Source organism: Urocampus carinirostris, chromosome 12 (genome assembly GCF_059441175.1).
Source record: "Urocampus carinirostris isolate Australia breed hairy pipefish chromosome 12, RoL_Ucar_1.0, whole genome shotgun sequence".
Taxonomy (NCBI): Eukaryota; Metazoa; Chordata; class Actinopteri; order Syngnathiformes; family Syngnathidae; genus Urocampus; species Urocampus carinirostris.
This window is the reverse complement of record NC_142360.1, coordinates 20,605,740-20,676,718: the sequence shown is the minus strand read 5'-3', so window position 1 is coordinate 20,676,718 and position 70,979 is coordinate 20,605,740. Positions and strand designations below refer to the sequence as shown.

Sequence of the window (70,979 nt, the reverse complement as noted above, 5' to 3'; positions counted from 1 at the left end):
AATTTACTGCTTAAAATAATAATACCCGTATTTTCCGGACCTTATGTCTTTCCGGAGTGTAAGTCGCACCGGCCAGAAAATGCATAATTAAAAAGGAAAAAACATGCTTAGGTCTAACTTGGACTATGACTCACATTTTTGGGGGAAATTTGACTGATAAAATCCAACGGCAAAACATACATAACATCTTAAAAGGCATTTTGAAGTAAAAATAAAATAGAGAACACAGTATACCAATGTTACACGTACATGCATATCTTAGACACACACGTAAGTAAAGATGTAACATATTGAGAGTTAATCAAAGAACTCCAGCATAAAGAGAATGCTTCACTCCAAATCACTAAATCCAATGAATTTTCCATCCACCGGATAAGTAGTTTCGCTTTCTCTTTCTGCTTTGAAAAATGTCCACCCACAACAAGGCAAGGTAGAAATGATCAACAGAGGCCAAGAGAGCCCTCTTGTGGTTTAGAGTGAAAATAACATGTGAAGCGATCTATAGCACTGGTACTAAATAATTGAGGTAAAAATGATACCACAATGTGTTCACAATTTAATATGTAGGTCTCACCGGAGTATAAGTCACACCCCTGGCCAAACTATGAAAAGAAACTGCGACTTATAGTCCGGAAAATATGATATGTACAGTACATCTATCGGAATATTTTAATTCGTATCACTCTCCTAAACATATAAATGCCAACTGTTTTCATATCAATAATTCCTATATTCAAGACGAATACCTTGTTCATGACGCTCAAGACGATGGAGTAGACAAAGCCAATCATAGCCACACCCACCAAACACAACAAAAAAAGGTAGGCATCCCGGTACAGCTTGAAGTCTGTGGGCTTGGGGTAAAGGATGGAGCGTACCAACTGGCCTTTCGCAGTACTGAAACCTTTTAAAGAAGATTTGGAAATTAAATTGCTCTAACATTTAAATCAGGCTAGTGTTAGGATAAATAAGGTTGAGAATTAGGCTGACAATGTATTGTTGTGAACAAAACAAAAGCAACATTCATAAGTTCACTCACCTGTTCGGACTACTACAGCTTTGACAAGTTCACCAGTATAAAAACGTGTCTGGATGACATTAGTACCACAGAAAAGTGTGTGCCTCTTATGTTCCTCTGTGCTATAGGCACGTAAAGCCTCATCACCACTCTCTCCTGGTAAATGATTTGGGAGATTGGTCTTTGTCACTGGAACACTTTCACCTGTTGAGACATTTCCTTGTATTAAAAACATCGCAATGGGTTTTGCAACTGGTTCCTTTTCTTACCTGTAAGCATGCTCTCATTGACAATGCATGTGCCGCTGACCAGCACGGCATCACATGGCATAATGGTCCCATTGCTGGGAATGACTATAACATCTCCAGGCACCAAATCAGTAGACATAACCTCTTCAATATCTGCAACACAAGGAAAACCATGAATAAGATCATCTTCAGGGTGTTAATTTGTGTTCCTGATTGCAAAAACGAAAGGATAGAGGACAGAATAAAGGTTCCTTTTTTTTGGTTAATTAAATAAAACCTCATGGGATAACCACAAACTGTGAAAATATATACCTTGTGACATTGTTTTGGTTCCTGCTAAATGGTATTGCACTATTGTTACGATGCACTATTCTTTTTCATTAACGAACATCGCAATACTATTATAACGGAGGCCAGTCGGTCACTCGGACAGATCCCTTAACCACAAGGGTTGTAGGGGATACGTTGTAAATATTTTTCCCGCTCTTATTCCGAAAGTCTTCCATCTTTTTTTCCTCTCTTTATTACATGTTTACCCTGGACTGCAATGTGCAATCTTGTTGCATACAATGTTACACAACGCTGATATGAATGAAAATAAAGACCATTCTATTCTAATTCTAATTCACAAATAGTTTTTGCAAATTTCAAAAGTGTATAAAAATGCACAAAACTTCCAACATTAATATGATCACCCCAAAAAGTTCTAATTCAGTTTGTAAAGGTTGAAAAAGTAAAATGCAAGATTATTTAACGTAATAGTTATTTAACTAGGTTTTGTTAAATTAATATACAGTCCTGAATTATTGCAGTTATGCCAAATATTGCTTTTAACATTTTTGCAAGAATAAATTAATCCAAACATATTACGGTTTCAAAAGTTTCAACTGGTGTATTTATAGTCCAATACCATGTAAGGCTTGAAAACAGAGGCAGAGTTGAATATATCTCTTAATAATAGAGAAAAGAGTAATATTACGTACCATTATTGGCTCGGCAAACAGATACACGTACAACACTGTGAGCTGCCACCATATCATGAAGCATGACATATTGCTAGAGAATGATAAAAGAAAACAAGAATTTACAAAATACTTGACACACCCACCAACATGGTGCACTCATGCATTTACTACATTTCCAGGAGATCCATTAACAAAATGCACGTCTTAGCTGCTTACCCTAAACCAAAAAATGACAAATGATTTGTGGGAACCTGACCTTAACCAAAAAAAATAAAAATAAATAAATCCATCCTTGACTTCCCTAATACTTCCTTCATTATGTGATGCAAATAATTAATATAATTAACAGAAATGTAATATAAAACAAACTTCAACCCCAAAAGCTGCAAATATATTTATAATACACTTTTCAAAACAGGTAATGTATCCATCATGGTAATTTGCTGCAGAAATCCAATGTTTACAAATCCGAACCAAAAAGATTTTCCATCCTCCTCCCTGCACCTGAAGTAGATAATCATCTGGCTTCTATGGAGTTTTCCTTGCTGATTATTTGATAGAGGTTTATGGAAAAAAATAAATAAGGGCAACTGTGATGAGAGTTCAAAATTGAAAAAAATGAGTAAACTTCACTCTGACTACCAAGCCTTTAAAATCCCAACAAAATTCTCTTAATGTACCGTTGGTATTATTATGAGAAAGCATGACCAAAATCTGGTAATGCATTGGGTCAAGTGGCTCCCTACTGCAGGCACATGACTAATGTCTGACTAAGTCTGAAAACAGATGAAAAGTGCAAGAGCCATATTGTTAACTTCCCTTTTTGAGCATTGACTTCCTATAGTTTTGTTGTCAAAATCCATGATTAAAAAAAAAAAAAAAAAGATTTGGGCAGGAAATTGGATCTTGGAAATGATTTGACACATAACACCGTTGAACAATTTTTACGTGCTTACCTTTTTGATGGTGTAGAGAGAGGTAGTTATGGATATAAATGACATAATAATAATGGCAATGGCGTAATAATAATATTCGTCAGCGGCCCATAATATCACACTGAAGAGTTGGAAGATATAGAAAGGATTCAGGACCTATTCAACAAAAGATAAATTGGCAGATGCAGCAGCAAAGGAATGTGAGAAATGGAATTGTAAATTTGGACATTTTACAGCTGAAATATGGCCTACCTCTTTGATAAGCAGCTTGAAAACAGAAGGCACTTTCACTACAATTTCATTCGACCCAAAAAAAAGTCTCCTAAAAATACACAAAAGAAAAATTTGAACAGTTCTAGTACGCATTGAATCATCAACACAATGAAAAACGGTAATAAACTGTGTGGAAAAAGGCAAATATAATCAAATCTATTATTTTATGAATGTCTTAGCTGAGGGGCGAAACAAGTAGTTGTATCTTAGGGTAAATTTTGGAAAACTCATTTGTGAAAAATGACGAATTTTATAGTGAAGAGGACACGCCTGATTCTCCATAGTTGTATGTGTGTCCTTGAAGTTAATATATTCTTAAGTTTGAGCTAGTCATAATTAAAAGACCTGAATGAAGCCAATTAATCTTTTCCAAGACGTGTGGCAAGTAAACGTGATCGGTATTACCTGTACTCTTGCTGGCTTCTAGTCAGGCCTTTGATGTGCTCGGAATGGAGAGTGGCAGCAGTAAAATTTAGATCATCCAGGCCACTGTTGAACAAAGTGACATTGGTAAACAACATTGATTTTGTGAATTCAAATGTTGGTCATGTTTTTACACTCATGTTAAAACAATGTTTATTTCACAGACACTCATCAAATGTTTATAGCCTTTTTCGTACTTGCCAGAAACGTCAATTGATTAAATAGAGTGGAAAAATGAGCAAACTTACGATAAAACTCCAAAGTTTTGAATTCGGTCATTCCAGTAATATTTTGTGCTGTGGAGGGTAAAATAACGTACCTGAAAGGTGTAAAAGAGAGAACAAAAATATTATTTTCAGCAAATGTAAAATTATTTAACACCTTTAAAAGTTGACAGTGTGCATTATTTTATATCTATTGTGTGTTTAGGTTTTAAGTTCAAAGCGGCGCTGCCACGAGCGGCTGCCTTTTCCAGCAGCTGCCCTATTGTTTTATTGTCTGCTCCTATCTTCGGTGTTTTTTTTTCCCGTTTTGACAACTACACTATGGATTACTTCTATCCTATGGGACATGGGTTTTAGCGCACAAAAAATGCGTGTATTCAAAAAATTTCAACTCCTTGCCCTGAAGAATTCTCGTGCCGGCGTAATGAAGGGCCCTATCATGGAAGAAGAGCCGGGGCTAGCGAAGCGGCGTTATAAGTCTTCGGTACCATCCGTAAACATGGTAAATGCGAACTCACAACCAAATAAGATCGAGTGCTGGTGGAAAACATCGAAAAGCACAGGGAGCGCAGTTGCTGTGTTTTGCGGAAACGTGGCTCACGTGTAGCCACCCGGAGCTACCCGGAGCTATCCCGCTTCAACACCGCTAAACAGAGACACGAAAGCCGGGGGGAATCGGAGAGAAGGCGGACTTGCTAACACGAGGTGGTGTATCCCTGGATTTTCACAAAGAAAATTTTTCCATCTGCCGCAGGGATGTCGAACTTTTGGACTGGCGTGACGTCATCAACTCCACTACAAGCACCCCTAGGGCATCATGTTAATCTGTTAATAAACAACGGGGTAGACTGCTGGAAGTGTGAATTTCCCTACGGGGATGAATAAAGTATCTATCTATCTATCTATCTAATCATAAAGCGCGCTAATATGCCAAGGGTTTTCCATACCTTTGTAGGTCGGTATTCCGCATATCTTCCAATGAGCTCCCGAGTGGGGATCTCATTGAAAGATTGGTGTGCGTCTCCATTGGCCATGGATTGTGAGGAAGGGGAGAAGGGAAGAGAAGAAGAGGAAAGGGAGGTGGTCTGGGTCTCCAAGTGGTGGAATGGGTTGCTTCCTGGGGCTAGAATTACTCGAACCTTAGCCAGGAACCAGCGCCGGAATTCATCCTGTTGCAAAAAAGAATTTTAAATTAATGAAAGTGTGAACAAGACAGGTTTAATGGTTTTCGTTAACAATGATGCTTTGATTTTATTCAGGCAACACATTTTGTATATTACCCAATAACAGGCATGAAAATGGGTCCGGGTTTAAAAATAAGAGAAGGGTGTCGAGATAATACCGTATTTATTTGTTTTCCTACGCACACCTTTAGTTTAAAAAAAAAATAATTAAAATACTTTTTAAAAACTTTTTCTCAGCTCAAGCAAAGAATGAAATTGACGAATGTTGATTAAATGCGGACAGGCTCTAAATAATTTTTTGACAACAAAGAACACAATACCAACATATTTTTTTTTTCCCATATGTCCTTCAGTGTCCAATTCATCATCAGATACACCAGTTGTTTTTTGTGTTCATTTACATGTTTCAGAACGACTTTGTTTTCTATATTTTCTAACATCCATCTCTGGTACTGTAAATCAAAAGGGTGATAGTGAAAAACCCAACGCGCATTACACACGAATACATACAGTACTCTTGCTTGAGCGGACAAAACTGATTTTCAGTCTGGTGGTTTTGCGATAACAAATACAAACCGTGGAACGCAGCAACACCACCTCAGCATCACAGGCAACGGTAGGGACGCAGGTGGCCTTGACACACCACTCAGGCATCCAGTAGAGCAGCAAGAGTAGGAAGCCCCCTGTACAGAATACCCCAAGACCAACAAGTGCCAAACGCCATCGGCACAAGCGGTAGCCTTGCAACTCCTAGAAAGTGAAAGTAGAAAGAAAGACACAAAGTAAAAATTCCAACAGAGATTGGAGCTTGACACATGAACTAAGGATGCACACCAGTTCTTCTTCTTCCCCCTTGTTGAGCAGTTTGAAGTCTTCTTTATCCATGATTCAAAGCTGAATACTAAGTACCCCTGTCACTGCAAACAGAAAAAAGATGTGAAAAAGGACTTCAATGCTCATCATTTTTTTGTCACACGAATCTGTTATTAATTGCATGCGGTCAGAAATATTGCCTCTATTTTACTTTCCGCTTTATCAGTAACTTGAAAAAAAAACATACCAAGAAATACACCAGTTCAACAAGGCTGAACATAATGCTTATAAAGGGTTATAAAGGGCCCTACTTGTTGCCTCTCCCACTCACGACTGATCCTATCAACCAAACTATACAAGGGCGGGCGCTGTGGAATCCAGTGGAACATTTTCCTTTGGTCCAAACCCTTCCTAGTATTCTCTTTTTTATAGTAGACACGTTTCTCTAATTGTCACATTGCGTTAACATGCTCATAGGTAAAAATGCCACCTCACGCCGAAGGCAGTAGTTGCTGGAATCATTCAGACACTGTTGGCTGTATTATATGCATAATTATAAATCCCAACATTATGATGAAACATTTTATTTTTTTACAATTACAGTACATTTAAAAAATGATGTTTATTGAGGTAATGGCAAGGAATTTTGTCATTCACTGGAAAAGGCCTGGATTATATGCTACTGTTATTTATGTGTCAGACAGTCTCTGTTATTTCTTGTTTTACAGTTAACTGGTAACTTATTTGACACACCTACTTTCAGCTATCTGTGAAGTCCCACATTGTTTGAGGAAATGTCTGTGTGAAAAGTGAATACTTTTTTCCCTTAATGTTTAGTGTTCTTCTCAGCAAGTACAGCCTAGCGGCACCAAACCCCCTCCAGGCCTATTTTGGGTAGGGGTTAGCTCCACCAAATGTGAAAGATAGAGGTGGTTTCCATGGTTAACAGTAGCAGGCGAAGCCTGGTTGCTGTCGTTTTCGGTGTACAAACCCTTAATTTCCTTAACATATTTATAATTTAATGAGGTGCTGAACCTGATGCAAACAATTTGACAATATAGTAATAATTGGCAGACCAATATGTACCAAAGTTGTATCCTGATGACGACATACCAAAGTTATTGATTTTATTCGAATTCGAATTATATTTATAAGAGTATTTTCCACTAAATAGTGATTATTACAAGTTTTTCCCCCAAACAAATTTAACTTGAATAAGCATTTCTGTTAAAAGGTTGGAAAGGCACACATGTTTTCACCCAAGATAATGACAAGAACACAAAAAGTCCTAACAAATAACTTGATTTTGAAAAGTTAGTACCAACCTTCCTGCTTCTACCTTGAGAGCCTTGGACAAACTGCCCAAGGTAATCTCTTGCTGTTAGCTTGCTTTTCCAACCAACCTGGAACCCTACAGGACAAAAAAAATGTCCCAACATTAGGCATTGGCATCATCTTAAAGGAAAATAAGGTATTGAAATATTTGTATGGGAAAATTATTAAAGGTGGGCTGCGGGATTTCAAAACTTAAGTCTGCAATCCTAACTTTAAACCAGGGGATAACGGCAGAGTAACACATGATTTGCATGCAATAACATGCATTCTTTTTTTCTTCATCTTTTTTGGTGTGTTCCACCCCGAACAGGCCTGATAAAAGATAAAAGCAGTTGGGCGCAATGGTAAATCAAAAATAAGGGCTCTATGAACTCAGTTGGTCATTGTTAACACATACTTTGAGAAAATATTTATCGTTCAACTTTTTAAGGGCACCTCAAACGATGCAGCCCACCTTTAACTTTATGTTGAGATTAAAATGGCGGGGTGTACAAAGCTCGCTTGGGTAATGACAACAGACGAATGTGTCAATTATTTAGAAAGTGCAATTGCAAATCAATGGGAAATAAAAGTGGGTAAAACAACAAATTACAGTTTGAATACTGGAGTTTACTAGGGTCCTTAAAGTACAACCATAAATAATTAATTTAGAATGTTTTGCTTTAGATTATCGCATTTTGAAATTTTAAACAAGGTCCAGGAATCATCATAAAAAAAACTACATCAACAAAAATAAAAAATAAAACCTTTGTTATATACGCATGCACCATTTCATTGCTTGACTCGGGAGAAATCAGGCCTTTAATTTGTTTGTTCTTGACAACATGACAAACTAGCAAATCAGATACTGAAAAGAGAGGTGAACAACGAGGTGGGTCAACGGTTTTTCTCATGGAAATGCTCCAAGCAAAGGTCAATAGCTTCATAGAATGTTAGTTTCTTGACTGGTTATACCCCTCTTAAGGGTGAACACATACAATGCGATGAAATGTTGATTTCAAATCAAAACTTGTGGAGGTTGCAATTTGCAATGTTTTCCGAAACCTTCTGGACAGAACAGTATTGGTTTTTAAATGGGTTTTAATGTTTAGATTTGAACAACTTTGGAAATTTCCCCACAGCAAGTAAACATGATAAAACTTGTGTTTGGAGAAGAATTAAAACTGTTTAGAGAACATTTGGTAAAGGTGGTAACATTCAAAATTTAATTCAGCATTCAGTACTAGTATCATTTACGTTTGTTCCCGTGTGATATACGGGCTTTAACACCTTCGAGCAAATTTGGTTTTAAAGGAGAAACAGAAACACAACCAACTTTCGAACACACGTTAAGAATATTACTAGAACAGCTTTTTTTCCATCTTCGCAAGATTGCTAAAATTTGCCCTATGCTGTCTCAGCCGGATGTGGAGATTATAATTCATGCGTTTGTTACCTCCTGTCTCGATTACTGTAATGCACTGCTCTCCGGTCTCCCGAAGTCCAAAATCAAGAGCCTTCACCTCAGCTGGTACAAAAAGCTGCAGCGAGGCTTTTAAATAAGACAAGAAAGTTTGATCACATTACCCCGATTTTAGCTAACCTGCATTAACTCCATGTGAGCTTTAGATGTGATTTTAAGGTACTGTTGGTAGTATACAAAATCATGCATGGACTTGCTCCCTCATATCTTTCAGATTTAATTTTGCCCTATGTTCCGGTCCGGAGCCTTCGCTCTGAAAAGACTGGTCTACTAGTGATCCCAAGAGCCAAGAAGAGATCCGCAGGTTCGAGAGCGTTCTTCATTCGGGCCCCGGTGCTGTAGAATGCTCTTCCCCCTGACATTCGATCTGCAACCTCAGTGCAAATGTTTAAATCTAAGATTAAAATACACTTCTATTATATAGCATATGAATAACCTATATTTCATGTTGACAATATCAGGGGATGGGATCTTAATAGCCTGTAATGAGTTTGCAATAGTCTTTGATCAGTGCAGCCCTTTGAGACTCTGTGATTAAGGGCTATACAAATAAACATGACTTGACAAATGTCACTCAACTACATTTAATGAGAAAAATAAATTTTCTTTTAATATAAATATTACACCGATTAAAATGAGAAGTGGAATAAAGACGGTCTCAAAATGCAATGCAATATGCAAGTGAATAAGTATGAGTTAAGAACAGCAAAGATTTCTTCGCATAGTTGCTTAGCATTACTTGGCCTAAAATTGACAAATCATGACCTCTACCTTTCTGCAGTTCGTAAGCAGACAAGAAAAGGAAAGGGGGGAACAATGAGCCATGACCTAATGACAAAGTCCATAATTCATGGAAGCATTTGGAGGAAAATGCATTTTGTTATCATGTTGTGCACTCACTGTGCTTTCTTTATCACTTCCCGTTCTATTCATTCACTATAACAGGAAAGCTTTGCCCTCCTTAAGAACCAATCATACAGTCCATCACGACAAGCCCTAACAAAGATCCATGTCAACTTACCGATCCATTTCTGTCTGACAAACCCAAAAAGTCTTCCTCTGCCAACCTTGAGCATTTATCACTAAGTATCAATATTGTGAAAAAATGTGTAATTGATACAAATAACTGTCACTGGAGTGCATACCAGATAAATCATAGTAAGGGTCCAAGTCAAAAGGGCAGCATGGTCTCTAAACACAAATGTTTAGGCTTTGTTGATCTAGTGACCATCTCAACCTGTTCTTTGACCAGAAACATAAATTGCTATTCAAGAGATAGATAGATACTTTGTTCATCCCCGAAGGGAAATTTGCATTAACCAAAATGTGATTACCAAGATTTGGAAAAGTCACAGCCACTCACCTTATGGTTGATTATACGTGAAAAAAAAAAATCATCTTTTAACAGTTCAGTGAAAATGGCCGTCTACTTACAGCAGCTGTACATTATTGTTGTTCTTTTCCAAGTCATATTATTGTTGACAGAATACATATCTTAATGATTCTTAAATCTTCCTGTCTTTTTCCATGCTTAATTGGAATAATCAAGGAAATGACATGTTTTGCACTGTTAGGCAGCATCTTACAGTGGTAAACAAAATACAGTCTAAGATTGAACCTACACTGGCAGGGGCCTATTCATGAAAAAATTACCTGTAGTGTGATTTGTGAACACAAGTACACCGTGTGGACGAAGGAAAAAATGTGTCATTTTCAAGGTAAAAAAACTTGGCAAAATACAGTAATCCTGCTGCAACTCAACTTCAAGTCCAACCGCATGATCGTGGATTACGTCAACAGGATTTCCTTTATAATGATTGAAATTTTGTGGGGTTGTAAGTTTTTGAACGATAAACAGTCCAAGAGAAAACTCTTAAAAATACTTTGAACATAGATTTAAGTGTCGTAAAAAATACCTAAATAATGTGAACAATAAAAAAACCTTTGAAATAATATATGAGCGTTGAACGATAATAGGACCAATCTATTTTAGACCGGGCCGGAGCTCCTCTAAACGGCAACTTTTGGTTTGAACTTTGAACATACCATTCCATTTTTATTTGACTATTCGGTTCATCAGGTTCCACAAGTTTGCAAGTAAAATAAAGCAACCCAATTGTTTTAAATGAACTGTAAATGTTATTGTTTCAAATTAAATACCTAATGTTGCGGAGAGATGCCTATTAAAGTTCTATAATAAAAAATAATCATTTACACATGATATTACCGGACAGGAAATAATCAAACTTGTGATTAATAACCGCAATCTTAAAGTAGGCGGTGACAAAGTAGTTAATGCCTAAGAAAATGTGTGTTGTTGAATAGGTTTGTGTGTTTTTCCATGAATATTGCAGGTCGGGTTGATAAAATTATTACAGAAAGAGGTCAAAGAAATATCTCAAGGTTGTCCAAATAATCATATCCGTACATCAATATGTATACTACCTAAATCACTGAACTCACAGGAGATACCCGTGAGCCAACCTAACAATCATCTGCTGCTGTTGTTGTTAGAAAGTTGCAAAATGACAAATGTAAATGTGTACCAGGGTGCCTTTCTGGCATAGCAAATTATATATATATCAGTGTTTTATAAAAAAAATGTGCATAATATTCAACTTCTATTGCTGCTTATGTAATTGCACTGTTGTTCTGGTGCACTTATAACTTAGGCCAATCTATAATTTACCTTGCAAATTCCTGCCTATTCATTCTAACATTCTTTAACATATTTCTTTTCTTTTTTAAGTCTTTTACAACACGTTTATCTTGGAGAAAGAAGTCTTATCTCATTGTAAACAAGGTTCTCGACGTTGTCATCAATGACAACAAAGACAATTATTTGTGGATGAGCGTCAACGGGAGGAATGAGAATACATGCTGCGATGACTATTTTAACCAAAACAGAGCATTTTACTGATACTGGGGCTTCAGGTTAAAAAAATGGTCATCGGAGTGTATTGTTTAGTGCCTCCTTGTGGTATGACAAAGACATAATAGAAAACACAAAAATTGATTTGAAGGGGTGCGTCGTCTGAGGTGTCTTGAAAAGGGTTGAAAGTTACATATTTTCCTCTATCAAGTATGTGTGAACAATGCCCAGTTGCACATGTATACTTTTATCAAAGCTGATTGTGGCGGAGAACACATTAGGTGGGAGAATGACTTCTTGCTCGTCCAACTGGGTGTTTTTCTTTCTATTTATTAGTGTAGCATGAAAGTAGTGGTTGTTAGAAAAGGCCCACTTCAAGCAAAGTCTAAACGCCAACCAAAACCTCCAAAATGATGAAGAAAAAATAAATTAAAAAATAGTTTATTCAAGCGCATTTCACAACGTGCTTGTATGCGCATCATGAATGAGCAGACGGAGGCAGAAAAAACGTTCAAATTACGTACAGCTCCTTTTAATAAGAAATGCAGACAGGAATTCTTAAATAAATGTGCATTTCCGAAATACTCATAGGTCGAGAAATTTGCATACATTTTACATAATGTAATTATTATTTGATGGGTGGACATAATTGTCATTTTGCTACTACGGTTATACGAAAACCAAATACTTTGCGAAAGACTTTGCAAAAATAAAATAGTGAAGTTTGTCACCTTTGATTCTCCGTAGCATGTAATCTTCCTTGTGCTTTTAGCACATTTTTTGTGCACAACTATACAGCAACGTCTTGCCTAAGTGTCAAATTGTTTATCACCCCTTGTTTTATAAATCTTTTTTTATAATTTAAAGTTGTGCATGCCGCATAACAATTGTGTACAGGAAATGTTTTATCTCGTCTTTTCCATTCCGGCTTTAAACCAGATGGCCTGGGTCACTGGTAGGAGATGACACCGTCCCTGAAGATGTCTAATGAAGTCTGTGAAATCCTGTACTGCTACTAAATTTACAGCAAGTGGGAAAATAACTGAGAAAGATGCTGAAATAATTGTGTTGTTTATTTAATATAAAAAATAATCACGTTTATATAACCATCTGTGTTTTTGTTCTACATCAGGCATGTCGAAATTCCAGCCCAGGTCCAGTTATGGCACGTGATTAAGTTTTTACTGGCCCGCGGCCTCTTTCATAAAATTGATATGTTAGCCCGCCAGAAATGTTATCAGCAGAATAAAATAAATTAAGACAAAAAAAAAAACAAAAACATTTTTTTTTAATAAAATCACCATTTTGCCAGATGATGGTAGCAATTGCTCTTTGGTCACCTTGGCTTTCTGAGAGAATTTTTGCCCCACCCATTTCTGACATGGCAACTGTAAATAAAGGAAAGTTGACTGTGAGGGCTACCGCTTCCAGGACAAGCGGAAATTGGAGTGTTTGTTGACTAAAATCTGAAACAACTTGGTCTGCCTATGGCTGAATAGTTGGCCCTCACCCATTGTCATCTCACCAAATCTGGCCCTCTTTCTGAAAAGTCTGGATGCCCCTGTTCTACATAGTCTGTCCTGCTGTGAGTAAAAAGGTACCACGTTGTGTTTGTAAGGCATGTTATTAAGAGGAAATACAATTGTTATAATAGGGCAATTGGCAGAGGTTGACAGCTATGCATTTAGCGATCAAGCTAGACACGCTGTCCTTTTAACAATTTGAGGACTTGCTTTGAAATTCGTAATTGCTGAGCTGTTAATATGATTTCTAAATCCCATTAGGGGAATGAGACACAAATTCGTAAATAAAATGAAAAACGACTTATTTGGAGATGGTAAACCAGCTGGACCTCAGTTTTGTTTTGGTTAACAGTCAAATGATCTTGGAAGAGATTTAATTCAAGAATATGCGGGATATTAGCGAGCTAGTCGGCTAAACGGTGGCAAAAACACACAGTTAGCACCTCCACTCAAAACCCAACTCCATATTTCAACCGTCAAATCACGACTTTAAAAGATATCCATTGTCTTCATTTAGTGTTTGTCTATCTTCAGACAATCACCCCGTCTTCACCGTGGGTCTCCCACTGTGGGCAGCTAGCTTGTAGCGCATAGCAGAAGCTAAACAGCGACCGCCACACGTGTGGAGATGACGGCGGTACCGCAGACACTCACCCAGAACCACCGGGTCACGCTGAAGATCACCTTCGAGTCATTGTGAGTTGTGAGCAGCCTGTTATCTTTTGGGGACCGTGTTTGAAAAAAAGCGATTCGGCTTTTGGTCGAAAAATGTTGCCAGGAGGGAGGGCGCTGCTGTTGACAGCTAGGCGAGACACAGCACTTGTACGCGTCGTAGACTGGCCTGAACTGGCGATGCGTCTTTCGACAGGACGTGATGACGATTGACGTCTCTGACGTCACACAACAACAAAAAACGTCAGGAACTGCGTTCGAGGGCAAAAAACGGCGTCGTTAAAGCCAAAAGAAGCCTCTATAATTCAATCTTATCAAATGCAAATTCAACTGGACAGAGCTATGCCCTTGCACAATAGTATTGCCCTATACACATTGGTTAACTGCTGTTAAAAGTGTTGATAGAAATTGTTCAAACCTCATATTGTTAGAATATGATATAATGAAATTGTGAATGTATTTAATTGCTAGTAAAAGTGTCGATAAAAACTCATATTGTTGGGATATGATATAATGAAATTGTGTGTTTAATTGCTGTTAAAAATGTCGGAAAAAATTGTTAAAACTTCATATTTTTAGATATAACGAAATTGTGAATATGCTTAATTGCTGTTAAAATTGTCGAGAAAAATTGTTCAAACCTCACATTGTTTATTGGCTGTTAATAGTGTCAATAAAATTGTTCAAACCAAAAAAACAAACAAAAAAAAGGCGTTTATTTCTATCTATCTCTACTTAGGTCATATCCCTCAAGAGGGGTGACCGACAGCAAGACAAACATACAACAACACACAAGAAAACAAAAAAGTGGGGAAAATAGCAAAAACACACACAAACATTTTTGGACCATGGCCAACCCAAATGCCCAAACACCCAAACAAGTTAGGCACCTCGGCACCCAAGTTAGTCATGCTTTCGTCCCTCCAGATGAACCGGGACACAAGAAAGCGGCCATGTCACTCGGGTCAGGGTGACACAACACACTCTTTTGTTCAACAGCAGGGCCCGACAGCTTTCACTGGTTTACCCCTGCCGCATCATACAGGTGCCCTGCCCATCTCTTAGAACACGTCCACACATCCCACTATCCTTTTACAACACCTCTCCGCTCATTCCTATTACCAACAATCTATTGTTTATTTTAATAGCCTTTAATCAATGACAATGACAAGAGGGTTCATCAAATAAGCAAAAAAAAAACTTCTCTAGTTTAGGATATCCCAAATCCATGCATATTTGCTATAAGCACGCATTAATTCTCAAAATTGAGTACTCCACAGTCAAGACCAAATGAATAATTCAATTCCGACAGAGCTCTATGATGAATCAGACTCTTGTTGGATTTCTGGTTTTAAGCAACCCAAACGATTTCAATTTCCAAATTTATCATCGGTAAAATTTGAATATTCTCCAAAATAGACTTGTCTTTACAGTATTCCAACAAAATAAATTTTAATTTATTTTGTTGGAATTAGGGGATAAAAGCTAATGTTAAAACGAACGAACGAACTGCAAAGTTTGCAGAATTGCAGACAATGTAAGAGTCCTGCAGGCTCAGACAACATGGCGTTGACCGGCCCTTCATAAGAAACGCAATCGCTGACGTACGAGCAAAGGAAAACACAAAAGGCCTTTGCCAACTGTTGCTTGATGTCCTAATCCGAGCCCCTCATCCCTTCTGAAAACAAGATTCCATCTTTTTATTTGGGGTGGCCTGTGTTTTCCTTAGACACACGTTCTGTAAAAGGGGCAAGAGGAGGCCCAGAGACAGATATGCTAACTCAGCATTTTCGATGACATCGGTCTACGTCAAACGCATGCATAATTGGACAAGGAAATGGAAGAACTGCAATAAATGACTCATGGCAGTTGGATTATCAAAAACTGGGCAATAAAAATCAAACAGTTCTTTCTAGTGTCTGGATTAGCCAGATTTTTAAAAGCATGCAAAGTCAAGTCATGTCTATTTGTATAACCCTTAATCACAAAGAGTCTCAAAGGGCTGCACAGATCAAAGACTATTGCAAACTATTATTACAAGGGGTTTGTTAATTTTAGATGCACCCACCGTTTTCTTTGCAATACCAGGTATCGGTGCTGATACCGGCCTTTTTTAAAGTAACTGTACTTGCGATTGTAGCAGATATGGGTATCGGGTGCCTCCTCGATCAAAGCCTTAAATTAAGATACTGGTAAATTTCTATTTAATAAATGCAGTACTAAAAGGTACAACATACTAAGGGTGGGTTTGAAAGGTATTTTTGTAAAAAGTATAATTTTCAGAAGGGAAATGTATGTGCTAATTGTATCGCGATGTGTTATTGATATCCATGACTACTTCAAATCTTTACTTCCAAATATTAAGACAGGCAACTGCTTTAGCTCATTTAATTTGCTTTTGATGCACATTCAGGGAAACATTAACTGGGGGAGGAGTAGAAATTGCGTTTCACAATGCTTACATAATTGTTGAATTGTTCAACAATAAGAGTTCAGGAAAGTCCTCATTATAAAACATCTACTGGTGTCACAAAATCATGTTAGAGATGACAAGGCCACTGTTGACAGCTTCTTATCGACCCTTCTACTATTTTACAGCCTTGATAAACACAATTGCTTCATTTTATAACAGGCATTTGACGTGGGAGATATCATTTAAAAACATAAACGGAAAGACATAAGAGCCTAATCAAAACAGCCCAGATGATCATCGGCTGCTTTCTACCCAGTCTAGAGGACATTGCGATAGCGTAGCAGAGCCATCAACTTTATTAAAATCACTTTGTTGGCCTGTTGCCTTCTGATAGGTGATACAGATCCCTCAAAACAAGGACAAACAGGCTCAGAGACATATTCACCAGGGTATCACTATTCCAATGAAGCACAAAAAAACAAACAATATCTTGGGACTTCTTAGGACTTCTTGAGTTCCCCCCTCTTTTTTTGTTGCTGCTAAGTGATATTGCACAAAACTGAAAATATATACCATGTGACTTGTTTTGGGGATTCTGTTGCTACTAAATATTATTGCACTTATTTTCAATGCACGATTGTTACGTCATTATAAGTTAGGCCAGTCTCTTAGTACTATGTTGTAAATATGTTTTTCTGCCTTTCGTCCTGATAGTTTTTTTCTTTAAAGTCTTTATTACATGTTTACCCTGGAGTGCCATGTCTCATCTCATTGCATACAATGTTTCACAACGTTGTTACTAATAACAATAAAGACAATTCAATGAAAAATCCAAATTACATTTGCACTTCCTTTTCCAAGTGTCATATGAGAAGTTTATTTGTAAGTCTTTATTTAAATCAAAAGAGCACTACAGAACAATCAATATTAAAAAAATCTAATTAAAATACGACGGTACAACATGAATATTTTAATGGTAATCAAACTTTGAAAGGAGGAAATGCTCGAGGGTTATTCAAAGCACAACACATTTTTTTCCCAGTACATTATGTAGTAGTTAATTGTTTCAAAACCCAGCACATATACTCCAGTGTAGCATGGTTAGCTAGTTTTCCATGTACGTGCATAACAACTGGTCTGCATTGTTAATATTAGATATTGTATTTCAATGTACAGTAACATTCTTAAACGGGTATAGCAAGCAAAAACGTCATTGAAGCAGAATCGATTCAAATGTTGCAAACCTAAAAAAGTCGGTCTCGGAAGGGAATGTTGACTTGGTTCATTTTTTTCTCGTAGTCTCGATCAAACTCTGCTGACTGCTCGGGCGTAAAATGTGTAGTCCAATCACCAACTTCTCCTGTTGAGGATAAATCATTTCATTCTTACATTTTAGACAAAACGAAAAACAATAACTCAAATTCAAACGTTGAAGGGGCATTGTATATTATTAAGCACCATTTAAAAAAACAATATTGATTTGAATAATAAGCAAATGTACATGAGCTATCACAAAAACATGGACTTTTTTAAATATTCGTAGGTTGAGAAATTTGTATTAATTTGACATAAAAGGAGGCTCACCGAGAGGGAGATGACATCATAATCTGACAGCTTGTTGCTAAATGTACCCCCCAAAAAACAAAACCTTCTATAAATTTGGGGGGTGGGGGGGGGGGGGGAAGAAATGTTGCAATTTGGTCATTTCTAGTTTCCTTAGTTTGTATTCTTGCTTGTGCTTTGAAGGACTCATTTTATGTTTTACTACAATACAGCAAGATCTAGAGGTCAAATGTTACACAGTACTCCTTTAAAGCAGAAGAAAACTAAAGGATTCCTCAACAATATTTGATTTTATGGGCCTCTACTAGTCAACACTGAAGTTTGTGTTTTTAATCAATCTCCGGGGGCGGCCATTTTAAGAATGCTTCGGCTAGTTCCCAATCAGGATTCTGCTTGAAAATGCAGATGAACCGGTGTTCTGAATTTCCTTCCTACCCTCCAGAGAACGTAAGTTGACCCAAAAGCAGCAATTTTGTTTTCTCTCTGATTAAGCAAAACCAGAAACACAAACTCTGAATAATTTAGAGCAGAACTTATACCGATGGTTTAAAAGGAGGGTTGGCATGCTAACATACATATACTGTGCGATTATGGTCGTCAACAAACACCCTCCTAGAAATCTAGCACAGAAAAACACGCCAGGCTTTAAAAGCTGCTTCAGAAAACAGTATTTTGATGCAGTGACAAGTCAAATAAGACTAAATAAAAACACATTTTGTAAGTACTGCTTTTAAAGGCACAAACTGATATCAGCGTGGTGCGTACGCATGGGCCCTGGGCATTGGTAGGACGGCTCCAAGGGTAGGAAGGAATTTCTGAACACCAAGATTGGCCGTCGTTTTTACTATGGGTAACATCAATGTCATTATTCGGAACATATACAAAATTGCTGCTATCAGAGAAAAAAAAACAGGTGGATTTTGCATCTTTCAATATATTGTTAAAAAAACAAAATGAATTGAACTGCAGAGTTTAAACTAGTTCAAAATTGTTCAAAACCTTATTGGATAATTTCCACTTTAAAACTTGGATCACTTACGACATCAAAAAGGGCCAATTATAGAAACTGAGGAATTACAGGAAAAATTCAATATAAATTAAATGGGTTTAATAGTATAATAGAAAATACCCTTTCTCATGAAGCTGGAGACAGATTGGTCATAAATCTCCCTGGGAATAAAAGTATAGTTCGCCATTGAATTCTCCTTGAGGTTCTTGAAGGTGGTCAATTCAACAATGCGATTGATGATATCATCAGAGAGGGACAAGTCTAGGTAGCTCATGATTCGCTTCACTTCACGCCAGGGATTCTGGGTGGGCAGAAGAGAGAGATATATACGTTTTATATGACTTTTTTGTGGCTTGTAAGAGGCTAAAAAATCCCGTTAGGCAGAATTTACGACTTCCCAACCAGCAAAAAAATGTTGAAAAGATGTTGAAAAGACACAAGGTTTGTTCAAAGTATATTTTCATTTGATAGGACAAGTTGGAAAACCTCTATTCTCAGGCAGGAGAAGGAGAAAAAAGGTTTTTCGACAACTTTTGTTGGTTTTACGAAATTTGCGCTACATGAGACGAGGTAAAAGCAACAATGATTCAGAGTGGAACAATTTAGCCCACGCCTCGGTGATTAAAAGCCCAGATGATCCACAATTTCAAATTTCGGTGGAAGTATTATGTTAAAAGAATGACACCGTAACGCAGAACCAGGGATGATAAAGACATTGTGAGAATGAATGATGAATGAATCACTACCTCTTTTATGTCTTCAAAGAAAAGATAAAGGATGTTCCTCTTGTCGCGCTCCTCCCAATATCCTTTCACATGATCGTACCATGAGCCATAGGATACTGTACAAACGACATTAAAATGTTTGGTAGTCTGTTAAGTTTATTTGGCCTTTTTGAAAAATTAAGTCACCTTTCTAGTATTGGTCACCTGCGTTAGGGATTGGATAGGGCTGTTTGTTATTTTGACTATTATTGCACACTGTAGTTCATTATTTTAACTAATATGCACTGTTCACACCCAAGTGGGGATAAGCCGTCGGAATACAGATGGATGGACGGACACACCGTTTACATCGTTTCAAGACTGGAAAATAATGTTTCATTTGAGCGGATCTGCTTTTTGCAACCTAGAACAATGAATCAAAAAAAGGGCTCAGGGAAGGACCTTTAGAACAAATTGGGATTTTTTCATCTCCTTGCAAGTTCAAAATGAATTGATTTCTCTGCCTCTTTTGGGGCTTTACACAACTGTAAACTTATCATCGCCCTTATTATATTTGTAACGGGTGTAATAATAACTTTTATTTTATTGAAATTCCTGCTAAACCAAGCCAAGACTTGATGCGTGTGAACAGCGGTGGGTAGCGAAGCTAGCTGCATACAATTTTGACCTGAAGTACATTCCCGGCCCAAAGAACATCGTAGCCGACGCTCTGAGCCGTGAGCCATTTGTACGGTCATGTGTGGGTCATCGCCTTGTTACCGAGCCCTATACTTCGCTCTTGGACCAAGTCAACAGGGTGAACAACAGTACTGTGCAAGAGGTGTTCAGAGTATCCAACAATTGTCACGCTGTTGTAGACGAGAGTGCTGGGACATCAGACGAGTCAGTAAAAAGGGCAATTCTATCAGGCTCCAATGGTTCTGTGACATCAGAAGAGGTTGCTGCTGTCTTCAGTGCTCAGTCCACTGGTGGCGTGGGTCAAGTGATGGGAACAGACGCCAACTTCAATCTTCTGCAGAAGGGAGATCAGTCAACGGCACTCCCACAGAGTCAGCTTGTTGTTTACAAGAACAGGACAACACAATAAGCAGGACCATGTACTTTGTGCATAGACACAAGAGACCTACCAGGCGTGAGAGAGCTGTCGAGTCGCCTAGTGTGATGAAACTACTGAAGCATTGGAGCAGACTCACCATACAGAATGGCATGCTCTACAAAATAAGGAAAGATCCTCACATGGCCAAGAAAATCTTTCAGTTTGTGGTGCCTGATTCATTGAAACAGAAAGTCCTTCAAGGTTTACATGACTCAGCAGGTCACCAAGGCCAGAACCGTACTTTGTCTCTGGTGAGGCAACGATTCTTCTGGAATGGCATGGAACGTGATGTTGTGAATTATGTCAAATCCTGTCAGCGCTGTGTAGTAGGGAAAACACCGGAACCACACAACCGTGCACCACTCAAGAACATAGTCACCTCTGAGCCTATGGAGTTGGTCTGTATAGACTTTTGGACTGCTGAGCAAGAGAACAAGTCTGTAGATGTCCTGGTCGTAACTGATCATTTCTACAAGATGGCGCACGCCTTCCCTTGCAGAAATCAAACCGCCAAACAAGTTGCTCGCCGTCTGTGGCAGGATTTCTTCCTTGTCTATGGTTTCCCACGGCGTATCCACTCTGATCAGGGAGCTAATTTTGAGAGCAAACTGATCAAAGAGCTTCTAGAGATGGCAGGGGTGCAGAAATCCCATACCACTCCGTACCACCCCATGGGAAATGGCATCGCAGAACGATTCAACCGAACATTGGGAGATATGATCAGAACCCTTCCCCCTCAGCCCAAAGCAAAGTGGCCACAAATGCTGCAGCAGCTCACATTCTGCTATAACTGCACAGAGCATGAGACAACAGGGTTTGCACCGTTTTACCTAGTGTTTGGTAGGATCCCTCGTCTCCCTGTCGATGTCATGTTTCAACATGCTAATACCAATGATGCTGTTGTCAGCTACTCTGACTTTGTACGCCATCTGAAGAAAGATCTACATGAAGCTGCTCAAATTGTACAGAGGAATACTCTCAGAGAGCAGACTCGTCATGCCAAGCTGTACAACCGTAGGGCCAAAGGATCACCTCTCGTCGTGGGAGACCGGGTGTTGATCGCCAACAGAGGTGTCCCGGGGAAACGCAAAGTTGCAGATAAGTGGGAGTCAACCCCGTATGAAGTCATATCAGTCAAGCCTGATCTCAATGTCTACAGAGTCAAGGATTGTCTGACGGGCAAAGAGAAGGTAGTTCACAGGAATTTGCTGCTCTCTGTTAGCTTCTTGCCCTGTGAGGATGATCTGGCCAGCGAATCTGAACACTCAGAGTCTGACGCTGCTATGCATGGAAGTGATGTATGCCCTGATTTACCTGACGCGGTTGAAGACAGTGATGTCCGTACAGTAAACTGGGTGATACAGGCAGGTGAAGAGCAAGTTCATCCAGAGGTAGAGGATAACTCACTAGACAGCAGATCTGATGCCCAGTCCGACTCTCGCAGTGTTGATACATCCAGCCGAGGAAGTCAGCACATCCCCGAACAAGATGTTGACCATACTTCAAGTGACAATACGGAAAGCCCATCACAGTGCTCTGAAAACATGATCCCTTTGGGTATGGGTCTCCCAGACGAGACCCCATTGAACACTGACCATCTGGACGCAGACTCCCCTGATACTGACTGTTTAGACTTGACTGCCCCAGACCTTCAAGCTCAGGTTATTTGTGCTCAACCTAACCGTTATGGTCTTAGGGTCCGCCAGTCCATCAGGCCTCCTAGTCGTCTTATTTGTCAGATGAATGACCATGTGGTAGGTGACAATCATCTGTCCGCAATATCTGCAAGTTCCTAGTTTAAGTTCAGTAGAGATGCACTTTCAGTTTGAGTAACAAAGCTTGAGTAAGAAACAAGAATTGTGCCTATGTGAGCACTTACAACTACAGGAACAATGTTTGATATTTCAGAGATGTAACAGGCATCTTTGAGTCTGTGCTTAGTTAGGAGTTTGCTCGCCTCCTTTCTTTTCACACTCCTTTTTGGGAGAGTTTTAGAACTGACATGCACTTCAGTTTGTTCCTTGTAATACTGTACCAGTTTTCGTGTCCTCTTTTTCATCAGTATTTGCCTTTTTGGCATGTGATTTTTTTTCTGTTTAGTGTAGCACTCCCATATTTAGCAGAATTTCAGGGGGGTGTATGTAACGGGTGTAATAATAACTTTTATTTTATTGAAATTCCTGCTAAAATATGTGTATAGTTTTTGGTAAATGTCCTGCAATGCTGAGTCCAACAGTGCCATCTGCTGGTATGGGGTGGGGTTTGGTTTTGGCTTCTAACATGTGACCAGGAGGCGGGGTTTTGTCAGTTTAACCAGAGTACTACAAAGGTAAGACATATCTTTTGGTGCTCCACAAAATAAGTTAATTTTAAACTTTATAACCCCAGCTGACAAATCTCTCAACATGCATAGTAATGTGATTGATATTGTCAAGCTGTTTAGGTTTATTTTCGTTTTGTTTCTGTTTTACTAAATCTTAATTCCCCTTGTAGAGATCAAAGAGATCAGACCCAGCAGAAAAAGCTAATGTTGTGACTCATCCATTTGCAGGTAAATTGTACCCATTTTTATACTCATTATTGTTTTTATTCCTATTTCCTATTTATTCCTTATTTTATTTTTCATATACATTAAAAAAAAGGATGATGTTGGTTAAAATTCAGAGTAAAGAAAAACATGTTGAATTCATTGTAAACGTTAAAAATCCACTATACGATCTCTTGTTAAAAGTATCTTGTTAAAATGCAAAGATTTATAAATGTATTGTGATATTCTAAAATGTATTTTCTGTAAAGTGAAAAGACAGCTCTTTGATATGCTTTGTTGTCAGTTTAACCAGAGTACTACAAAGAGATCAAAGAGATCAGACCCAGCAGAAAAAGCTAATGTTGTGACTCATCCATTTGCAGAACTGTAATAATAAAAACCTCATCATCCAGTCCAGCGTGAATGTGGATCTTTGGTGGGACACGTACAACGCGGTTACATATTGATTAACATCATACTTACATTTTCCATGCATGAACTTCTGGACAAACTCCTCCCAAAGTCCAGGCTCAGGAGCGGTTTTATTCATTTGGCAAAAGTAGTAGTAGCTCACCAGGGTGTCCTTGGCATTACGTGCAACGTAGATTATCTACATTTAAAGAAAAACGGTAAAAAAAAAAACACACAACATTTTGTGTTTGAGACTCTTTGTGATTAAGGGCTATACAAATAAAGATGACTTGACTCCCAACTTACTTTGCATTTATTCTCCAAAAAGCCTGATGGAAGTAGCTGGAGCTGCAGATGTGTCTTGATCAGTCTTGGGGGATCCATATCCTTCAGGAGATCAAGACCTAGGAATTCACAAGAAATACAGTGACGGTAGTCATTCTACTTTTATCTTTAATTTATTTTTGTTTTGATCATTATTTTTTTTTTTAGGGTAGTGTTAGGTTTTCTTGTTTTAGATTTTGAATACATCTCTTTGGCAAGAAAAAAAATTGAATACGGGTTGGCACTTAAAAGCTTCTGCATGAGATTACTCCCATGGGCACGTGATACATCTTCAAATTGTGGAGCTGTTGTTTTAACTTGTTATTTATAGTTTGCTGTTGTTTTTTGTGCTGTGTACAAATAAAAGCCACAAAGTGCAAAGTAACTATATGTTACTTCCAATTTCATTTTAATACCAAACCGATCAATCCAAAGAGATGTACTAGAACTCACCTGTTTGGCCCAATAACCTGTCGGACATCTCAAGGTGAGGAGCTCTGATTGATATCGGTGCACGCCTGCAGCTTTGAGCATCGCCGTTATGAAGGAGGAGGTCAATTATTTCCTGCGTCCAAGTTGTCCCTTTAAAAGTCAATTTGGAACACCACGTTACTTTCTGACACTGCTGCTTCTCATGTCAAGCTTAAAAATTGGGCAAGTGGAAGGGGAGTGAGAACATGCAAATCATCAGGAAAATCCAAGAGGAGCTTCTTGAGTGTTAAGGTAGACAACACATGTGGCACCCTAAAAACTACACATTTTACTGAAGATAATAAAACTCCACATTTACCACACATGAACTTTGCCAAACCTGATTTTGGATAAGTTGCGATGAGAATGTCAGACGGATCAGGACAGAAATCGTGGATGTTCTCGTACGCCTCGGCAAGGTGGTCCGACAACGCCATTCCTTTCACCGTCACTATTCGGGATGGACGATTGACGGACTTGTTTTCTGACATAATTAAACAGTTTATGCTACAGTAGAGATAATAATTATCAAGCAGTGTCAAAATATGAATGTAAATCTCTTCTCGTCTGCGCGGACCCCTTTACTTTGTTCTTTTATATCATGGTGTTTGCCTTAAAGCGCCTAATTATAAACAAAACCCAATTGGCATAAGAACATGTCAACAAAACCACACCCAAATCAAAATAATAGCAGTAAAAAAGGGTGTGGTTCTTTTTTTTAAAGAATATTAATTCAGGTAAGTTAGTAGGTCTGCCCCAGGGAAGTTCTGGTTGGTTACATTGCGTGAACGAGTGAGCGCATTCATAATATATTTATCACTGTGAAGCATCCAGAGTGTCTATAAAAGTGCAGTGTAAATTTAATGAATTCATAGTATTATTGATATCATTAAAAAATGGTAACAATATTTTTAATATACAGGGCTTCGTCTAGTACAGGGGGGTCAAACTAAATTGCACAGTGATTTTAAGGTGCTGTTGGTATCATACATAATCATGCATGGAATTTCTCCCTCCTATATTTCAGATTTAATTTCCCCCTATGTTCCAGTCCCGAGCCTTCCCTCTGAAAAAGCTGGTCTACTAGTGATCCCAAGAGCCAAGAAGAGATCCGCGGGTTCGAGAGCGTTCTCTATTCGAGCCCTGGTGCTGTAAAATGCTCTGCCTCCTGAGATTTGATCTCCAACCTCAGTGGAACGGTTTAAATCTAGGCTTAAAACGTTCGTATATTCTATAGCTTATGAATATCCTATTTTTCCTGTTGACAACATCTGTGTATTGTTTGTTAATGCTACATCCATTGCAACCTGATCATCCTAATGATTTTATTTTATACTTTAATTATATTTTTTATTTTGTTTTTTAATGCAGCATCTATTGCAGCCTGGTCATCCTGAAGGGGGATGACCTCATGTGCGGTTCCGTTCTCAAAGTTTCTTCATTTTCCTCATGCTGAGGTTTTTCCTTACCCTCATGTAAGTTTTAGATCAGGGGATGGTGTAATAATAGTCAGTACTTTGCACTAGTCTGGTGTGTACATCCTTTAAGACTTCTTGTGATGAAGGGCTTTACAAATAAACATGACTTGACATGACACGGAGGGCCAAAACTCAAACCACACCTCTGGTCGCGGGCCCAACAGGATAAACATCAATGGAATACACTAAAAATGGACTTTTTTGAAAACAAAAACAAAACCAACATAAATATGGATTAAAAACACAGCAATATTATTCCAGAGCAAAAAAACTTAAAAGTTATTTGCCCTCTATAAGAATATCTCCTGTAAAACCTAAAATATTCAAACTAAAATAAAAAGTATTGGAAATGTTATACAATTTGTGCTTTACATCAAATATATGTGCGGTTTTGAAAGGCTCCGTTTTCCGAACCAACTTCTTTCTCGGCCATTTTGAGGGTTTAGCATCCGCGTAATCCACAGCAATAGAAACGTCACCCTGCTTTTCTCCGTTTAGCCTTCCGTTACGTCATGATAGATAGATAGATAGATGTCCATCCCTGGGTGTTAAGTCTCTGCTTCCCGACACTTGGGGCGGCAGTAGCTCAGGAGGTAGAGCGCTTGTCTTGGGATCAAGGGATCCCAGTTCGAATCCCGACTCGTCCGTGTTACATGTCGAAGTGTCCTTGGGTAAGACACTGAGCCCCCAATACCCCCAATAAGCAGGTTAGCTGCAAGGCCGCTATTGGGAAATGTGGAGCACATTGTAAAGTGCTTTGGGAAGTCATTGACTTGAAAAGCGCTATATAAATGCAGATCATTTCATTTCATTTCATTAAGACTCACTATTAATGCACTTGTCGGACTTGTTTTTCAACTTGCCGACGTGTTGTTAGTAAATAATTTTAAAAGTGGCTGCGCTCATCACACTACAGCTAACTTGATTGATGCAGAAACCTTTCCAGGAATCTTTGTGGCGGCAGCTGAAGCGCTGCATTGTGGGATGTGTAGTTTAAGAGGTATCAACGTTTTATAGAGCCGGGCCATTATAGTAAAGGTATGTAGACCTTTTTAACAAAGTCAATCATGGATATAACTCTAAAGAAACATATTTCGAGGAGGACATGCGCCGTTATTGGATTGCCTGCATCCATGTAGAAAAGGTCATTAGAAGGTTGAAAGTATTCAGGATTTTATCTCAAACCATTTCCATTACTACGACACCAAGTTTGGATAAGATTTTGACCATCTGCGCTGGCCTAGCTAAACTTAAGGGTCCACTGATTCAACAGCCACATGAGGTGTGAACATGTATTGAACATACAATTGTTATTTAAACTATTTTGTGAAATTTGGTAATTTGTATTTGATCGTCTCACACCTTTTCTTTAAAGAGTTGTTCCTCAGTCATTACACTGTTTTTTTATTTTCAATCAATTCCCTTGATCAAATATTTGTTACAAATTGTTGTTTGTTATCATTGTAGGTTGTAGCTCTCTATAAATTAATGAAGCAATAGAACATGAGTGGAAATGGTTGTGGTCCATTTAATGCATACATTAATGACATTAAATTTCAAAAGAACAAAGGTACAATTCCAAATTACACAGTATAAAAACATTACCATTTCAACCAGAGTTAAACAATTGACATTTTGCACAGTCCTGGCATTTCACAGAATCGAGTTATGAAGCTGGGCTTCAGTAAGACCTTAACTCTTGGAATTAGAGTCAGGGCCATTGGAGGCAACAAGGTAACGTCTGTTGGCTAGGGGTGTTACTTCACCAGTCTTTGTGGCCAGTGTCTCTCTGAGTGACTTCTTCCCCAGCATTTGATCTCCAGCAGCATCTCTTTATTAATAACGCCGTCTGGACTTGCTGCGAGCCATGGCTCAGCTGGGCACACCACAAGGCCTTTAGTTGTGATGGCATGGCCTTGCGTCTTCAAAAACTACCTTGCCTCTTCCTCACCCACTTATCCATGGCGTGCTTCAGCATTGCCATGAAAGGTTGGGAATTATTGCCAAACACATCCCAATATTATATTGTCAACGGTTGCGGCAGCTTTTATGATTCGTGCCTTCAGCCCATCCATGTCTTTTGGAATAGGGGGCACATAGACCAATCCTTCACCAATCCCCACATAATAAACTGCATGGTGTGAAACCTGGGTTGCCAGGACTTAAGATTTTGATCATTCTTCCCAGAATGTCTAATCTGGCAGTATTGTGTTCAGAAACTGTCTAACCCTGAAGCTCCGGTGTGGTGACTCCTCATCCAGACTTATTTTCACTCAATTTAACGATTAACCGGTTTTCCAGCATGTCTACCAATCACAATGCAATTCTGGGACATGTTTGGGAATAATTTGACCATCGGCTTGATATGTGTTGTGTGACCAATGAGGACCATTGAACATTCCATGTAAAAATTGAGATTACAAGCTTTTTGAATTTACCAGATGTCTTTTAATGACGATGTAGTTTCTGAGATATTCAATGTCAAAATAAGCCCAAGACTTTTGGAAAACCCTGCACATACATTATGTTGTTAAAAATGGGAATGCAGACAACCCTAAAATGATCTCTGCACATCGTTGCACTGTGAACGCACACAGAGCATCTTGCAAAGTATCGGACCCCAAAACGTCCAAATGCCTTAAGAGAGAGATATTGATGCACCAAAGGAGACCTTCTCTACATTTGAGAAAAACAACATCCAAGCCCTCAATATTTTGTTTTAGATACTTTTTTTATTTGAATCGTAAATATGCTTCATTAACAAATCAGTTGCAAGGAAATTCAATTTACTCATCCTTTGAACAGGCCGACTTGACAATACAAGACACACCATTCTAAGGGACTATGCATGAGGCATAGGTGCCTATGTTAAAAGGTTTGGGGTTGCTTGGCCATTCTTGCAAAGGGAAAGCCTCTCCATTATGTGATTTAGTGTTTGGGTCAATCCACTGCACATTCCCCTCTTGAAAATCCCACTAGAAAACAAGGAGAGTTTCAGATTTAGAATAGGCATCATGGGTGTGTTTAAAATGCATGGGCCCATTTTCTAGCAGTGAGCATAGAATAAACCAAATCACTGACATTTACTACTGCTTAACCCGTTTTATACTTTATAAATGTTTAAAAATGAAAATCAAGTTTTAACAGAAACCCAGCTAATATTTCGCGAGTGTGTTTTGGAAAAAAAAAAACGTTCCTCCGCTGTCAAAATGAGAGAATTATATTCATTTAACAGAGTTGGCCGCAACTTTAAATATTTCTACTCTTCGCCGCCATCTCCTGGCTTAAAGTTGTGATCACAGCCTCAGTCGGCTCATTGCACAAGTGCAAACATACTTTCTTTTTTTATTGAACTTTGGGGGGTTAGGGTTGACATTTGTACTGTACTTGAAACGGGCCTTTTCTCACTTTTCCAATTTTCAGGCTACACTAACAAAAAACTGGGAATGAGCATAAAATCACTCTCCACTCCTCCTTCCCTGCTTCCTTAAGTGTTACGAGTCCAGTAGCAGCTGTTCTAAAAGAAAAAAACAGACGGGTTTGGTGGATATTTTTATAAAGGCTCTTTGAACTCAGTTGGGCATTGATACACATATTTAATAGAGAAAATATTGTATTTTCAACTTTTTAAAGACATCTAAAACAACGCACCCCACATTTAACGTCCCTAAAATTCGTCAGTTTGCAAAAAATTAGTTTTGGTTTTGGATGAAAAGATAGGATGGCTGTTCAATTCATGGATTCTAATGTTTTGTGGTGGTTAGCGGATTGTGAAGAAGAAAAAAAACAATGTAGGGAATCAAAAATCTCATCTCATTAGCTACACCGCTTATCCTCAGTAGGGTCGCGGGGTGCTGGAGCCCACCCCAGGAATTCATCGGGCAGTGGGCAGGGGACACCCTGAACTGGTTGCCAGACAATCCCAGGCACACGGGGACACAATGATTTACCTAAAGTGAGTTGTTCAGGTGGCAGTTTTTGATTGAAACGTTTTTGTTGTGCTTGATTGAAAAAAAGCAACAACATAAAAGGGGGGCAGAGGGTGTTGACACAGGCCTCAAATCAATTGTTCTTTATTCTAGATCCATCCCCTTTATTCTAGATCCATCCCTCCTGTCATAATCACAGCATGTGACCTGAGCACTGTGCAAAAGTCATTTTACTTGCTAGCTAACTAAATAGCTTAACAATAAAAGTAATTTTAATAAAGATTTTTTCATCCCATAGATACAGTGCCTAGCAAAATTATTGCATTACACATCTCCAAAAGCACTGGCCGAGCAATAATAGAAAATTGGAGGAAACATAAAACCACTGCAAACCTTCCTAGATGTGGACGTCCCTCTAAGGTTTTGGCCCAAACAAGGAAAAAACTCATCAGAGAAGCAAACAAGTGGCCCATGATCCCAGTGGATGACTTCCAGGCATATACAGTTGAGGTGGGATAATCGATGCATAAAACAACTATTATTGGTACTCCGTATACATCTGCCCTTTATGGAAGAGTGGCAAGAAGAAAGCAATTTGTAAAAGAATACCATGAAAAGGCTCATTTGGTATTTATGAGAAACAAAGTGTTTTAGTCGGATGAGAACATAAACAAATCTTTCGGCTAAATGTTAAGCCTTAGATTTGACCAAAGAGTAACGCTGCACATCACTCTAAAAACTTCATCCCACTGTCAAACATGGTGGTCTCAGCATCATGCTCTGAGGTTGCTTTTCTTCAGCTGGGACTGGGAGGATCATTAGAGTTGTTAGGAAGATGGATAGTGTCTAATTCAGGGCGATTCTGGCATAAAATCTGTTGGAGTCTGCAAGAGACCCGAGGATGGGGTCAGGTTCCCATTTCAACAGGACAACGACCCTAAAATCGACAAAGGAATGGTTTAAAACCAACAATATAAAAGGTGTTAAGAGTGGCCAAACCAAAGTCCAGACCTCAATTCTATAGAGCAGGGGTGTCCAAACGTTTGACAAAGCAGGCCAGATTTGGTGAGCAGAAAATGTGTGAGGGCCGACTAGTCAGCCTGGCATTCTTTGAACAGTCTTTAGTGAATTCGCAATCTCATAGCTCACATTTGTAGCATTTTCATTTGACTTGCGCTGCTGTGTCAATTATACAGCTTCAAGTTGCTTTGTCTTTTCACAACATTAGTTTGGTTGGTCTGGAAGTACCTCTTGATATTGTATTATTTGAAAAGAGCCAAAGTCTCTTGACAAATTGGCAGACGCAGTTTTGGATTTGGAGAAAAAAATACTCCAATTTCCACTGCCATCATTTGGAGAAATGTTGCTTTTTTTTGTCCTTTGTTTTTTTTTGTAGAAATACATTTTATACTACGGTCAACAACTGGCGGGCCACATATCCTGAACTCATTGATGTTAAAACGGAAAAAAAAAAAAAAAACGTGTTTGCATTTGCAACCAAAAATTTAGTTCCTTCAAATGTTTCAATTAAACCATACAGTTGTAATTTGATGCATGCTTTTTACTACTGACACTGTGTTGTTTCAATTAATAAATTGCTTATGTTAACAACAATCGTGTAGTAATTTAAGCAGAAGTTGAAGTGCGATAACGGATTGTCAAATTCTACCATCTACAAAATCCCGCCTCCTCCGAAAAGCCACAAGGGTTGCAGGTGACCCCACTCAACCATCTCACAGCCTCTTCAACCTGCTGCCATCAAGGAAAACACTGCAGTGTTTCAGAGCCAGAACCAGCAGGCTCAAGGGCGGCTTCTTCCGTCAGCCCGTAAGGAATCTGATCCATCTCCTTAACCTACACCCTCCCACCCCTCTGCTGTCTACCATATAAATGCTAAACTTCTCTATTCGGATTCCAGTTTATACTTGGCACTTTTTTTATTCTAAACCTTATGTATTTGTACATTTTTAAATGCATACTTTTGCTTTTTTAACTTGTTGATATGCCTTATTAATTGCATGTTTGCAAGAGGAAATAATTTCATCTGTGCTGTAGGGTGTGCATATAGCATATTTGACGACAAAGTAGTAGGTAGATGTTTTCAAATTCATTTATTTTCCGCCAAAGTGGTAAAATGCTTTTGAAATTGTTCCGGTTTTTAAGTGAGAGGAATGATCAAATTTACTATGTAAAAAAAAAAGCAAAAAGAAGACTTAGCCTAAAATGTCATCAGACAATACAGTAATAACTCCTGAGCAAGAGACAAAAACAAAAATTTACTCCAGAAGGTCTCAGCTATTTTCCTATCCAGACGTGCCCTGCCCAGCATTATGCTTTAATCAACAATCCGTCACAGGAGAACAATTGAGCAGCACATGAAACCCCAGACACTTCCCGACTACAATCCTACTGCTCTCTGCTCCATCGTGATGGAGAAACTTCACTGCACAATAATGCTCCAGTTAATGACCATCTACGGGTAAAATTGAGTCAGAAGTAGGAACTTTGTATAGCCACAAAGATCACTTTTCGAAAATGACATCATTGAAGACTCCCATTTCTTGGAATGCTTTTTCAATAGACAAACAGCTATAGCAAGGTTTCTTCAGGAGAAGGATTACTCATGTAAATGATTTGATAGGATTGCTTTTATATCAGTCATGAGACAGATAAAGATGACACCCAACAACAGAACACATACAATACTCGTTTGGGAGTAGAGGTTAGTTGTGGCTCAAGGTCCGTAAAGATGCACTACACCTTTATATGGGTAACAAAGTCAAATGTGCCTTAACACGAACACACCTTTATTCCCAGTCTAATGGGTTGGGCATCAAAACTATTACATGACGGTTACATTTTTAGAGGGAAATAGATATTCCTTTTTTTTCAGAACGCAAATACAGGACTATCTCATAATTATGATGTTGTGATACAGTATTTTCTGTAATGCAATTAGAAAAAGAAAAATATACATTCTAGATTAATTACAAATCAACTGAATTATTGAAAGCCTTTCATCATTTTAAATATTGCTGATCATGGAGCCATAACATTAAAGACAAAAACGAACACGGTTACTTCCCCAGGGCCACCACCACCCTAAACAAGCGCACAGAACTGTGAAAAATATATATATTGCAAGTTGCAAATTAAAAATTCGGTACTCATATTGTATTTGTTCACATATTTGGCTTTGATGCTAGGTCCTTAGCTTGGCCTTTTAGCTTGGCCTTGATGCTAGGTCCTTAGCTTGGCCTCAAGGCTTTGATGCTAGTTCCTTAGGTTGGCCAGGCTTTAGGGCTAGCTTGGCCTTTTGGCCGTACCTCTTGCCATGATCTTTGATTTTTGCATTTCGGAGATGGAATAAGAGCTTGCTCTGTCCACTCCACGCATCGGCCCGGTATTGCAGTACCTCCGGGAACGGTGCATTCGCAATGATCGCAGCAAGGCTTTAGGGCTAGGACCTTAGCTTGGCCTTTTGGCTGAGAGTAAGTGTCCCGGCTCCTAGGCTTTGCAGCGTATTATGAACTGACCGATAACGGATAATGGATAATGAATAACGAAGATAGAACAATAACCCTTAAAAACCCCTAAAAACCCCATTTGGGTTTTTTGTTTCTGCTAAATGTTATTGCACTACTCTTACGATGCATTATTTTTCAATGAACTGAAAGCGCCGGTCTACTGGTGATTCCAAGAGCCAAGAAGTGTTCCGCAAGTTCGAGAGCGTTCTCCATCCGGGCACCGGCGCTGTGGAATGCTCTTCCCCCTGAGATCCAATCTGCAACCTCAGTGGAAATGTTCAAATCTAAGCTTAAACACTCTTCTACTCTATAGCATATAGATAACCTATACTTTTTGTGGACAATATCTCTCTATTATTTGTGATTGCAACATCCTTTGCTGTTTGGTAATCCTGAAAGGGGGATTCCACATGTGCGGTCCCTTCTCATGGTTTCTTCATTTTCCACATGTTGAGGTTTTTCAGGTTTTCCTTGCCCTCATGTTGGTTCCAGATCAGGGGATGGTGTAATAATAATCTGAAATAATAGTCTGTGCAATACCTTGTGCAGCCCTTTGAGACTCTGTGATCAAGGGCTATACAAATAAAAATGACTTGACTTATTACAACATGGGTCAGTTTCCAAGCATTTTGAAGTCTTTATTACGCATTTATCCTGGAGTACCGTGTCTCATCTCGTTCCAATCAATGTTCACTACAATGTTATATATGACAACAAAGACAATTCAATTATGGCTTACAGTCTACTAGTATACTTTTTTTCATGATATTTTCATATTTAGAGATCGGATACACGTATTTTCCTTTAATCAGCAAAATTAAAAACAAAAGACCTCCAAAATTACAGTTGATTCGTAATGAATCCAGAATCTATAATTCTAAAAGTTGCATTCCAGAAAATACTCAATACAGAAAATCACAATATTATACTTTTTTAGAATGTTATCAAAGTCTTGCTAGTAATGACAATAAGTCAATAATTGAATGCTTGTATTTTTCAGAAAGAAAAATAAATGTTCTTTTAAAAAAAAGATGTACTAAAAGAAAAAACCAAAAACCTGAATTAGATCCAGTCTTACTCATTGATACTCAACTGGGGCTAACCCATGACATCTTGGGTGCAATCATGCATATTAGTGGTTAGAAATTCATGAAATGGTACAACATTTAACTAGGAAGCTTCCACTACATTAGGTATGCGCCACTTTGAAAGCGCCACAGAAGTACTTGGTGTCATTTCAAACTTGCTGACTGCTTGTTGAATGGAAAAGACTTTAAATAACTGCTTGACTCACTTCCACAAAAGTCATGTGATTATAGTCTTAATGTTACTTTACTACACATTAAAAGGAGAGGTGACACACAATCAGACCTTCCAAGAAGATCTATATAAACTTGGATTGAGCTTTATGCGTATTTCTTTTTTTTTTACTGACATTATTTTTTCCTACCCAATACCAACAGGTGCCTCACCCAAAATAAAACATCTTCCTTGGTAGAACTTGGCTTGTTTGAAATGGTTAGCTAAAACCGGGGTAATGTGATCAAAATTTATTTTCTTGGTTAAAAGCCTCGCCAAAGCATTTTGTACTAGCTGAAGGTTCTTGATTTTGGACTTGGGGAGACCGGAGAGTAGTGCATTACAGTAATCGATATTGCGAAGATGGAAAAAAGCTGTTCTAGTAATATTCTTAACGTGTTTTTGAAAGGACAGTTCGGGGTCAAATATGACATCTTAATTTTTGACTGAGTCACTCTGGGTGATATTACATTTGTCAATGTTCAGAGACGTTTTTGAGAGCAAGTCACGGCATTTAGATGGACCAATAACTAACGTTTCGGTCTTTTGAGAATTAAGGCGCAAGAAGCTGAGTGACGTCCATTCTTTTATCTCAGCGAGGCAGGCCTCCAAATTCCTCCATCGGAAGATATAGTTGAGCGTCATCTGCATAACAATGGAAACTGATATTATACTTGCGAATAATATCACCTAATGGAAGCATGTAAATGCTGAAAAAAAGGGGGCCAAGTACTGAACCCTGCGGAACACCACAGGTAACACTAAAGTGCTCAGATGTAATTTTAACCATATTAAACCCAGTGCGTCCTATCTGAGAGGTAGGATCTGAAGCATAAGAGGACGGTTCCTGAAAGACCAATCTATTTTTCCAACCGTTCTAGTAAGATATTATGGTCCACAGTGTCAAAGGCAGCAATTAGAACCATACACAGGGTAGGATATCGAGATCATACTAATATATTATTCTTGCTGTCCAAATTATTAAAATTAGACGATTTAGTTAAATTTTTCACTGCAAAGCCGCTATTTAAGGTCAGCAAAAACATAGTGCCAGAAAACATCCGTAAATTATTCATTCGGAAAGAGGGAAATAGTGAATTCATAATCCCAAAGGTGAGAAAAGTATGCGTGTCTGTGTGTGGAGTCAAGCTTTAGAACGGATTGCAAGACGAGATCAAATGGTGTCCAAATATTCACTTGTTCAGGTTTAGATACAAAGGAACATTCGTGGCGGAATACAGAGATGAGGAGGATGGGGTATGAGTGGTGAGGGAGATTGGGAATAGTGCGTCTAGTTAACGTTGTGTTATTGTTGCTATTCTTATATCAAAACTGTTATTATTAATATATTATATTTATTGTTATATCATTGGTACGTTTGGTGGGGAAAGATGAAGGGGTAGGTAATATAAGCATTTGCTTCTTACTACCCCTTTTGAACATATTATGCAACTTTATTTTGTTGTTGAGTTATTGTTTTTGTTCCATATTTTTTTTATTTTGATGTTCGAATAAAGTTTTCATTCATTCATTCACAAGGTCCAGCAGCAGCAAGAGTGATGAAGCGCCGGAGTCCATCGCCAGTAGAAGATCATTGGTTACCTTAATCAGGGCTGTCTCGATAGAGTGGTTAGCCCTGCATCCTGATTGCATTGATTCAAAAAGATTGTTCTTGGATATAAAATCCTTCAGCTAGTGTGCCACATAAGGCGCCCGCTTTGAGACTGGGAGGTCGGTGGTTCGCGCCCCGGCCGAGTCATTCCTAAGACTTAAAAAGTGGTCGGCGGCGCCCTCTGTTGGCTGCGGCTGCATCGGCTCGGTACAACGGGTCGGGTGCAATCGACATTTCGTTCTGTGTACATTGTTACACAGAATGACAATACAAGGAAATTATTATTATTATTATTACTTTAAAGAGAAACGGTAGGTTTGACACCGGTCTATAATTAGATAAGCCTTCTGGATCAAGGTTGGGTAGTTTGCAATAGTCTTTGATCTGTGCAGCCCTTTGAGACTCTTTGTGATTGATTAAGGGCTATACAAATAAATATGACTTTACTTTAAAAAAACGTTTTTTTTTTTCATGCCATTTCCTGGCTTACAGTCATAATCGTAGCCTCAGTCAGCTCATTCCTCAAGCAGGTGCATATCAGAATAGCTCAACTAACCCCTTTTTTATTCCATCTTTTTGGGGATTTAGGTTGGTGCTATGATTGAATTTTAAACAAGCCTTTTCCTACTTTTACTATTTTAATACTACATGAATGAAAAACTGCTATTGTGAGCATAAAGTCATTCTCCCCCTCTCCCGCTTCCTAATGTGCTTTACGTTCCTAGCACAGTGATGCTAAAAGTAAGATAAAAGTAGATAAGGGCGGTGGTAAAATATTATAAAAGCTCCTCAAACTCGGTTGGGCATTGTTAACACATATTTTGTAGAGAAAATATTTTACTTTCAACTTTGTAAGGACACCTCAAACAACACATCCCAGCTTTAATTAGATTCTTAGACTTGTTTTTCCTCATAGGATAGAAAGAATAAAACTAAAATAAAAATGAGTAATGAGAAAATATCTCACATTGTAGTTACATCAAAAATGAATTACGAGCTAATTTACATAACTGCCATACAAATCATTTAAACTAATCTGTTGACAGAGCAAGATAAAGAAATTACATTTACATATGGATCTATTTATTATGTATTGCAGTGACTGAAATGCTTGGATTTTGCTTTGATGGGACTTTTTAAAACCTACTTTGTATTCAAAAGAATCCTTAATATGCCTTACCTTACCCCCAAAGCTGTATATGTGCTGTCTTAACAGTTTATCTTGTAGGTTGCAATCTATTACTAACATACTACCGGTATATATTGCTAAAACAAGAATTTAAAATAATCTCCCATTACTCAAGTCTCTCAGTCAAATCTGCATTCATATCTGGTGTCGTCATGCGCTATCTAGTGGCTTTTTTCGGAAGTACTCATAACAGTTTGAGAATAGTAAATATACTATAGTGATAACCCCAATGACAAAAAGTGTTATTTATGCATTATTCGATTCTTGAAAATCACGATCAGTCCTACCCACTTCTAGGTCAGAACTGACGACGGAAGAATCACAAGATGCATCGCAACCATCAACAAGGCCGGTGCTGCTCACGGCGTTGTCGACTACCTTTCCACAATCTGCTGCCTCTTTGGGGTACGTCTGACAAAAATAAAGCATAATACGCGGTGCTGAGAAGTATTAAATAATCTGCCTTTTTGTGATGGATTAGATATGAATGGGAATTTTTTACACATGACAGGTTGCTTGACATATGCAACATAGCTTACCAATTTTGTGTTGTGAATACTGACGTCCATGTAGCGGCCCATCTCCTTCAAATTTAGGTTTTTGCTCTATCAAGAAAAAGCACAATGCAAAACGTTTTGATACATTTTTCTCAAGTGCAAACAATTGAAGCACCACATGTTGTTCAATTGTCAGAAATGCAAAGTATGCACACCAACATAAATGAAAACTTAAAAAAAAAAAGAGCACAATGTTAAAAACCCATCCATCCATCCATTATCTGCACCGCCTATCCTCAGTAGGGTCGCGGGGGTGTTGGAAGCCATCTCAGCTATCCTCGGGCAGTGGGTAGGGGACACCCTGAACTGTTTGCCAGCCAGTCGCAGGGCACATGGAGACAGACAACTCACTTGCTCATTCATACCTAGGGACAATGCAAACCGGCCAATTAACCTGGAATGTTTGTCTGCATGTTTTTGGGATGTGGGAGGAAGCCGGAGTGCCGGGAGGAAACCCACGCAAGCACGGGGGAGAACATGAATTTTCTTTAAAAGGACTTTAAGTATTAAGTGTGGTGAAAAAAAAACAATTATTTAAAAAAATATATTGATTCGAATAATAAAAAAAATACATGAACCATCATTAAAGTTTTTAAAATACTTGTAGGTCAAGGAACTTATTTTACATGACATGAGCTTTAATTAGTAGGAGCTGATATGATTGTCCACCATCTTGCGGCTAGCAAAACCTCAAACCTTCGGAAAAGGCTGGACAAAAAATAATAAATAATATGAAGTAAACAATATGAAGATACAGTACTAACACACACACACAATATATATATATATATATATATATATATATATATATATATATATACACACACACACACATAAATATTGTGTGGTTCCGTAACTTCTAATATCCGTAGTTTGTAGTCTTCCTTGTGCTTTGTAGCATATGTTTTTTTTTTATTTGCATTACACAATACAGCAACATCTAGTGGTCAAATATTAGTGTTCTGTTAAGAAACATTAATTTTTCTAACAATTAATGCCAACTTATTTAACATTACAGCTTAGCTTTGAAATGTAATTGTAATGTCTACTTTTTTTGCTACTTCGGGTTCAAAGAAAACACGCGTCCCGGTTTTCATTTTGAATGCAGAGCGGCCAAAACATTGAATTTTAGAATGGATATAGAACTTTCAGATTATGGAAAAAAAAAAGAATCTTAGTCGCAGAGCACTTTTTTAAAGTGGCTCTTAGATAATGTTATCACTTAAAAAACAAAACAGAAAACAAAGTAGCAATCATTAATCACTGTATTGTAAAAAAAAATGGTGCACAGGCAACCGTATCATATTTGTAACAATGAACGGATTTTGCAATTTAAAGAGTGATGGACAACTGAGAATTCATAAAGCACTTGAAATATTAATTAATTCCTGTAGATGGCACTCTTTGACTAAATATTTATTTGAAATGTATTAAACTTCCGGCAATCTTTGTATCTGTTAAATAACCCAAGAGCGCCATCTAGAGGAGCAAAAATGAACATAGCTTGATTTCAATTTACAGACGATGGGTATTGTAAGTTCTGCGGATCTCCGTTTCTGTTTGGATACATTTTCTTAAAGATTTTGCACTGGTATTTGTAACATAAGGAGCAACAGTAAAGTTAGATTAGAAGTGGAAAGGACCTACTTGTTTCCTGGGTTTCTTCCCAGGAAGGGAGTCATGCAGAAGGCTCTCCATTTCCAAAGAAAAGCTCATAATCTGCTGCTGCTGCCTGTGCCTGCCCCCCATGTGACACCAGTGGAGGGCTATCGTCTGACACGTGTGTCAAAGGTTGATAAGCTGCAGGGTTATCATCTTAGACCAATTAGATAGAACTTTGTGGTTTGCAAAATTTAGATGTACAGTGCCCCCTCTTCATACTAGCGATTCACAATACAAGAAATTCGGTATATGGGATGTCTTTCGAGCCTCACATATGAGAAAAAAAATCCAAGTTACGAAAATGTCCGGACTCTACCACTAGAGACCGTTTGCCGCCGCATCAGCTCGTCCCAGTTGGCATGCATTTGCTGCCATACAGACATGATCCAGTGCCCTTATGTTAGGTTTTCTTATCGGGTGGTGTTTTAAAGTCATTTTAACAGCATCTTATGATTGTGTTTTTCCGTTAAATTACATTTTAAATGTATTTTTAAAATCAGATGTTTGATATCTATTTTGGGCTAACTTGGATGATTTAGGGAGGCTGGAAACGGATTAATTGGTTTTATTTCTTGTGGGGAATATTCGTTCGAGATAGTAGAAATTCTAGCTACAAGCTTTACCCGTCAACAAATTAATTTCGTATATAGAGGGACGACATTATCTTATATACATTGAGGATGAACAGGATACAAGAAGATCCAGCAAGGCACCACAGATGGCCGACAGCAACCAAGGCATGGCCCTGATGAGGAAGCTGACCCGAGTGCTGTAGTTAAGTATAGCAGCAGCGTAAAGGGCAGCAGCAAGCGCAAACAGAACTCCAGAGAAAACTTGAGATCGTGACAGCGTCTTTCCTCGATGCTGCATGTGGGAGCCGGAAAAAAAATGTCAAATAGGTTAAAGCTTCATCGAAACGAGGCTTAGTTGAAGGCAGTCACTTACAACTCTGTAAAGTTTGGGAAACTTCGAGGTAACTGTGATAACAGAAGACAGCAGGCCAAGGGTGTACCCTAGAATTTCAGTGTCCTCAAATACAGGTGCAGGGGTAGACAAATGGGTTGATTGCATTTTGGATATTGTCATAGCTAATGGTAGTCGTCATAATCATACCTGCAGTCCGTCGTAAAGCAGCCTCCGGCTTTTGAAGGTTCCTCCTTCTGCTTGACTTTGGAAGACACCTGACTTTAGGAACCCTCCTGCAAGGGCCATCAGCAGATAAACTGCAAGAAAATGAGCTCTTCTGCGCCTCATCATTCTTCGTCTCCTTTGCTCTTTCCACATAAAAGTATTTTTTGTATTCCAGCTTGATATTAAATTGCCTATACTATGATTTTCAACTTACCTGCTTGCAGGCTCCTGCAAAAACATAGTGGAATACAGCAGGAGATAAAATTGACCATATCCAGGGCAGAGGAGATAAGTCCCATTAAAACCTGCAAAAGGAAGTTAGTGAGACTTGCAATCTAAAATGAGGATTGCTCTATCAAGAGTGTCACGTTTACTTGAACGTGCAGCTGTCTGGACAAAACGGCTCCGGTGAATCCACACACGTTACCAAGGAAACAGTAGAGCAAAGTCAGGGCATGTCCAGGATGTCCTCCGTGACGTTTGCATCTCAAACTCACGAAACTAAAGTGGTAAAAGGGAAGGAAAAAGAAACAACATTTTTAACAATGGACATCTAGATTTGGGGCAACCTGTGCAGCAACATGAATTATAAGCATTGAGTCATTGAAAGCAACAATGTGTATTTCATCCATATTTCATCTAATTAGCTGTTTGAATACCGAACAAAGGAAATGGCATCCAGAACAAGGGAGTGACAGATCTAGAATAAATCTAGAATCTAGAATAAAATGTTTAACACAGACTGCTGTGCACTTTGTTACACTTGGAGAACATAGTGGATAGGAAAACATTAAATTGCCCTCTCCCCTAAATTTACAGATTTGGTTCATCCACCCATTATCTGCACCGCTTAACCTCAGTAGGGTTGCGGGGAGACTGGTTCAAATTTGAACATATTGTGTGTGTGTTCCAGTATAGACACACTAATTAATAATGAACATTTACAGCTCTAATAAATGCAACTGTACATGAAAAGCAAATGAGCAATACGGTATCAAATTGAGTATTTCCCCTCTGTTGTTTTACCATGAGTGGCTTACGAAAATACCGTTTTGAGTTGTGAAAATTGAAGTCATATACCTTATCTTTGCTTTCATCCAATGATCAACCTAGTAACAAAAACACTCATCCAAACCAGTAGGTGGTAGCAGATGACATTTTTTCTTTTAATACTCATCCGCTCATGAGATGTTACAGGGAAATATATTTGACAGTTTATCAGTTTGTTTGGTGAAGCTGATTAAAATTGTACACTTAGTAAAATAAATTACACCTCGAGTGTTACACATACTTTTGCTGATTTTTGATTATCATTTACATATTTTACATAAAAACTAAAGTTGGACCATTGTAAAACGCTGCGAAAATAAAAACATAAATCCAATAAAAAGAAAAAATCTTGCACCCAATTTTGCTGAATTTATAACAATCTTTTGCAGGAATTAAAAAAAAAAATAGCAAGAGTCTGCAGTAAAAATCTTTGCTTTACCGGTGTAGGGAGAATTGCTTTGAATCATATTTATTTGGTTTAGATCCAGTCTTACTCATTAATACTCAATTCGGTTGTCGACCAGCGAGTGGTGCACAAGATTTTTTGCCCGAATTTGTTCCCAAAATACAGTCTCATTTTATTCCAAAGTAAGAAATCCTTCAGAAAAATGTTGTATTTTAGCTTTAGAGTATCAATTTTGCAGTTCATTGATATTGTAATGATTCATCAATCCAAATGAAAATTATGGACATGCAAATAATGCAACGTGGTTTGATCCTAAAAAAACTATGATTTGTATACATGGCAAGGAAAATCAAATAATAAAAAAAAGCAAAGGACATTGTTGACAAGATACCTCGTGGTGGTAAAGACGGTGTCAAGGTTAAAATTTGAGATGGTAGTAGAAAGAAAAAAAGAACACACTCTGGAAATTTGGGTTTTTGATAGCCCCTTCCATCGGAGGTACGTGCTTCCAGGATCTACTCAAGGAAGAACACCCTCCTCTTTTTTCAGGAGGCTCAGTTGTTATAAAAACACAAGGAAACTACACATCTGATTGGTTAATATGAGCACAGGAAATAAATCCGATTGGTTTAGACAGTAATCACATATTTAATTGCAGTGTATAATGTTGGTCGCTAGATGGCGAGCGAGTATAATAAATGAACAATAGGGATAGTGAAACTTTGTAAACACAATGCATATCTGTGAAGAAACGCAAGCTTTCGAGCGGCTTGAAATGTGGGAGTCAAAGCCATCTCTGATTAACCAGCTAGCAGGCCTCATAGTGGCTTTCAAGTTGTAGCTTTTTGATCAGAGGCACATTCCTTGGTGCCTGAGAACTTATTCTCCTGACCTTGAGGGTGATTGCGAAATCGTAAAACCACACACTTATTGAGCACTATAGAAATAAAAATGTATAAAGATATAGGATTATCAAAGTAAGTATAAGAATATAGAATAAAAGGCACATTTAGACCATATTTTGTCTTACAGAGGGGTGTCTTGTGATCGGTGGAAGTTTCCTGTTGCTCCTTTTAAAGTAAAGTTCTCCATTTGAATGCTTAATAGTCGAATTTCATCCGGACACACAACAAAATAAATCTCTGGCATGAAGATTTAGATCTTAAATTGTGAATATATTTGTGGATCTGAACAATACATGTGTAAATATTCATTTTAAAGCAGACTTGATGTGAAACATGGCAACAATGTCAAGCATTTCCAAGCACTTTTTAAACTTTAAAAACACATAATTAGAATTCAAGCAATTTCAAACATTACAAGCACTCATATGAACCCTACGTGCTCGACCTTTTTGACATAAACCCCCAATGTGTAATATTTGACCGCTAGATGGCAATGTGCTGTCTGGTCCAGAGCGAGCACCGGCTATAAACGGCACATCGTGGCGGCAGGATGCCGTACAGACATCACGCTGATCTAAGTGAGGGTTCCATGGTGTAAAAAAAATTAAAAAAATCTCAACCAATCATTTCTTATAAAAACCAGCATTGGTATGATAGTTCATGTATTTTTGACTAGTGCCGTATTCAAAGCTACGTTTTTTTTTACTGGATGAAAGTTGTTGTGAACTACTAGGAGGCACTAAATATTACCATACCTGTCAACCTGTACGTTTTTGCCGTACAAAGTACGTTTATAATGCATTTTAAGACGTGTAGGACGTACAAGAAAATCTGTACGGAAAAACGCAAATTTGTCAATGATGGGTACCATCCAGTATACACCTACTATCACGAATCGGCAAATCAATTAAGTCAAACGAGTTTGCCACGGTATCGTTCTTTTCGTTGCAAACGAAGCGAGCATTTGATGCTACAGTACTCATGCGTCTGCCGCTGTAGTGCCTAATTTCGACTCCCCTGCAAAATCCTCCCCCCCTCGCATGAATGCGCATTCTGCTGCGCTTCCGACATTGTCGGAAGCGCAACAGAATGCGTGTTCACGCGAGGGGGGAGGATTTTGCAGGGAAGTCGAAATTAGGCACTACATATCAATGGTTGATATTGTAGTTTAGTTTACAAAATGGAAATGCGAACTAATTTTTTCTTCCAAAACTATCTATTTACAAATTTAAATTTAAAGTGTTATTAAAGGATATTTTAGTTATGCTGGTTACAATAGTACAATTTGTATTTTTATTATTAAGAATATGTACAGAATGATATAACAAAACACACGTACAATATAAGATGTTAAACTACATAAACACGTTTGAAAAAAAAAAAATATGGTGTCAGATTTTTTTTGTGTTTTGTAAAGGAAAATACGACAGTTTGTAAGGGCATGGAGCCGTGGAGGTTGACAGGTATGTATTACACACTGTCCCTTTAATAAAGGTGAATTTCTCAAGGTAAGATTTTCATACCTGTTAATTATTAGCGCAAAATTGCAGTGGATTATTAATATAGATGTGTATATGCATTATGTTCCATATTAAAGAATTTAAAAGAAAATTTAATATGTTTATGTAGCACAACACACCTGACATGGCGGACCCGTTGACGTGACACAACATGTTTAATGAGGATTTTACGTATATTTCATAAATTAAGACACCGGCTTGCAATTCGGTTTGTATTATAGTGCATTTCAGTATTATAGCAACTGTTCGTTTGTCAATTCCATGCCCCTTAACTACATTTTAGGGGGGGGGAAATTTCAGACATGGGGACTTGAGACTTAGTGACTTGGACTCGAGTCGCTGTTTTTATGACTTGTGACTTGACTTGGACTTGGCAATCTAAGACTCGGGACTTGACTTGTGACATGACTTGCCCAAGAAAAAAATACTTGGGACTTACTTGGGACTTGAAGGTGAAGACTTGAGACTTACTTGAGACTTGCACATGTGTGACTTGGTCCCATATGTCCCCCGGGGAATATATACGTATGTAGAAAAAGTTTGGTTGAGAAGCACTTACTGAACACATGAGATCAGTAGCAGCAGAGATGAAACGCACAACAGCCATACAGAAAGGCAATTTGGTCCGTGGTCAAGTTTGCTTATACAAAAATTGAATGATGTGGTGCAAAATAAGCTAATACTCGAGAAAAACGAGTCATGGTCTTCTCTGTTCCAGTTAGTATTTAGGTTGCCTTGGCTCCATGTAGCCATGTCTCATCGATTGATAGCTGGCGGGACGTTTGAGTGCAGTCCAGCCACGAGAATTTGACCAATGAAATGGCGTAAAATGTATTTGGGGGCGGGACCAATTACTTTCTTGTCATGGCAACGGTGTGCAAAATACGGCTCTTTCACTCGGACCCCCAAACAAAAATGGTCAAATATAATGTCAAAATATATATTTATAGAACGGTAAATGAAGTACTACTATTAAAAATGTTTTTTGTTGCATGCCCACTTTATACCCGTTGGTCCTATGTATGTCTAAAAACAGAAATACTGCTGTAGAAATACTACAAAAAATTATATTATTTTTTTCTTTCATTTTGAAAAGAAAATATAAATTCAACAAAAATACTACAGTACTATACTACTATACTACTACAGAAATATAACAACAGAAATACTACAAAAATTAAACTACAGTAATACTACAGAAATACGCAGCACATAAAACCCTACTATGGAATTACGACAAAAATATAGAAATACTACAAAAAAAGAACAATGAAAAAACTTAAAAAATACTTGAAAAATACTACAAAAACACTAAAGTAATACGACAATACACAAATACTGTCGTTGTATTTTTGTCGTAATACTAGAAAAATAATGCAGAAATTTAAAAACTACAAAAATACGAAAAAACTCAATAGCAAATTTAGTGCTTCAAACAGAGACTTAATATAGTATTTTGCTTTGTGGGCATTCGAAATAAATTTGAAGAAACATTTCTATTTAAAAACAGATATATATATATATAACATATATAATACTATATATATATATATATATATATATATATATATATATACTATATATAAATACTATACGTAGCCATAATACAATACAACTTTTACTTATATCTGTACATTCAAGGAAACTGTGCGGGTCAGATGTATCGACATTTCGTTCTGTATACACGTGTACTAGAATGACAATAAAGTAGATCTGAATCTGAATCTGAATATAACATGTAGATGTCTGCATGAAGATTTATTCATAAATTAAAAATTGGATACCTCTCCAGGATGTTCAAACGTCCGTTATTGATACATTAAGCCCATCAATATTACTAATCCTTAAACCGATGCTTCTGAATTATTTTCTGTCCCCCCTGCCTTGGAAGAAGAAATCCCCTTGTGCCGCCAAGATAAAATATTTCTTAGCGTGATGATATAACGGTGAGGACAAAACACAGATTGCTTGATATTAATGGTAACATGTGACCTCAGTCTATGCCAAATCTACGCCTTTTCGAACATTTTCTCTAAGGAAAAACTAAAGTGTCTTTGCATGTTTCGGTTGTAATGTCTTTGAGGGAAATCTACATTTATTTGCCTGCCAACATTTTAAACATAGCAAGCACACTGGTGTTTTGCTCCCTCCAAGGTCGCAGTAAAGTGCTACGAGAGGAGACTTTTGTTTGTTTCTTTACCTAGTCTATCTTTGCCTGTCTTTGCATCCTTGTTAAATGTTTTTATCATGGGCTTACTTGACGGCCTGCTACACGTAGTGTCTACACTTCATACGATGCATATACTATGTGCTTAATGCACTGCGTGGAGGTTAAATGTAAAGATAACGCTCAAAACCACGGAGAATGTTACTGCCCCTTGTGTAGTGGAGGTGCAATTGCACTTTATTCTGTGAAAATGATTGACCAAAAAAAGTTGCTGAGGTCAAACACACCCATGTCCCCCTTTAGGCAGCTTTGCGCCCCAACGGAGGGCCACCCCACTACTTGAGGACCACTAACCTAAAATAACATTGTGTATTATTAACGCCTCCTAGTGGTAAAGAAAAAGATTGATTTGACTAATAAGTAAAAGTAAATGAACTGTTACATAAAAGTACACTTTAGTTTAGTCATAGGTCAGAAATGTGTATTTATTTAACATAACATTAGCAGGGATCAGAATGGAGATTTTCATTTTCAGCTGAAATAGCCAGCGTCCAGGAATAAAGCAGGGCGGAGCCCCCCCAAACCTGGGTTTTAGGCAATTTACTTGTCCAAAACCATGCTTATATTTATCATTTAAGTAACATTTTTAGAAGATTAAAATAATTTGCCCACATAACTGATTTTTTTGTAAATACTGCAAGATAAGTTCAATTGCAGTTCAGTCCCTGCAGCTTGTGCGACAATGCGGCCAATTTTTCTAACGGCCGCCAGGGTGCGCCAGAGCAATAAAGGAAAGAGTGAGACAGTCGGATTTTGAATTTGTTTGCTACGCAAGAGAAAAAGTGAAAAAGTCGGAATGCCTTTGGGGTTCAAAAACAGCGGAAATCCGCGGATCCGCGGAAAATTCTGATCCCTGCATTAGCCTCACCCTGAGGGAGCCGACATTACATTGCGCCTTCTTGCTGCTACAGGTATCCAAACACCCAAAATCTTGAGAAAGTCGCAAATGTGATTTGAATTTTGAAAAAGATTGCAGAATAACTTCCGATTTTCTTCAAATGAATAGTAAATGTACCGATATAACATATATGATTGACTTCATCGCTTGAAGGAATACCGGAAGTTGAATGAGATGACACTGTAAATCTCTTTGAGTTTTGGTAAGTTTAATTTTAAGTCTTCTTTGTGCTTTGTAGCACTCAATTCGGTTGCACTCAAGATTAAAGCGACATTTTGCGGTCAAATATTAGTGTCCCTATAAGTGGATTTTGAGTTTCAGCCAGGAGAGTTGTAAGAAAGAAGGAATTTATTTTTTATTTTCCATGACACAGTCTCCTCATCTTATTATAATAAGCCATATCCATCAATTTATTCTTTAAAATTGACATGGAGTAATGTAGAGGCGGAGTAGAGATTTATCTCTGCAAATTGTGGTGAACACGATAAATACATTCAGTCCTTAACATGATTAGTCGAGATCTTGGATTGATACCTCATGATGAAGTTGATGGAATGCATTCCATATGTTGACCTGCAAATAAAAACTATAGCATCCAAAGCATCTAAACCAAAGATTGGGTTTGCCATTACTTATTAATAGCAGACTGTTTTTCTTCAAGTTCAAAGTAATCACCGAAATGAGATGGGAACTTTACATTTGAGCAATTATTCATCTAGATGCTTATTAAGGCGACGCAATTTCTCCTTCTTGTTTCTGTTGCCGTGTTTTTTCCAAGGTTTTCCTTCCGTTGTTTCAGATTGAGCTTTTCCAGGAGTCACCATACCACTGCCAGGTTTGTAGCCCATGATACCTTGAACTCCTTTGGAAAGCGCTCGAACGTTCTCCTAAAACAGGCACACAGATGATAGATTACACCCAAATTCTAGTACTGTATTTAAAGCAGTGGTTCTCAAATGATCTGACTCCAGGACCCACAAATCCACCGTTATGACAGGCTGGGACCCATACAAGAAGAAAAATCCACTTCTCAAATGTGTCCAATGAATGGATTATGCAGCTAAAAGAAAATGTAGTACGATATATTCACCTTTTATGTTTTTCAAAAAACAAAATGGCGCAAAAGGACTTCAAGTACAGACGCTGCCCGACTTCTGGGCGATCCTTCCACAAGTTGAATTTTGTTCGTAGGTTGCTTCAGTGCTATATTTTGTATGGAATGTATGTTTAAGGTTTATATAAGTGTGTTTAAGGCTTGTATAAGTAACCTGTATCGTTTTGTCCTAAAAAATAAACATTTTATAAAATATGCTTTATATAGATAAATAAAAGTTAAGTTTAATTAACTTTTGGAAGATGAGCTTCAAGAGTTAGGCGAATTCCTCCTCTGTGGTTAAAAGTGGCCGAAAAAAAGATATCAGACCATTTTTTCAACAGCATCAAGCTTCCATATTCCATTCTCATTTCAAATGAAACAGCTCGCCTCTTCTTTACACTTTACACTAACCATATTGAATGGATGCACGAGATATTAAACAATAAAAATGTCAAAGTTCTTAGCGCGCTGGAGATACAGTATAAAATGTTCACAAACGAACTAGGAAGAGGAAGCGGATTTCTTCTTCGGGGTGGATGCTGGGTGACCTCTCACAGCGCCACCACACGTCGGTAGCAACGGAAAAAAGAACTTCAGTACTGTCCTCTACTCTGAAAAAAGGTGCTCACAATACAAAATCTAACTTAAAGCAGTGTCCGGATATTTTCGACTCCCGAAATAATTTGTCGTATCTACCAGTTTTTTTTTGTAAGTCAAATGGTCGTAAGTACGGGAGCGTCTGTACTGTATACAATACTCTCTTTCATTTAAGCGACACCCTAAAACTGCAAAATATGAATAAGATGTGTACCTAAACATTGATCATTATTTAATTATGTAGTCAAAAAATCTGTGTGTGTGTGTGTGTATTTATATATATATATATATATATATATATATATATATATATATATATATGTGTATATATATACACGTACTGATAAAAAGCTAAAAATATTACATTTTTAAACCATTTAATCTACCTCTCAGCAGAGTTTTAGTGGCAATCACTCATACACGATATTTGTATTTTGTAATAAATTTCTTTTCAGTAGCCTAGATGATAAGGCGCCCGCTTTGAGACTGGGAGGTCGGTGGTTCGCGCCCCGGCCGAGTCATTCCTAAGACTTAAAAAGTGGTCGGCGGCGCCCTCTGTTGGCTGCGGCTGCATCGGCTCGCTACAACGGGTCAGGTGCAATCGACATTTCGTTCTGTGTACATTGTTACACAGAATGACAATACAAGGAAATTATTATTATTATTATTATTATTCGATCATTCTCTTCACCGTTTTCCACTTTATCCCTCCCCTTATCTCCAACTTTCTTTGGATGCATTATTATGGGCAGGAAAAGGATATAAAACAGAAATCACAATAAAATGAGATGTGGTCCTTCTCAAACGCAATAATTGACTGAACAGGAGGAAGAGATTGAGCAGAGCGTTATTGCCATCTACTGTTATTGATCCTTTTTTTTCTTGTTCTCAGCATTATTTTGCTATGGTTAAAGCCTGCGACCCACTGAAAAACAGGTCTGCGACCCACTCTAGGGTCCTGACCCACCAGTTGAGAAACACTGATTTAAAGCATCGATATAAAATGTTGGTGTTGTAGGTTACCACATGAAAGAAGTTCTTGTCCACTGTATTTTCAATTCTTTTGACTTTTCTTTTGTTACAGGTTGATGAAAGGTCATGGTTGTTTTGGGAAAATTTGCTGTGCTGTGGCTGGAAGTCTTCAGCCTCTATTTGAGGAGGAGGGTGGCAGTAAAGAAGTTTTCCCTGTAAAAGATGAGACATGGATTTTTTCTCTACGAAAGTGACGTTTTGCAGAGGACAAAACAGCTCAGGGCCAATTGCAGCCCACTGAAACTACTACTGAGCTGCCTGCAGAAGGTACAAAAAAATCTGGTCCAAAATAGTGTATTTTTTACACTGCAAAGCTTTAAAGTGACATTGTTTATTATCCGGCGCCTCCTAGTGGTAAAAAAACGTAATTCATGAAAAAAACAAACATGTTTTGCATAATAAGTAACACTCATGAACTATCATATAGGCCTGCATCTTTGAAAAATACGGATAGGTCAAGAAATGTATATTAATTTTACATAAAATGAGACTCACTAAAAGAGAGCTGACCTAATTGTCCACCATCTTCCTGCTAATGGTACCAAAAACACTTTGAAAGGTTGGGAAAAAAACAGAAGAAAAATAGTGCTGTTTAGTCACTGACTGTCCATCATCTATAATGTACTTTGTGCTTTGAAGCACACGCTTTCAGGTGCACTACAAAATACCTTGACATCGAGTGGTCAAATCCCACATAGTATGCCTTTAGGTTTAACATTGAAATATGAAAATGAACTTCTTACATTTTGTAAGAAATACATAAATATCATCGAAACTATAATCATAAGATTATGTCTTAAAACAAAACATAAAATTTTGATTTTGGTGTGCCTTGTGTCTGAAGCACGAAATAAAGAAGGAATGGTGGAAAGAAGGAAGGAAAGAAAGAGAAATGGGAGAAATATATAAACAAAGAAGGAAGACCAATAAAGATACCAAGAAAGTCAAAGAGAGAGGGAGAAAGATTGAAAGAGCAAGGAGAAAAAAAGGAAAAGTAAAGTGATATAGAACAAAAGGGATAATTACAAAAACGAAAAAGAACCAAAAGAAAGAACAAAGTAAATTAAGAAATAAACAAAGATTTATAGAAAAAAAGAAAAAGGAAAAAAGAAAAAAAAGACTAGAAAGACACCGAAAAAAAAGAACACCAAGAAAGAAAGAACAAAATAAAGAAACCTAGAAGGGAAGAAAGAAAGTGACTGAGATAGAAAAAAAGAGAAGAAAATATGTTTATATAATATTTCTGTATTTAGCCATTAGAGTTTGGATACCTTTGACATAGAGACCTTGAAATGGACCATGAATGAATGTTACTTGAAACAAAACGTTTTGCACAATTGCACTCGACTCACGTTGACGTAATCTTTCAAAATGTAGCGAGCAGATCTGGGCTGATCAGGCTGCCCGTGTGATGTCATGAAGCCCCTCATGTCTTAAAGAAAAACAAAATGAGATTCTTGAAAAAAAAAAGATCACAATATGGTTGGGAATATGAAACTAAAAACAGTGACCGTTTAACACATGTTAGACCACTTCAGAAAATAAATTGACACTGAACATAATTTTTCAGAACAAATGAAGGGAATTTTCAGATTTTGACATTTTTTGTGGTACCCTCTAAGTGCGCAGTTTTTACGCTAAAAGTGTTTTTTAGACTTGGTCGCTTAGAGAGATTGTGTAATACAGACGCTCCCCCACTTACGACTATTCGACCTACGTAAAACGGTAGATACGAACATAACAGTTCAAATACAGTACATACTGTACTTTATCTCCAGCAACGTTAAGAACTTTGACAATTTTATAGTTTACTATCTCGTGCATCCATTTAATATGGCTGGTGTAAAGTGTAAAGAAGAGGCGAGGTGTTTCTTTTGAAATGAAAGTGGAATAAGGAAGCTTGATGCGGTTAAGAAAATGGTCGAAACTCTTTTTTCTGGCCACTTTTTACCATGGAGGAAGAAGTCGCCTCACTCTTGAAGCGCATCTTTCAAGAGTAAGTTAAACTCAACTTTATTTATCTTTAAAGACCATATTATTTTACGAAATGTTCATTTTTTAGTACAAAACAATACAGGTTACTTATACAATACTTAAACATACTTATATAAACCTTAAAAACGCAAAATTTAGCACTTAAGCAACTTACGAACAAATTCAACTTACGAACGATCGTTTGGACGTTCGTAAGTAGGGCAGCGTCTGTATTTAGCGCATCCGATTGGTAAAAAACAATTTCATTTAAAAAACAATATTGATTTGAATAATAAGCAAACGAATCCTTAACATATAAACGTGCAGTTTTTAAATACTCATAAATCGAGAAATGTATGTTTTATTTTACATGAGGATCACCGACAGGGACCTGACATGATGGTACGCCATCTTGGTGCTAGTGGGACCCACAAAACACAAAAAACCTTGTAAAAGGCTAGGCAAAAGGGTGCGCTTTGGTCCCTTTAAGTCTTCGTAGCTTGTATTCCTCCTTGTGCTTTGTCGCACTCATTTTCGGTCGCGCTGCACAATACACTGACATCAAGGGGTCAAATTTTACGCAGTTGTCCTATTAAAAAAGTTGCACATCAAAACTGATGTTACTGCAAGTGTACAGTAGATTGCTTATTTTGTAATCTGATATAAACTGACATAGTAAACTGCGGAAGATTTGCAGTTTTTGCAGCACTGCCATTATCTGTACATGTTGTTAATTTTAGGAAATGTTTTCTAATTTTGTGATATTTTTATATTGTTATAATAGTAAAATACGGAAAAATCATCAAGTGATAGACAGTACCAGTAATAAAAATTTTAAATGCATTGATATAATAATATGTTGATAATTTCACATATAAGTCTAACCGGAGACCAAACTTTGGAAGAAAAAAAAAATGCGACCTATAGTCTGGAAAATACAATACTAGAGAAAAACAAGTGAAAAATAATAAAACTTACAGTAAGAAATGTTTTCCAGCATTTTCTATTTTTGCATTGGTGTCAGTTATAGTCTTACATCCATACGCCATAAGCAGCTCTTCTGAAGTAGGGTGTCTGTCGGGGTCTTCATCCTCTCGCGGCCTGATGATGTTGATGCCGTACGTGCCCTCCAGTACGTGCCGAGGGATTGTTTGGCAGACTTAGCAACTTTATTAAGTTTATAACAGTGGGAAGATATAATATTGTGTTCTATCCCTGTGAATAAATCCAGGCTTAAAACACACTTCTGTTCTATAGCATATGAATAACCTATATTTCATGTTGACAATATCTGTTTATCATTTGGTCTTGCAACATCCATTGCAGCCTGGTCATCCTGGAAGGGGGATTACCTCAAGTGCGGTCCCTACTCAAGGTTTCTTCATTTTCCTCATGTTGAGGTTTTTGAGTTTTTCCTTGCCCTCATTGTAGGTTTTAGATCAGGGGATGGTGTAATAATAGTGTTGTTTGCAATAATCTCTGGTCTGTGAAGCCTTTTGAGACTCTTTGTGATTAAGGGCTATATAAATAAACATGACTTGACTTAAAGGATATTATAGAGATGGCTGATACGTGGTCTCTCATTTGGTCAATGGGTAGAATCCCGCAGCAGATCATATCAGCTTTGGTGGAAACAAAAGAAGGCATTACCAGACCGGGGCAGTCACACAGACAGAGACCCGGCTCCACGAACAACGTCTGTGAAAAACGAAGAGAAATCCATCACAAATGAGTCTACAGTGTAAAGCAGGCATGTCAAACAAAAGGCCTGCTAGGTTTAAACGATTAACCGAAATCTAATGGATATCGCCATGTGACGTAGTGCGATAGTGTAATCGCAAGACACTGTGTTTTTTTCAAGGATTTATAGTTCCAGGTACCCTGAGTAATTTGAGTGATGGAGTGTTTGGCCAAAAACAAGTTCAGGTTTTAACAGCGTCCGCTAATCAAAGGCAAGTTTTAATGACACGAGGAAATAAAGGCAAGGCAAAGTTTTCAAGCAGTGTGTGTAAGACCGTGTCAGTCAAGCAGACCTTGCACAAATGGCTACGAGAATAAAAACGACAGCTCATAGCTTTAACGGCTCGTTACATTGAGAATAAATTCATCAATTAAATCAGACTCTGAAAATGGTCAGAAAATACTGATCACCAGCGGGTGCTCGGTGGAATGTTAATCAGGTCCTTGAGCCGACTAAGGCGGCGTGGGAAGGGAAAGCTAACAAGTACCCACTGCAGAATGTGGCTCGTCACCAACGTCAGAACCTTTACCCATAAAATGGATGACTTGGGGCTACTACTTGTGGAAAAAAGCTACATATGTGACTCTTGTATGCTAAATATTGTGTAGACCTGGCTCAATCCGAAGATACCCGACACTAGCGTGCAGCTGGCCAGACGCTCTTTAAGTCGCTTTCTTGGACTGAAAGAAGCCCTCCAATTATGTTGTACTTTTGTATAATGACAATAAAGACCTTTTTTCAACTGCGATTCCAGTTTTATTTGTAGATCTATAGTTGTTATACGTTATATACTCTCAGTCGGTAATAACGTCATCTTGAGGCAAGTTTGCATGTCACTATGTTCAAGTCGAACGACTCCCAAAAAAATAAAACTAGCACAGAAAATTCACTTCTTATTAATTGAAAATCACATTGAAATAAACATAAACTCTGGCATTATTGCTTATAAAATTATATTTCATTTAATTTTAATCAAACATCATGCAGTGAAATAAAATGTGCTGAAAATTAGCCTTTGTCTAGAGAGCAGGTTTGGCGGTTTTGTTGAATGTTGTCTTAAAATAGGAGGCTCTAAACCCTGCTCTAGGTTATTTCTCTCCAAATTTATGATTTTATTAAAGATAAATACAAACCAAATGCTCTCTCTGGTCACAAGAGGGCAGTGTTGAGTTTGTATAGTGTGGTGAGTTGGTTCAGGTGTAAAACTGCATTCACCGAACAGTTAAAATAAAGCAGGTAACAAACTCAATCGCTATATGTTTGTGAAAAAATGCGTTGTGTTTATAAAAGAACTCCTGTTGTCCGTGATTACAATATGTAGGGTAGGTTACTAATGATAAAGGATAATCCTGAAAAACAAAGCTAAAAATTGGAGTGGACCTTCTTTTACTAATCCGCCCGCCTCAAAAAAGAAAGTCTAGTTCGAGCCCAGAGCCAGACTGAGTTTGAAATTCCTGGTGACGAGTGAAAAATTAAGTGGTTAAAGTCGGCACCTGAAAGTGTTTAGTATGTCCTGGAGTGGCAGAGACTGACACTTTCTTGTTTCTCAGAATGGTGTTGATGGTTGAACTCTTCCCCACATTTGGATAACCAACCTGTTGAATGCATAAAGGTGAAAAACACTTTCAATTCCATTTAATAACGGGACATAGAGTAATATATAACCAGGTGGTGTTGCTGTATTGAGTAGTGCAACCAAAACCAAGTGCTACAAAGCAGAAAGAAGAATACAAACTACGAAAACTTAAAGTGATCAAACTACATCATGTTGCATCTCATATGGGTTTGTACACATTTTTCATAGCCAAATTCAAGCACTTTTTAAAGACTTTCAAAGCCATGTTTCCAATTTGTCCGGTACCTAAATTATAATAATGATAATAATAGAGCCACAATCAACCTGTAATTTTTAATCTTGCTTGTGCAATTATTAAGATGTATGATTTGTTGATCTTGAGTAAATTGAAAATATGTGTTTTTTGAGACGTAGCTCTCCCCATATAGGTATTACATATGCTTGTAAAATGAATTTGCTCCCATTTTTTATATGTACTGTATATAAATTATAGGCAGCAAGGCGGCGCAGTGGTTAGGGCGTGTGCGGAACAGTTCTAAGGTCATGAGATCGGACCTTCCTGTATGGAGTTTGCATGTTCTCCCCGTGCTTGCATGAATTTCCTCCAGGCACTCCAAAAACATGCATGTTGGGTTAATTGGCCAGTCCAAATTGTCCAGAGGAATGAATGAATGAGCGAGTGAGTTGTCTGTCTCTGTGTGCCCTGCGACTGGCTGGCAACCAGTTCAGGGTGTCCCCTGCCCACTGCCCGAAGATAGCTGGGATGGGCTCCAGCACCCCTGTGACCCTTCTTAGGATAAGCGGATCAGATAATGGATGGATGGATATATTTTTTTCTTTTTTTTCCTGAAATAAAGGTTTTATTTTCCCACCGCTAAGTAAGACACAATGTCCGTTTAATAAGTCAGCTGAACTAATACAGGGTTAAGGCAAGTGTATTTAAGACTTTTAAAGATCTTTTTGTGCTTTTTGATATCAAATTAAGGACCAAATCAACAAAAAACACAATTGAAACAAATAAAACAAAACAAAAAAAACCCACATGAATTAGATGCAAGTTTTTTATTTTTTGTTTAAAAATCACATTTTGGTCCAGTTGAAAACTTTCCATCTGAAAAACTTAGCAGTCTCCAAAGTTGTCGTCATGGTAAACAAATAGTCGGTCAAAACTGGCAGATAACTACTAATTCCATAAAACTATTCTGCAACATTCATGAAGCATTTTTATCATCATGCATGATCAATTACTTTTTCACTACTTTTTCAAACAAATATAAATCTTGTTAATGTATTCAATTTTTTTAAATCTTTCAACAATGGATTCAAGACATTTTAATGCCAATTAAGGCTTTATTTTTAGAAAAATGAATTCAATGCATTTTAAGAGTTTTCAAGGATCTGCGGGAACAGTCATAGAAAAGGAAGAAAGAGAGAAAAAAATTACCTACCAGTCCGACTGTAAGTTGTCCCTCTTTACATGTGGGCCCGCTGTAAACCATTTTGAACATCTCCAGCAAATCGTCCTTGTGCAACAGACGCGAGGAATTTCGGAAAGGAGTCTCGTTGGATTTCCCGTCACTTTCCTCTTCTTCCTGCCACTCATCTTCTGAAGCAGTAAACCACTCCTCCTCTTCGACTATGATATTTTCCCGAGGGTCCTCGCTGTCGTCGCTCTCATCACTCCTGCCTTCTGCCTCTTGCAAACTCCTTTTTTCGTTGTCTGGCTCTGCTCCATCTTGGTCACTCTCTCCAGATTCTGGCTGTTCCATTTCCATGCCCTGAACACAACACATTCAAGGTTCGTACACTTGTATCATGGCCAAATTCAAGCGTTTTTTTAGGAACTTTCAAAGACAATTTTCCAATTTCTCCAGTATTGGGCAGGACCCGTGAGGGATGATGACGCTTCATAGGACATGGCATACAAACTAATAATAGCTGCTGTTAATCACAAGGGTGGAAGAAATACAATGGCAAAGCAATGCTACTAGAGAGCAGTGTCCGTGTCATTTTAAGCAGGTTTGTTGAGAAAGATAGCAACAATTTTAAGCATTAACAAGCACTTCACCCCAAATTCAAGCATTTTTCAATCCTTAAAAACATATTAAAATTCAAGCATTTACAAGGATTCAAAACACCCGAACGGACATGACACGTAGAAAAATGACTTCCTTTCAACCAGTTGAAAAATAAAATCATCGGTTTTAGCTTAAAAGCAGCAATAGGTAGGGATGCACTCTAATCTGGTCGCCAGCATGCCACCAGAGTACCCAAATGTCATTAATATATAAAACAACTCAAAAAAATGAGTCAGTTGAATTGAATAGATCATTATGTTGGTTGTTTTGAACAAAACAACTATCCAAAAAATTGTACCTTTTTCTTTAAGATAACATCCAAAAACTGAGTAAATATTAAAACAATTTGAAAGAGTTGGTTGTTCCATTCAAAACAATTCAGAAAGTTGTCAGCCCATTTGAATCTATTTGGAATTACATTTTTAAGCATTTGCATCCTGTAGACCAGGGGTCACCAGTCTTTCTAAAGGTTACAGCTCCTTTTTTTTACTGATCGGCAAGAAGGGCTAGTTTATAAAAGTAGATTATAAAATAACGTATCATGTTATTACTATGTTGTTAGAATCGTATTACCAGGTTGTAATTTTTAGAAGCAGAGATAAAATAGGCTCAGTCAACCACTAAAACAACATGCCAGTTAGAAATTAAATGTCCTTTGAAAATCAATGACTGGTGATCTCTTTTCAGGCGTTTCTACGATGGCCAAGTTTTAGACATTGTGAAAGAGTTTCTTTCTAGAAGTCAATCCATGATAGTGCACACTTGCGCCTCATAATGGCACGTAAAAAAAGAATCATGACTGGCTTTGGGCATATTGTTACTTTAGTCTCTGATTGAAACACACACCGTAAATGTATGTTGTGAATTTCATGGGCTAACCAATGTGTCGATCCACATTTGAATTGGTCACTATTGGCTCAAGATTTTGAATGCCTAATTGGTCATGACGACTTTTTTTTCCAATACAGGCCCTCATAGGTTGTCACAGGCCAAGGACCGTGAAGAAAAGCTTACAATTGACCAAGAGTTGAGTCAATCAAAAGGTCAGAGGCTAACAGAAGTATTGAAAATAATCTGATGAATCAGGCCAGTGAAACGTTAAAGGATAATTTTTCTAAATTTAAAAAAAAAATTGATTACGCTGCCACAGCGAGCAATTGTAAACACACTGTATATTTGTTTATTCTATTGCTTGTGTCCATGCACATTCACCTTTTCCTCTGCATCCAACCTGGTGCTCTCAGCGAGGGCAGACCAAAACACTGCCCTCAGGCCTTCTTTTTCAAAGTGTCTGGCCCAGGCTCGCCTCTGCTCCCTGGTCAGAAGATCTGCCTTATTTACCAGCAGCATGTTCACCTTATCCTTTGACACCTCTTTGACGTATAATTCCTTACAGCACAGAATAAGAAATGTGTAAATGGCAAAACACAATCAAGATGAAAAAAAAGCACAAATAATGTAAGCATGCTCACCAGGTCTGGACATCTGAACAATGACGGATTCCGAGCATCCACAATCTGAACAACAACGTCACTATAGGAAATAATGAAATGTCACCTCTGGGTTTTTTCCAACACCATTTTCTAACAGTACAGTCTGATGTTTAAAGATTGTATTTTTACCTTCTCTCAATCACCCTCCACAACTGTCTCCAGAACTCCAGATTCCTCTCAAATGGAGTGAGACACAAGTTCTGTTCCTCTTCCAGACTTGGGAAGCACAAACAAATACATTCTCAATATGTTGCTAAATGACAGAAGGTAAATAGTATGCAGAATATTACTCACTTTGCAAGCTCTCTTCTCCACTCCAAAAAGCTGTCTCTTTCTGCCATCTGTAGAGCCTCGGGGCTGGTGCTTTCATCCCAATGAGGCCTCAAAAAAGACAAAAAAAAAAAAAAAATCATGTGAGATTTTGGATTATTTAAGGGACAGGGGTTAAAAATTACCTCCGCGGAATTCTCAGAAAATGTTTGTTGTCTTCATGAAGGTTCTTCAGCCTCTTTCTCTCCTCAGCTGTCAATAAACCTGTTCTAGATTCTGCTGGTATAAACTTGATGTTGAGTTTCTCTGTGAATTAACAAAAAACAAAATAACTACAAAGTTGACCATATAAAGTTTAGTAGACACTAAAAGTAAGGAGAGGAGATAGCAAAGGATTTTGAACTTGCATGGCGGACAGGGAAACGGCCCAAACCTCAGATAAGATATTCTAACCTGTTCCAAAGGCCCTCCCCTGAGCCATTTATTTTTATTAAATCCCCTTGGTTACAAAAGCAAATCCGCCCAAAAGGGTGTGCATATCAAAGAACAGCAATCTGACTGTCAGATAATGACAAAGATTTAAGCAGTTAATATAAGTTAATAGGACAAAGAACCGTGCGCAATAATAGTCCAAATAACGAACTGGCATCTCATGCAATCTCTTTTGCTAGTGTGAAATATTAAATACAGAATAAAGTTATTAAATGTATTCTCATAAAAACAACTTACCGTAAATTCCGGACTATAAACTTTTTTCCCAAATGTTCAACCCTGCGGCTTATTCAGTGATGCGGCCGATTAATGATTTTTTTTCTAACTGCCGCCAGCGGCGCTCGAGTACAAAAGGTAAAATTTAGACCGGTGGAATATATGCGAGTTTGTTGCTAGCGTGTTTTTGAATAAAGGTGCGTGGGACAACGTCTTCATGGCAAAGTCTCTTTCCCATACTGAGGAGGACGACTTTGATGGCGTCAGTCATAAGGAGGAAGATGAGCATGGTTTACCACGAATATTACAAAAAAACGTTTTTTTTTTTAACAGAGCTGTTCACTGTGTTGCGAGCGTTTTCCTAGTAGCGTTTTTCTACCCTTCACAGACACGGTTTGGGATGAAAGTTATAAAATTATTATTAAAGCTTTGAAAACTCTCGGTGTACCGTCTTTCTTTGTAAATATTTGTAACCATGTATAATATGTATTTGCAACTGTATATTTTTGTAATGTATTTATTTTATAGACTTATTCTGATATATTTTCCACGGGCGACTCAAAAAGAAGGGTCGAATACAACGGGGGCTGATGGGAAGTGGAGTAAAGGTGAGACGTGTTTGTGGACGCAGCGGACAATAGTGGATATATATTTTTCCCACCCTTACCTTTGGAAATATACTTTTTTTTTTCCTTGGATTATTTTCAACAGGACCCGGACTCTGCAGGTCTGCGTCATATCTTGAGTACCGGTATCATTTTACGTTCAATTTGCCGGCTGTTGTTATTGGACTATGTACATCGAAATGGAATAAGAGCTTCCCCTATCCACTCCACGCATCGGCCCGGTATTGCAGTACCTCCGGGAACAGTGCATTCGCAATGATCGCAGCAAGGCTTTAAGGCTAGGACCTTAGCTTGGCCTTTTGGCTGAGAGTAAGAGTCCCGGCTTCTAGGCTTTGTAGCGTATTATGAACTGACCGATAATGGATAAAGAAGATAGAACAATAACCCTTAAAAAATCCCCTCCTACAATTGCGGGACTCAAAGTCGGGTTAGGGTTAATATTGTGATTGTGTTACATGTCTTAATGTGGGCGCATGCGGCTTATATACAGGTGCGGCTTGTGTAAGTACAAAAGCGATTATCCTCTTAAAATGTGGTGGGTGCGGCTTATAATCGGGTGCGCTCTATAGTCCGGAATTTACGGTATGTTAAATAAGGAACATAGGAAAACTAAATAATACAATTTCATGATTTTGTCCTTCCGTGTTGATTATTATCTCTAATTCGATGAAAGAGATCATAATAGGTTAACTTACCAGCGACAAACTCTGTCCCTGCAAGTTCAGCAGTAGCCAAAAAGTCATCCATGGAACTCTGTTCCGTCACTGACTGCAGGTTCAACCGTCCCCAATCATAGCCATCATTCAGCTCACTGGTGTGTAGCTACAAAAATATGAAGTACTTCCATAAAAATTCAATTACATAATAATAATAATAATAATTTCCTTTGTATTGTCATTCTTTGTAACAATGTACACAGAACGAAATGTCGATACACCTGACCCGTTGTAGCGAGCCGATGCAGCATCCCGAAACAAAGATGCGCTTAATAGTATACGACTATCCAATACAAAACATTGTACGGGACTAGATGTGATGTTCCAGGGTTCACGCCCAGAGTAGAGTTTGCATGTTCTCAGGCCCAGAGTGGAGTTTGCATGTTCTCCCCGCGCCTTCCAAAAACATGCATGTCAGGTTAATAGGCCGGTCCAAATTGTCCCTAGGTGTGTGTGCCCTGGGATTAGCTGCCAAACAATTCGGGCTGTCCCCTGCCCACAGCCTGAAGACAGCTGGGATGGGCTCCAGCAACCCGCGACCCTACTGAGGATAAGTGGTGCAGATAAAGCATAGATAGATAGTTGTGATTTCGTATGGTTTGCAGGTTGTATGGGCAACAAAAATTAATAAGACGCTGAATTATTTGATGTAAAGCTACCTCGTTTAACAACAGGATAATCACTGTCGTATATTGTGTGAAAAATATAACAGTAAGGCGATTTGACACAACAGGCTGAATTACTTTCGATTGTTCTCAATAGTAAACATTGGTTGTCTGTAGTCCCGCACCCTCATTATAACTTGGGGGGCATGTTGAGCCTCACTTTTAACATAACGATAGATGAGTTCCTTTCGTACGTAACACCACAAATCCAATGTAAAACGCTTTGGCCATATAGTTGAAATGGAAATCTTGCGTATAAATCATACCCATGTGTCGTCTCTTTTTTTGCGTCGACCTGTCTGAAATCTTTCTTTGATCAGAGCTCTGCCGAGTTCTGGTCCTCCCCCGGGCTTCTTCTTGCCCATCACGACTTTTAAAAACTATATTCACACTTCCACAAATTATGTATCTACTCTTATAGTCGCAACAAATCAACACCTACAAAAATACATGTGGACTGACTGGGTTGTTGTCGTAAGAACCGGAAGTGGAACATACCAAATTGGTATTTTTTTTTTTCGTTAAATAAGTCAGTGTTTTATGAAATGTATTCTTTGAAATAAGCAATTAATATAAAATTAAACAAAACAGATATTATTATCTTTGATTGAATGTTTAAAAATGTTATTATTGAAGACAATATTTAATACACTTGTGGGACGTTCCAAATATGTGTCCAACTACTATATATATTCCGAAATGAAACAAAAAGACACACGTTTTGTTCCGCTTGATTAGGCGACAAATACTGTATTGATTGTTCAGTACAAGTAAACAAATAAAACAATTAGTTGTTTAATTTGAAAATAAAACGTTTTTTGCTACTACAATCCGCCGTTCGAACATGCAATTAAAATTGTATTACTCAGATTATTTAATACCTGGTTTCTAATAATGAAATAAAATTATCTGCATTTATATAGCGCTTTTCAAGTCAATGACTTCCCAAAGCGCTTTACATTGTGCTTCACATTTTCCAATAGCGGCCGTGATATGTGCAGCCATGTAAGGCGCTAACCTGGTAATTGGGGGTTCAGTGTCTTACCCAAGGACACTTCGACATGTAACACGAACAAGCCGGGATTCGATCCCTTAAGACGATCGCTCTACCTCCTGAGCTATTGCCGCCCCCAATAATAAGTCTCTCTGTCTGTCTGTCTGTCTGTCTGTCTGTCTGTCTGTCTGTCTGTCTGTCTGTCTGTCTGTCTGTCTGTCTATCTACCCTGGTCATATCCCTCGAGAGGGGTGATCGACAGCAAGACAAACACATACACAAAAACAAAGAAAAGAAATAAGGAAAAAAGTAACAAAAACACTCAAAAAGAAGACATTTTCAAGGCTCCATCAAGGGGGCGCGGGCGCATTTTACTTCGGGAACTTTCTTTTTAACTCTCTCAGAATAATGTGCAATTGCATCTCCACTACCCTAAGGCGAGGTGGCATTCTCATTGATGATGTTTTGCTTCCATTTAGCCTCCATGCAGTGCATTAAGCACGGAATATAAGCATTGCGTATGATGTGTAGAATCAAAGTGTAATAGACAATCAAGGGACCCCTTGAAAGAAATATTTAATTCGGATGCGGAGACAGGCAAAGAGAGATGGGGTGAAAAGACCAACAAAAGTCTCCTCCCATAAGCTAAGAATTGTACATAGCACTTCACTGTGACCACGGATGAAAACGGGCCAAGAGTGGGGTGCTTGCTATGTTAAAGATGTTGGCAGCGGACAGGACAAAGCCAAATAAGTTAAGCTATCAATTACAGACATGACAACAAAATGGTGTTTTTTTCTGCGAAAATGTGCCCAAATGCGTCAAAATTGCTGGACAAAGGTGATGTGTTGTCCCCAATAAGGCACAATCAATATTTTGTCCCCGCAAATATTAAAAGTTATAATAGATGGGGTGGGGGATGTGGTAGGGGACACGAGAGGATTTCTTCTTCCGAAAGGGGGCCTGGCGGAAAATAATTGAGAAGCACTGATTTATGTATTATTTAGCACTTCTCAATGGCAAAAAAAATAGGACAAAAACCTATTGATTTGAAAACTAAGCAAAAACACACACACTATCTCATTAACGTGCATTTTAAAAAAACGTGTAGGTCAAGAAATTTGCATTTATTTAACATAGCTCCCTAGAGGGAGCTGACCTAATTATCTAACATCTTGCTGCTACGGCTAACCCCCAAAACATAAAAACCTCACAAAAGGTTGGGCAAAAAATGAGAAGAAAAACTTTGTTTTTTGATGTCTTTGAGTCTGCATGAATTATATTCTTCCTTGTGTTATAAATAATATAAATGCAGACATCTTCAATAAAAAGCAATGCAATATATTGAGTCCATGTTTAAACACTAAGTTTGATTATTAGTTTTTCTTAGCATTACTGTTAGTTGTTTCTGTGAAATATTTTCATAATATTATGATTATTACGGGCAGCACGGCGGCGCAGTGGTTAGCGCTTGTGCGGCACAGTTCATGTCATGGGAACCTGTCGTGGGTTCAAATCCAGCTCCAGACTTCCTGTGCGGAGTTTGTATGTTCTCCCCGTGCTTGCGTGGGTTTCCTCCGGGCACTCCGGTTTCCTCCCACATTCCAAAAACATGCATTTCAGGTGGATTGGCCGGTCTAAATTGTCCCTAGGTGTGAATGAGCGAGCGAGTGAGTTGTCTGTCCCCGTGTGCCCTGCGATTGGCTGGCAACCAGTTCAGGGTCTCCCCTGCTCACTGCCTGGAGATGGCTGGAATGGGCTCCAGCCCCCCCCCCCCGCGACCCTAATGAGGATAAGCGGTACGGCTAATGAGATGAGATGAGATGATTATTACGGTAGTATTTTGCATTATTGCTGTAGTGTTTTTGAAGTACTACTGCAGATGTATTTTTGTAGTATTTCTCTCGTAGTATTTTTATGGTATTCATTAAGTATTAGTTCCGCTGCAGTTATTCTCAAGTATAATACAACTAGAGAATTATTTTTGTTGTATTTCTTTAGTACTTTTTTCGTTTCAGGATGGAAGCAAAAACTATATATCAGGTCCCTGTTTTTAAGCGGGCAGCACGGCGGCGTAGTGGTTAGCGTTTGTGAGGCACAGTTCTGAGGTCATGAGATCGAACCTCCTGTGTGGAGTTTGCATGTTCTCCCCGTGCTTGCGTGGGGTTCCTCCGGGCACTCCGGTTTCCTCCCACATTCCAGAAAAATGCATGTCAGGTTTATTGGCTGTTCCAAATAGTCCCTCGATGGGATTGAGCGAGTGCGTTGTCTGTCTCTGTGTGCCCAGCAACTAGCTGGCAACCAGTTCGGGCACTAAATTTTATATTTAGTCTTGTAGAAATGTTGTAGTATTTCTGCAGTAGTATGTGTGTAGTAATTATTTAGGATTATTTCTGTAGTAGTTTTGCTTTAGTATAGTACCACTTTGCAAGTAGTTTCGTGGTATTTCTGTAGTATTCTTTATATCAGAACGAAGCAAAGTAAGATATCAGGTTCCTGTTTAAGTAATAAATTTAGTATTTATTTTTAGTAGCCAGTAACTGGCTGTTAAAACAGTAGGATTTCTGTAGTATTATTTGGGTATTAGTTTTTCAGTAGTATAGTATTACTGTAGTAGTATTTTTGTAGTATTTCGCTGATTTATTTTTCTTTCAGGGTCGAAGCAAATTCATAGATTAGGTCACTTAAGGGTCTGCTCCCTTTCTTATCTAAACTTTGTACTCAATTCTTATACCCTTTGCCGGCCATGTCCAAAGTCTGGCCTGGGGGCCAGTTACAGCCCGTGCTAAAAATGTTACTGGCCGGCGGCCTGTGTCCTAAAATTGAGAATATTTGGCCCGCCAATCATGTTGACAGTTTAAAATAAATTTGTACCAAAAAAAGAAATACATCACAATTTCAGCAGGTGATAGCAGTATTGAGTATCCATTAAGTCACCTTGCCCTCGGCTTTCTGTAAGAATTTTAGCCCACCCCATTTTACAACATGTCGAATGTAAATAAAATGAGGAAAGTTGACTGTGAGGGCCGCCACTTCCAGGACAAGTGGAAATTGCAGTATTTTATAACAGAAATCCGAAAAAAACTGTGTCTGCCTAATTACCCAAATGTGGCTTTTTAAAAATAATGTAATACCAATAGGCACTGCCATACAAGAATGCTGACTACAAAATAAGGTAACTGGAAACGAATGCTGTGAAAAGGTGAAGCAACTGGAAGCTGTTTTAACGGCACAGCAGCTTTTTTCTTGAGACCCTGCAGGTCAAATAAAAATTCTACAAAGAAGAGTTACGAGGATACGCTGATTGCAAATCACTGCAGACCTTCCATGGAGGTTGAATTTATTAAAGACTGTTCAAAGAATGCAGAGTTGAATAGTCGATCCTCATACATTTTCAACTGACCAAATCTGGCCCACTTTCTCAAAAGTTTGGACACCCCTGCTCTATGCTAAATGCATGGCATGGATCTTAGATGTAAAGAAAACACTGCCAATGAGAGTGCCACTTCTCCCTCGTGAGGTGGACGTGCTATTGCACTTGATTCTTTGTAAAGTTAAAAAAATAAAAATTCCCAAGGTCAAAAACGCCCGCGGCCAACTTGACGAAGCCTAACACCCTGCCAGGGGGGGTTGCCAGGGGTGTGACCTGGGGGGTGCAGAAGGGTGCAATGCCCACACGTGGACACACCTCTGTCCTTAATCACAAGGAGTCTCAAAGGGCTGCACAGACCACAGATTATTGCAAACCAAAGATTATTACACCATCCCCTGATCTAAAACCTACACGAGGGCAAGGAAAAACTCAAAAACCTCAACATGAGGAAAATTAAGAAACCCTGAGGAGGGACCGCACATAAGGCAATCCCACTTCCACAATGACCAGGCTACAACGGATGTGGCAGTAACAAATAACAGAGATATTGTCAACATTCATAAGAGAAACAAAACAATAAAAGACAAAAAGGCAGAAGAGACTAAAAAGAAGCACACAAGCAGGAAAATAATATGAAGAAGTGGAAAAATAAAGCAAAAAAAAAACATTTGAAAAGTAGTAAAAAAATTAATGAAGAAAAAGACAAAAAAAATACAAAATAAGGAAACAAACTGGAAAAAAATAAGTAAAAAGTGAGGGGGGACGAATTGGAGGAAGAAAAAAAATGTAGGAAAAAGGACAATGCAATATTCTGCACAAAATAAGTTAATATGTTTTCTAAAAATCTATTATTCTGCTAAATTATACTACCATTAATTTCCTCACACTGCCTTGAACATTTCCCTCATTTTTTCATACTAAGCAACTTTAACCTGCAAAATATCTATCAAAAATTACTTTCAGGCCATGCAACGACACGCTAGTTGAGAACCATTGTTGTTCACGGACAGGGTTGTGTAGGGTTACTTTAACTTGATTACTTTCAATTACTTTTGGATTACTCCAATACCAAATATGCTAATAAAAGACAAAAGAAACTAAATATGAATAAAATTATGACTCACAACACGTGGTAAGCTTTCTCTCCTGGCTTTGATCCCTTTGATCTCCGGCAAAACTGACAAAATGTGACAGAAACAAAATGAAAATAAATCCAAACAGCTTGCCAACATCATTTTTGCCGTTCCATATATTCCGTTACTTCCAAGCTTGCACAAAATTTAGTAATTTTATTCATATTTAGTTTCTTTTGTCTTTTCTTAGCATATTTGGTATTAGAGTAATCCAGAAGTAATTGAAAGTAATCAAGTTAAAGTAACCCTACCCAACCCTGTTTACGGAATAGTATTTGGTTCATTATAATTGCAAAATTCATGCTGCCAAGAAGTGCACTTCAGAGTGCAGTTGTCGTAAACAAACAGCAGACGGCGTAATGGATAGACGAGCGTCCGTCCCTCTGTTGCCTCCTGAGGCTTTCGTCTAAGAGCATCATCAGTTGGTTCGCTCCAACCCCTATGATAGCAAAATGGTTCGTTCCAGTATAAATCCTTCGGATCCCGGTGAACGAAGCTTTACTTGACAACTTGACTCCCCACGTGCAGCGATGGACTGCTTTAGAGGAAGGACTTATGAAGTACGGCGTCTCGTAGACTAGGAGTAGAAAACTCGTAGAGGAAGCATTTACTACATATTAGAAGTGCTTTATAAAAACAAGTTCACTTTTCCTTCTCTCTCAGTCGGGGTGCTCCTCGCTACGAACGACTCTAAAATGCTTCCCTGGAAGAAGAACAAGTTCGACTTGATCGAGGAAGACAAACAGTCCAAGCAGAAGGGTTATGCGGTGAGTCTCAACTATTCGGCGCTCACCTCTTTCGCCAAATCCTGCCCCGAAAGCGCCCTCAACCGAGTGGGCAACATGTTTAAATCCAAGAGGAAAAAGGTCAAAATCACCAGCGACGACCCCACCTACACGGTGCTCTACCTGGGCAACGCCACCACCATCCAGTCCAAGGGGGACGGCTGCACCGATGTGGCGGTCAGCAAGATCTGGACCAAGAGCGATCTTGGCAAGAACGGCACCAAAATGCGGCTCACCGTCAGCTCCCAAGGCATCCGGATGGTGCACGTGGACGACAAAGCAAGACGACCGGGACACTTGTACCTACTACACCGGATAACCTACTGCGTGGCGGACCCCAGACTCCCCAAAGTCTTCGCCTGGATTTACCGTCACGAGATGAAACACAAGGCGGTGATGCTCCGCTGCCACGCCGTGCTCGTCTCCAAACCCGAAAAAGCCAAAGCCATGGCGCTGCTGCTTTACCAGACCTCCGCTACGGCTCTTGCAGAGTTCAAACGCCTGAAACGAAGGGACGACGCCCGGCATCAGCAGCAGCAGCTTATTGGGGAGCAAACCATCCCACTGGCGCCCCTACGGAAGCTCCTGAACGGGCAGTGTTATTACAAACCGCCGGTGGAGCGTAGCCGAAGCGCGCCCAAGTTGGGCTCCATCACTGAGGACTTGCTGGGAGAGGAGGAGGAGGAGAGGGCCATGCACTTTGAATGCGATGACGTTTTGGACACGGAGCGATGCTCGATTGATGGGAAACCAGAGCTGACCCAGATTATTAACGATTTGGGCGAGATGAGCATCGGAAACGACGTGCAGACGCTGAAAGCCGACCTTAAAGTGACCAGGCTGCTGTCTGGGGAGAGCACCGGGAGCGAATCGTCGATCGAGAGCTCCCACGAACTCCACGCACTCACCAATGGCTTGGAGTCCATACAAGTGCAGTGACTTCTTTGAATGTGTACCTCTGCAGCAACGTGAGAAGTTGTTTTAAACAAAGCTGCCAAATACTGGACTCTTTTTGCCTCATGGTTTGTTTACCCAAGTTTTCATATGAAGAAAACATGCTCACTAGGATATCAATGTTATGTTAATTTTATTTTATTGAATTAAGGAGGACTCTTGGTTTGTGCAGGCTGAGGGCGTAGTTTTGGTCTTAGTATTAGTGGGGATGTAGCACATTTTTTTAAAGGTGCTTAGTTTGAGATGCCCTGCTTTTTTTCACCGCACCGATCTGCTTTTACCTAAATTTTAGCATAGCTGTTCGGAGTGGTCACATTAGGAGAGTTAATGGGGTAGGGGGGGCTGTGCTGGAGAGTGATGTTATGCCCTAACCCTGCAGGCTTTGCCTTTTGTTTCTATTTGTTAGTATTGCATGAAAATGGTGAAAGTAAGAAAAGGCTTGCTTCAAATACAGTCCAGACGCTAACATAAACCCCAAGAAAGATGAAAAAAGAATTGTATTCGAAGTTTACGTACTTACACTTGCATCATGAACGAGCTGGCATGGGCTGACATAAGACAGGAAATGGCGGCAGCGAGTAAAAAAGCTCTAAATTAAGTACAGCTCCTCTAAGTGATCACACTTAAAATTGGGACAAAAATGTGATTTCTCAATATTGGTGGGGACATGCTCATGCTGAAACTACGCCCTTGGTACAGGTCCATGCTGACGTGCAAAATATAACGGGATAGTAGTATGTGTTTTTTTTTCACACACCCCTTAGTGAAACCAACTTTTTTTTTTATTTGCATTTTTGTTTATTTTTTGCACTCTCTTGGACTGGAGTCGAGTATCACATTGATGACGTGTTTTTTTTTATGTTGTCATAAGGTTCATATTTTTGCTGTGCAAAATAAAAACACATTTTATGTCAGAAGTTTTGAACTATTCATATGTATTTTTCTAAATAACACAAAAATGGTTTGTTCTGTGAACTTCATGAATAAAAAAAGAAGTGATAAAGTGTGTTGAGTCATGAGTTTTGTATAAAAGTGTGTGATTTTTGTTGCTTGTTTCATATTTGCATTCAGTTAGGGCAGGTTTAATTTAAGTAAAGTGAAGTCATGTTTATCTGTATAGCCCTTAATAACAAGAAGTCTCAATGGGCTGGACAGACCATTGCAAACTACTGACTATTATTGCACCATCCCCTGATCTAAAACCTACATGAGGGCAAGGAAAAACCCAAAAACCTCAACATGAAAATGAAGAAACCTTGAGAAGGGGTCACAGGCTGCAAACGGATGTTGCA

General features: G+C 38.4%; 5 protein-coding genes and 1 pseudogene across 11 annotated transcripts in view; 2 read left to right on the top strand and 4 right to left on the bottom strand.

The window, feature by feature from the left end:
* The window catches only part of atp13a3 (ATPase 13A3), a 25,117-nt gene extending 10,985 nt beyond the window's left edge, over window positions 1-14,132 (bottom strand). For all 3 annotated transcript variants that reach the window (XM_088348950.1, XM_088348952.1, XM_088348951.1), the window contains exons 1-13: window positions 13,930-14,132; window positions 7,409-7,494; window positions 6,105-6,187; window positions 5,847-6,020; window positions 5,034-5,255; window positions 4,111-4,181; window positions 3,845-3,928; window positions 3,419-3,488; window positions 3,188-3,322; window positions 2,250-2,322; window positions 1,288-1,419; window positions 1,040-1,222; window positions 747-904 (exon numbers count right to left, since the gene is read on the bottom strand). In XM_088348950.1, the coding sequence (XP_088205076.1) occupies window positions 747-904; window positions 1,040-1,222; window positions 1,288-1,419; window positions 2,250-2,322; window positions 3,188-3,322; window positions 3,419-3,488; window positions 3,845-3,928; window positions 4,111-4,181; window positions 5,034-5,255; window positions 5,847-6,020; window positions 6,105-6,155 (1,353 nt within the window). In that variant the 5' untranslated portion in view covers window positions 6,156-6,187; window positions 7,409-7,494; window positions 13,930-14,132. The remainder of the gene's footprint in view (window positions 1-746; window positions 905-1,039; window positions 1,223-1,287; window positions 1,420-2,249; window positions 2,323-3,187; window positions 3,323-3,418; window positions 3,489-3,844; window positions 3,929-4,110; window positions 4,182-5,033; window positions 5,256-5,846; window positions 6,021-6,104; window positions 6,188-7,408; window positions 7,495-13,929) is intronic.
* A 3,183-nt stretch (window positions 14,133-17,315) lies between these two features.
* LOC148355224 (sulfotransferase 1A1-like) lies at window positions 17,316-24,977 on the bottom strand. Its single transcript, XM_088349955.1, has 7 exons — window positions 24,827-24,977; window positions 24,469-24,597; window positions 23,998-24,095; window positions 23,764-23,890; window positions 19,679-19,773; window positions 19,053-19,233; window positions 17,316-17,720 (listed from the first exon to the last, which is right to left on the bottom strand). Exons 1-7 carry the CDS (start codon window positions 24,975-24,977, stop codon window positions 17,605-17,607), a joined length of 897 nt encoding a protein of 298 aa, XP_088206081.1. The 3' UTR covers window positions 17,316-17,604.
* A 3,697-nt stretch (window positions 24,978-28,674) lies between these two features.
* Window positions 28,675-45,566, bottom strand: tmem44 (transmembrane protein 44). 5 transcript variants are annotated; one of them, XR_015852247.1, is made up of 11 exons: window positions 45,311-45,564; window positions 41,245-41,371; window positions 41,085-41,175; window positions 40,853-41,013; window positions 40,685-40,768; window positions 40,433-40,603; window positions 39,725-39,850; window positions 38,060-38,125; window positions 37,812-37,931; window positions 30,287-30,413; window positions 28,804-28,939 (listed from the first exon to the last, which is right to left on the bottom strand). XR_015852247.1 is itself a non-coding variant. In XM_088349954.1 (10 exons), the coding sequence occupies exons 1-10, from the start codon at window positions 45,502-45,504 to the stop codon at window positions 28,905-28,907; spliced, it is 1,179 nt and encodes a 392-aa protein (XP_088206080.1). In that variant the 5' UTR covers window positions 45,505-45,564; the 3' UTR covers window positions 28,675-28,904. The 5 variants fall into 5 exon arrangements, 4 of the variants coding, with proteins under 4 accessions (XP_088206080.1, XP_088206078.1, XP_088206079.1 ...); XM_088349954.1 differs by lacking the exon at window positions 30,287-30,413 and having other exon boundaries at window positions 28,675-28,939; window positions 37,808-37,931; XM_088349952.1 differs by lacking the exon at window positions 30,287-30,413 and having other exon boundaries at window positions 28,675-28,939.
* On the top strand, window positions 33,197-33,330 carry LOC148355223 (U2 spliceosomal RNA; annotated as a pseudogene).
* Window positions 45,567-48,206: 2,640 nt separating the features above from the next.
* lsg1 (large 60S subunit nuclear export GTPase 1) lies at window positions 48,207-62,948 on the bottom strand. The gene is made up of 14 exons (XM_088350154.1): window positions 62,715-62,948; window positions 61,763-61,889; window positions 59,919-60,039; window positions 59,758-59,844; window positions 59,593-59,679; window positions 59,443-59,503; window positions 59,183-59,359; window positions 57,341-57,670; window positions 55,810-55,911; window positions 54,131-54,273; window positions 53,612-53,736; window positions 51,954-52,033; window positions 50,593-50,754; window positions 48,207-48,763 (listed from the first exon to the last, which is right to left on the bottom strand). The coding sequence occupies exons 1-14, from the start codon at window positions 62,811-62,813 to the stop codon at window positions 48,584-48,586; spliced, it is 1,881 nt and encodes a 626-aa protein (XP_088206280.1). The 5' UTR covers window positions 62,814-62,948; the 3' UTR covers window positions 48,207-48,583.
* A 5,508-nt stretch (window positions 62,949-68,456) lies between these two features.
* Window positions 68,457-70,692, top strand: fam43a (family with sequence similarity 43 member A). The gene is made up of 2 exons (XM_088350272.1): window positions 68,457-68,508; window positions 68,612-70,692. The coding sequence occupies exon 2, from the start codon at window positions 68,644-68,646 to the stop codon at window positions 69,670-69,672; it is 1,029 nt and encodes a 342-aa protein (XP_088206398.1). The 5' UTR covers window positions 68,457-68,508; window positions 68,612-68,643; the 3' UTR covers window positions 69,673-70,692.
* Window positions 70,693-70,979: the final 287 nt, after the last annotated feature.

Excerpts from the sequence above, each read along its gene's own strand:
- LOC148355224 (XM_088349955.1), bottom strand. The coding sequence starts at position 24,977 with ATGTCAGAAAACAAGTCCGTCAATCGTCCATCCCGAATAGTGACGGTG. Across the intron at positions 24,096-24,468 it reads CAGGTTATTGGGCCAAACAG|GTCTTGATCTCCTGAAGGAT; the intron begins GTGAGTTCTAGT and ends GTGAATTCCTAG. Across the intron at positions 23,891-23,997 it reads TTTTGGAGAATAAATGCAAA|ATAATCTACGTTGCACGTAA; the intron begins GTAAGTTGGGAG and ends CTTTAAATGTAG.
- tmem44 (XM_088349951.1), bottom strand. The coding sequence starts at position 45,504 with ATGGCTACATGGAGCCAAGGCAACCTAAATACTAACTGGAACAGAGAA. Across the intron at positions 41,372-45,310 it reads CTACTGATCTCATGTGTTCA|TTTCGTGAGTTTGAGATGCA; the intron begins GTAAGTGCTTCT and ends TTACCACTTTAG. Across the intron at positions 35,365-37,811 it reads TCGTCAGTTCTGACCTAGAA|ATGACGCTCAACTATATCTT; the intron begins GTGGGTAGGACT and ends ATTGTTATGCAG.
- lsg1 (XM_088350154.1), bottom strand. The coding sequence starts at position 62,813 with ATGGGCAAGAAGAAGCCCGGGGGAGGACCAGAACTCGGCAGAGCTCTG. Across the intron at positions 59,504-59,592 it reads TGGAGGGTGATTGAGAGAAG|TGACGTTGTTGTTCAGATTG; the intron begins GTAAAAATACAA and ends TATTTCCTATAG. Across the intron at positions 54,274-55,809 it reads GACATACTAAACACTTTCAG|ACGTTGTTCGTGGAGCCGGG; the intron begins GTGCCGACTTTA and ends CGTTTTTCACAG.
- fam43a (XM_088350272.1), top strand. The coding sequence starts at position 68,644 with ATGCTTCCCTGGAAGAAGAACAAGTTCGACTTGATCGAGGAAGACAAA.